At 39.5% G+C, this 68,733-nt stretch overlaps 4 protein-coding genes and 1 pseudogene across 5 annotated transcripts; 4 read left to right on the top strand and 1 right to left on the bottom strand.

Moving 5' to 3' along the window:
• Positions 1 to 6,678: 6,678 nt before the first annotated feature.
• On the bottom strand, positions 6,679 to 10,151 carry diabloa (diablo, IAP-binding mitochondrial protein a). Of its 2 annotated transcripts, XM_010893644.3 has the most exons (7): positions 9,953 to 10,151; positions 9,729 to 9,803; positions 9,441 to 9,573; positions 8,815 to 8,940; positions 8,552 to 8,662; positions 7,883 to 7,979; positions 6,683 to 7,436 (listed from the first exon to the last, which is right to left on the bottom strand). In XM_010893644.3, the coding sequence occupies exons 2-7, from the start codon at positions 9,770 to 9,772 to the stop codon at positions 7,234 to 7,236; spliced, it is 714 nt and encodes a 237-aa protein (XP_010891946.1). In that variant the 5' UTR covers positions 9,773 to 9,803; positions 9,953 to 10,151; the 3' UTR covers positions 6,683 to 7,233.
• Positions 10,152 to 21,429: 11,278 nt separating this feature from the next.
• LOC105008307 (odorant receptor 131-2-like) lies at positions 21,430 to 22,425 on the top strand. The gene has a single exon (XM_010867580.2). It carries the CDS (start codon positions 21,430 to 21,432, stop codon positions 22,423 to 22,425), a length of 996 nt encoding a protein of 331 aa, XP_010865882.2.
• A 15,544-nt stretch (positions 22,426 to 37,969) lies between these two features.
• On the top strand, positions 37,970 to 38,932 carry LOC105008306 (odorant receptor 131-2-like). The gene has a single exon (XM_010867579.2). It carries the CDS (start codon positions 37,970 to 37,972, stop codon positions 38,930 to 38,932), a length of 963 nt encoding a protein of 320 aa, XP_010865881.2.
• A 15,098-nt stretch (positions 38,933 to 54,030) lies between these two features.
• LOC117594760 (odorant receptor 131-2-like) lies at positions 54,031 to 54,960 on the top strand. The gene has a single exon (XM_034293496.1). The coding sequence runs from the start codon at positions 54,031 to 54,033 to the stop codon at positions 54,958 to 54,960; it is 930 nt and encodes a 309-aa protein (XP_034149387.1).
• A 4,631-nt stretch (positions 54,961 to 59,591) lies between these two features.
• On the top strand, positions 59,592 to 65,766 carry LOC109615674 (annotated as a pseudogene).
• Positions 65,767 to 68,733: the final 2,967 nt, after the last annotated feature.

Genomic DNA, 68,733 nt, shown 5'->3' with positions numbered 1-68,733 from the left:
GATCTCATCTGATAAGATCTCTACTAGACTTCACGTACAGGATCTTCAAAGGAATTAAGAATCCTGCAGGATCATGATCCAAATTATGATATAGAATCCTAAATTATGTTTTGACTAGGGTCTGCTTACCATGTCCCTGGCCAACCTGGCTTAGCATCTTTCACATGTACAAGTAATACTGATGAGCCTGAAGCCATGTCATAGGTTTTTACCAATTACTGTGGAAAATTAAATACATTACCATGTAGTTCACAACAGCAGGACTAGTAACCAGAGATTTTCATAGTAACTAACTAGTTGTTCTTAGCTGAGAGCAGATTCTCTATTGGCTGTCTGAAATGCATATTCCAAAGAGAAACCTATCATTTATCACAAAAGTAATAATTTAGTAGCTTCAACATAGATCAAAGCTCTATGTGTTCTAACATATTAATCAATTGGACATAGTCATTCAATCATCCAAATTACCTACAATAGGGTTTAGAAGTTGGACCTGAGGAATTATTCTTAACTATTGACAGAAATTAAATCTTAGTTTGGATGCCTAATTTAGTTTTTCAAAGTATTAACCAGAAGTTGTGCTTCTTCAAAATAGCACTTCAAAATAGGCAATTTTTCTATAATAATATAGTATATAGCTTACAATATACTGTGTGTTTGTGCATTTACAAATATTAAAAGGCCAATGACAGGCTGCTGAGAATTAAGTGACTTTTGTCAAACTCCAAGCAGGCTGTCATGAGCCTTTTACTGAGGAGTGGCTTCCGACTGGCCAAAAAGAGATCTGATTGGTGGAGTGCTGTAGAGATTGTCCTCCAAACAGGAGCTGTGGAGCTCTGTCAGAGTGGCCATCGGGTTCTTGGTCCAAGGCACTTCTCCCCTGTTTGCTCAGGTTGGTAACACAACCACGCCGAGGACCTTGAGGGCTGCGGATATCTTTTGGTACCGATCTCCTGGTCTGAGCCTCAACACAATCCTGTCTCGGAGCTCTACAGACCTCATAGTCTTGCTCTGACTTGCACTGTCAATTGTGGGACCAGACAGGTGTGTGCCTTTCCGAATCATATCCAATCACGTAAATGTACCACATGTGGACCAAATTGTTGAACTTTCTCAAGGACGATCAATGGAAACTGGATGCACCAGAACTCAATTACGAGTGTCATAGTAAAGGGTCGGAATACTTATACTTGTTTTTAATAATTCAATTCATGTTCAATAAAATAAAATGACAATACAAAGGTATTACAGTGAAATTCTGATTGATGAAGTTCCCCACCCCTAGTAAACTGCCAATTGGTGGGTATTTAAAATGTCCCTTCCCAAAGCCTAAGACTTGGTTCATTCAGTACTCCTGAGGTCAGAGTAAAGGTTTGAGAACCAGAACTCTATGTCATGTGGTTGAGAAATTATTTAGATTTTTCATGAACATGCAATAGTAGGGATTGCATTTTTAGAACTGCCCCTTAAACTTTGGAGCAAAGGAAAGCAACATTGCCTCTCAGGCATTCCACAGACTGATGACAATGACACCACCAAGGCGCTTACTCTGACACTCACAAAGCATGCAATAGAAAGCCAACAGTCACTGGTTTCTTTGTAGCATCAAAGACATAAACTAATGATGGAGATCTATAAACAATCAAACAAAACAAAATGCATGAAGCTGAGCTATAACAGTTTTGCAGTCTGCATAAAGTTATCCATTGTAAGATTGTGTAAAGGTTAATTTGGCAGATTAACAAAGAGAACATTACAATATGTCATAAAAATATGTGATGTCATTTACCTTTCTATTTCTATTTCTATCCTCATTAATTAACCATATTGGTTTAGAATCCCCTCAGGGGTTCCCTCATTTCTTTGCAATATTTAACAGGGTCCCACAGCATATCTTTTCAGCATAGCACCCCAAGTCGCCTTGCTGTGATTATAATGTGATTTACAGTGTCACCATCCAAAATGGCTCCCTTTTACATTGAAATATTTTGCATGAACTAATTTTTTTACGAGATACTGTAGGGTGTCATTTCAGACCCAACCTGTGTCTCTCACCTTTGAGTCTTCCCTATATCATCCCCCCCTCCATCCGCATTCCAACTTCTTTATTTATATCTCGAAAGACCAATAAATTCCCCCGCGAATATGGTGCCATTAACCCTAATCAATCACCCTACCCAGACCACTTCATAACTTAATTGAATTCAAATAAAATACAATTAATCCAATTATTTAATTTTCATTTTCTACCAAGGCTATTGGATCTCTTATTTGGATAGATCTGATGGGGGACAATAGGCAACATCCCACAGACGGACATCAACCTCAGCTGCAAAGTCCAAAGTCCCATCATAATTCCTCTGCTAAAATTAAATGGTTTATTGAGCTTTTATGGTGTGTGACCTTGGTAACTGTGTTGTGACTGAGTCTACCCTATGAACATTTACACTGGTTCTTATAAATCCTCCCTGGGACTCAGGAGCTGTGTTGGCACCAACTCTCCTGTGACCAGTAGGTGCGCATTCACAACCTGCTGTCTGGGGCATTTGCTTTTACAGTCTGTGAAAACTGCCTTTGTTACACTCAACATTCTTCCTCAATCAGTCACACTGAACAAAGAGAGGGCCAGTCCCAGGACACCTCGATGCCCTACATCCCATTTCCATTCCTGCCCTGTTTCTTTAGCCTTTAAAAACAGCCTAGGAAACATAGAGGTCATGCCAATGCTGACACTACATACTCCTGTGTACATCTTGACCTTAGGGAAGACAATTAAACTAATATTCTTAATGAAACTAATAACTAAAAACTCAGTTTCTATATGGATATGCATGTTCCCAAACTGACACTAAACTCTATGTAGAAACCACAAACTATAATCTCTATAGAAACTGTTTAAGTCAATATCGTCTCTGACCATTGCATTTTCATACAGAGAGCATGCCCTTTCAAAATGTACTATGCAAGTGTAACGTTGAAGGAATACCAGGAGAGCAGAATACTTTTTTCATGCGCAAAGCACAGTTGTACTTTATTCAGCGACTCAGCCAGAAGGGAGCAGGCAGGTAGGCACGTCATTTTCATGAGCAGAAAGTCCAAACACAGAAATCCAAACAGACAACTGGCAGAAGTATATACGTGTCAGACGGAAGGGTAATCCAGAAATAGGCAGTCGTCCAAAAAACTGAATCAAAGCTATAGTACAAGGGCAGGCAGGCTAAAGTCAAGTTAAAGGCTAAATTGGTTGGTACACGGGATATCACTCAGAATAATTATGGCATAGTCAAAATGCTTAGTAATGTCAAGAAAACAATACCTCACAACAAAACACAAACTGAACTCAACTACATAGAGGGTGCTAAAGGGCAAATGGGTGAAAACAATCAAGACTAACAAAATAAAATCAAGCATAGAAATATAACATATTTGAATGGAAACACAAAACCACTACAAAACAAAAAACAGAACCTTACAGCAAGCTTGGCTACATACATAAGACATACATATATAAGTGACATGAATGTCTCTGTGTGACATTTTGGGCCGCTTTCTACTAAGCTTATAGAAAAGGGATTTCAAACTACTATGTTATTTATTACTTTTTCAGTACTTTTAACAGATTTTCATATTTTTTTTCAAAACTATACATATACTTCTCAAAATGCATTACATACTGATTAGAACACACGTTCACAAAATTGAACATTATACTCAAAATCCTATTAACTCTAATTAAATCTTAGTATTGATGCCATTTTGCCCTCAAATGGTTTTGAGGAATTTAAAACACTATTATAAAAAAGTATTAATGAATCATTAACCAGTTGTTGTGGAAGTTCCTCTATTAATTTTGCAGTTTTGATTATGTTATAAACTGTACTGTCTAGAAATTATGCTGAAGTGTACAAAAAAATACACAAATACCCACATTACATAAAGTCTATTTTGGGGTAAGGGGTTTTGCATGGTAAATTACCAACTCCTAAATGTAGGACCAAAAAGACCAGAGGGGAAGTGTTTTACACAGGTATTAGTTTAGAGCCATAAAAATAAATGTTTATTCTTCCTGAGCCTCAGCATTCTGTATCTCAACTGGGCCAGATATTTTTACCCTTGAAATGCCATCGTCTTATTCTACATGGTTGTTTTCTACAACCACGTTCACAATGACTTGTTCTTGGTCCTCAGAAATCATGCATGGTCTGCGACCATCAACAGGTGACTCTCAGTTCCACAAAAAGAAGAAAAAAAGTATTTGTCTAGAATATATACTTTGGGATACATTTGAGAGAACCAGAACATTCTCAAGTTCTTGTCATTTTCATGTACTCTCCTGCTTGTGCTAATGCACGCAGATTCAGAGGACCGAAAACAGCATATTAGGTCACTTATTTTCCTTCCTTTACTTTGAAAAGGCCCAGGTTTTGCTGTGCTCTTTTCAGTATCCCTCACTGTCTTATAATTTATTAGAAAACGTTTGAGTAAAATGTCACAAATCCACTTGTTTTCATTCCTCCTCTTCCGCTACCTCTCTCTCTGATGTCTCCCATTGTTCCAAAAGACAGGTGAGCTCATCTATGCAATGATTTGAGTATGGCATATTGAATAGAAGCATTTTCTACATGTCAATGTGGAGAAAATTGTGCTTCACAAAGTTGTTTAGATTTTTGCAACAAAAAAAATATTTGAAAATAAATTTGAATGAAAAAATGAAAACAGGTGAATATTACTGAAGGTTTGGGATACATTGTTCATTGAATTGAGAATAACATAGCATTTAATAATGGTTTTAGACCGCCATCTACAGGTCCACTGTCACAACATTGCATATACAGTAGAGGTCAAACAATACAAAACATACAAAGCATGCTGTAAAGTTATCTACTTACCGCATGTCAAGTATGGAACACTGCCACGTAATTGGATACATTAAAAAATGTAATACAAAACAAATAAATATAAAAATTCAGTAAACAATTTGTAAAGCTGCTTAAGTGCTTCACCAAGTCTAAAGCTCTCGCTCACAAAGCCCAGTAACTTTCCCTTTGAACTCACATAAGTTCCACATCATGAACTAAGACAGCTGACATAAGTTGTCTTCAGCTCATTCACCTGTTCACATGCACCCCCCCTCCCCTTTGTTCTTGCACTTAAAAACAGAATACTATACAATAGGCCTATACACATGGTCACTGGCTTACCTTCCTTTAAAAGGTAATGTCAAATAAACATGAACTGACCTAAAAGAGAAGCCATTTCAAGTATCAGCCTGTTTTCAAAGACCATCGACCATTTGTTTTGTGTGTTGTCAGAGCTCCTGGTCAGATTGACATGGTGGATTTGGTGATGAAAAGAGGGGTTTGCAAGATAGACTAAAAGCTGTGAGGAGGAAAGGAGGAAATGTGTGTGGATTATTAGCAAAGAAGAAAATAGTTGAGTGAAAGGGCATGTAGAAATAACAGACAGTTACAGAATGCAGGGGAAAAACTGCACTTTGCCATCAACTGCTAGATAGAAAACTTACTTCTAACAACACAAAAATGACATTGCTTCTTGATGTGAAAGTACTTGGAATTCTGAAAACAGTTGGCAACTAATAGACTGGTCAATGAATGGCTAGGAAGACGTAACAGAGTGACGTCACAAATTTTATGGTAAGTTTACAGAAGGACAAACAGCCTATTAGCCACTTTTGTCAACAGTAAATGTGTATTTTTTCTCTCCACGTTGGCACATATAAATCTTACAACTATGCAGTCTGGTCTTGTCCACAAAAAATCCTTACTGTCAAATTATGTTAACAGAATAACACCCAGATCAGGGATTGTTGGGAATTCTTTATTTTTGTAGTAAATTTCAATTTTCCCTTAATTTACATTATTTTATCATAAAACATATTTTTGTGATTTAAAACCATGTGTATAATATAAATTTTTATGCTGGTTGTAAGCCTGGTGATGCACATGTCCTCATTACTGAATAAAAAAGATAAAAATATAATTCTTAACTTAACTGAAAGTATATTATGTTGAAATACCACTCTGAGAGTTTTAACAATACTAACAAATTCTCTGAAAATGTTTATTCCTGAAAAACTACCATTAATCTAATGGTAAAAATAGGAGGTTCTCAACATTAAGCCAGAAAGGACAAGAAATTATCACAAAAATGTTGATGTTGTCCATAAATGGAAAAACAGAAAAATAGTTGATCCACTCATAAAAGGTTTCAGATAGGTACAATAATTTATTCTACAGTGGGGAGAACAAGTATTTGATACACTGCTGATTTTGCAGGTTTTCCTACTTACAAAGCATGTAGAGGTCTGTAATTTTTATCATAGGTACAATTCAACATTGTACGATTTTTAAATAATGAATTTGCATTTTATTGCATGACATAAGTATTTGATACATCAGAAAAGCAGAACTTAATATTTGGTACTTTGTAAGTGGGAAAACCTGCATTGTATCAAATACTTGTTCTCCCCACTGTATATACACTCTACTAGTTTGTGCGTGTCTTTCAATGCCTGCATGTGACTTAAAATGCTGCATTGTTTATTACTTGCTAACTATAAACACTAAATATTTAATAACATTTTATCTAGTATATTCACTGATGTGAAAATGAGCCAGTAAACCCAAAAGAAACAGCATTCAATCCAAACAGTTTTATGAAAAATGTTTATTACAAATGCTACATGTTAAACTTACATATCTTACATCATTAAATAATAAACACGAACAAATGCAACTGCATTGTATAGCTATGTTAATCATAGTCCAAATCTGTCACTTACAGTTAAAGTACATAAGTCAACTATTTTATTATATAGACAAAGTTAATAGCTTTTTTCAAATTATTTAACATTAGTTTTAATTACATGCAAGGAATTTATACAAAATGTAATACACCATTTGTTGTTTTTCAATTCATGGCAGTAGTTTTGGTTTGTCATATATAATATAACTCCCAATTAAACAGAACTGAAATTTGAAATGTATACTGTCTATTTCTACAGGATTTAAAACATACTGAAACATTGTTTGAGCACTGAAGTATGGGTGTAACCACAAGCACAGATAGAACTAACCTAAGATTCTCAAATTTGTGTTCGATATGACAATGAATTGCTCGCCATCGTCAAGTCAATCCACCTCACAGATATAATAGTAATCCAAAACTCTGGAAAGTGATCAATGATAATCAACGGTTTAATTTAGTGTTGTCTCAGTCCTCTCTGAGGTAAGCCTCATGCACGTCGTCAACACCGCTTTCTATGAAAGATGCATACTCTGCCATCCTCTGGATCTCTTCAGCCTTTGTCTCAGCCAGCTTCCGCTTTGCCTCTAAAGATATCTGCCGGACCTCCTCAACTTGGGACTTGGCCGCCTGTAGAATGGTCTTGGCGGTAATGGAGGCTTGCTCAGCTCCTGAGAAACATTGTTTCTTTTAGTCAAATTTCACCACAACAGTGAAAGGGGTCAAAGATTACAAACTTCAATCCATGGTGATAACAGAAGGATACTGAGCAGCTGCCCTGTCCATCATCTCTCTATTTCTCAACATAATAGAAACAAGAGCGCATGGTGACCTATAGGTTTTAGTCTTCTGTTTACCACAAAGGCCCTATATGCTAACAGCTACTGTTCCTATTTAGAGTGAGACTGACAGTGTTAACAGGTTTATTACTAGACTGACAGGTTAACATCCGTGCTGACTGAAAACGGTTGACAGTCAGGGAGCTTCAGGTACTACTCCACACAAGCACTAGTTTGTGTACTGTTGCATTGCAATTCAAGGTTTGGTTCAGTTCCTATTTTTTGTGATAAATAGGTCCTCACAACCTTTTCAGTAATGTCACTGGTTATACTCATACCTGTGTTGTATGCTGCTTCAGATGCCATTTCACACAGGTTGACGGCATTAATCCAGTTTGACTCGAAGCGATTGCATTCATTTAGTCTGTCACCAACCTGCCAGAATAAAGAAAAGCATTAGAACGTTGTGTTGTTTTCATGAGGTTTATAGAACTCCAACCAATTTCCCTTTTAACACAATATCGATGAAAAAGATTTAAGAGAAGCAAACTAATGCCGAGTGTACAGTACATGATCTAGCTGTCACAGACACGTTTCTGAGCTTGTAGACAAAAACATTTTGAGAAAGGTGATCAGCAACAGCCAATGATGTTGCTATAGAGAATCCAGTAAGAGTTGACAGTTTGGCTTCAGAGTTGTTTACAGAGTGATTGTGTGGCAGGAAAGTTTGCTAATGTGTGTTTTTATTTACAAAAGTATGCATAACAGCTCTGAAGTTAATGTTATTTGATTGAAAATGCATAGGCTAGACGTCTGAGACGTCTTTGAGACAACTTATTAAAGCAAAACTAAGTCTAATCACATTGTTTTCATGAGACAGCATGCTGCATGTTATCAAGAATCTTCACCACCAAAAAAGTGAAAATTATTGTAGTCTGTTACTGTATGTTTCCAGCCAGCCATCTGGATTATTTACTTCAATATGAGCACACATTTCATACACCTACCTCCACACGCTGGCCAATGATAACTTGCCAAATGGCATCCTCCTCAGCAGTAGAGAGTTTTCCCAGGGAAGCCATATATCTCCTCTGGAGGGCGATAAGGGTGTGGATAGCCTAAACATGATCAAAAACAAGAAAGATCCATATATAGGCCTACAAAATACCATTGGGTTACTGGTCTCATTTCATTACACAGGAGACAAGTATAGCAGAACAAACCATAAGGCTACATCTTAGCATCCCTTCTGATCACTTCAGGTACTTACTTTGGCATATTGTGTGATGGCATCTACGAGAGCCAGAGTGGTCTGGGAGAGGTAAGTGTTAGCACTGTCGATAACCGTAGAGGATGCTCTTCGGACAAGGGATTCATGAGAGAGGTTCTCCACTTGCTGGATGGAGACAGAGAAGTAAAGTAGTGAATAAAGTGGATTTTTATGTCATACTGTCTATATAGTGTTTTTTTTTCTTCTTATATTATACCAAGTATGCCCCTTATTCACAGTGTTTAGCAATAATCAAACATAATTTGATGGCCAAGAGCAAACTGACAGACAATGCTGATTACACATACCTTTGTTAGTCTATCCTTGTGGGGACCTAAAATGTTTCCCATCGCTAAACCGAATGCTAAACTCAAAAACCTAACCTTAATTATTAAACAACTGAACGCTAACGCCTATCCCTAATCGATCAACACACACATCGCTCCACGGACCAAGGATGCCACATTCCATAAAATGTGTATATTCACTGAAACGTTTGGTTTTGAAAATGTGTTATTACGTGTAAAAAAAATAATATATATATCTAATATACATGCTTAAATTGGTGTTCCTTATTTATCTGTGCTGGAGATAGCAAACCATTCCGACATTCAATGAACCTGTACCTGCATGAAGGGGACAGCGCTCAGTCCACCGCACACACTCAGAGAGGCCAGGCTCGTTCTGGTAAGACCTGTGATACGTTCCAGTCTCTGGCGCGAGGGCTTCCTACTGCTTAGAACACTCGTTGCTGTACTCCTATTGTAGGTAATGACGGTAAACAACACTGATATTAGCAAACTATTAGTGTACTCCAACTCGTTATTTGTCGTAATAGGCGAACCTATGTCTGCAAAAGTATGAACGAAATAAGGCTGCAATGTATGCGTTGTATTTTTGTAAAAGTTATTTACCTGAAGAAATTGAGACATGCGACGCTTCTTCTGAGCGCGGCCATATTGGTCCCAAGCAAAATGAAGTCCGTCCGACTTTGTAGAAAAACCCCATTAGCACAAGCAGAGCATTGCCTAATAACCTGCATTTTGGTTGTTATGTCGTTTATGAAATTAATTATTTTGGCAGTAACTTTTGTGATATATTAATTACTTTAAAGTATTGATAAACGTAAGTCCTTTACCATAAATATTGACCTCAAAAAGTAAGTATATGTCGCTCCCTAGTGGTAAAATATAGTCCAAATTGAATGCCGTATTCCTGCTGTGGTCTTGTGTTCCTTTGCCCAACTTTGCTTTCTGACTTCTGGAATCCCAGAGGAATTTATACAGCCAAAGAACAAGCAGCCTCCCACCACACTTGTATTGATCCGTTTGCTGTGCCCAAAAATGCTGCCTGAAGGTCCAAAAGTGGAACGTATTAAACACGCACTACCTACGCACATGGTTATGTAACTTGTTATGTAACTCATCAGTCCACAGAAAGATTTTTGAATATCAACTTTTAGACTTTCTTTACTGGTAAATGTACAGATTAATCAGTGTCACTTAAATTAAAGTTAGTGGCAAGGAGCTAACACAAATTCTGTCAAACTTTAACATCAAATTGTACAGTGCATGTGCATTGGGCCAGTAAACAACACTGAGCAAAACAGTTAACCCTGACATATGATCCTGCTTAACTGATGAAAAAAACAATAGCTGACTAAAGAAATTGCAATTTAGGCACCGAAACAATCACTACAAGTATCTATTTATATAATTAAGCAGGAAGAACCAAGGGGGTGTGGTGTATGGCCAATCTACCATAGTAATGAGTTTAACACCATACAAAGCTGCAACAACAACTACTTCAAGGTCTCAGAGCGAGTGACGTGACAAAAAGATATGCTACCACAGACAACCATATTGACTTGCCATTTCACATCCATTATGCCTGTATACCCCAATATCTCTTATAAACCGGGTACTAAAACAATTACAACTGTAAAATATTAAGGCATACATATGGTATAAACATATTTTAGCCTATCAGCATTCTGGATTCGAAACACCTGGTTCATAACAAATAATTATGCAGATTTATGCACCCTTCCTTTACTAATTAATAAAGTCAATAGATTACTTCCCTCTACTCAAAATTGCATTTGAGGCTCTGAAGGATAATAGTAACATGTTCTCTTTCTTAAACTCATAAGAGCTTTCCTCATTCTCAGTGAATCATGTTATCGAATAAGATACTCCTTTTATTTTGGAAGAATTGAAAGATGCATCAGACCCAATGCCAAAATCGAAATATCCTGGCCAGGATATTATTTCCCCTGAATTATTAAGTGCCCTATGGGATATTGTTTGTTTCATGCTCCTGGACTCAATTTATCATTTGCTTGAAATTCAGGGATCCGAAAACTGCACGTATCTCCCTGGCACAATTTTGAACTTTATACAAATACGTTATCTAGAAGATTAAACGTGTTTCATCACTCACAAATCCAGACCAGGCAGGCTTCAAAAACCCCACCTTTGACTGCACTGAGTGGAACTACACTTTGGCAGCGCTGAATAGGTTCAGCTTCAGACCCTTTTATGGTTCATAACCTCTACTTTTGTACCACTGCACAGACTAACAGGCCACCACGGCCCACATTGAATTAAATAAAATCACCACAGCCCACATGGAATTACAGGGTTGCCCTAGAACCTATACCACAGACTGTCACTGTCTGTATGCAGTCATGTATAAAAGTAAGTACACCCCCTAAAATGTTGTCTTTTTTAAGATATTTGGACATATGGTTATGTAATCTTTACTTAAACACTACTGACATATAAAGATTTAAAAAGGGCACTGAAAGACTGTACAACTGTGGCCAAAAGTTTGAGAATGACACAAATATTAATTCTCACAAGTCTGCTGCCTCAGTTTTTATTATGGCAATTTGCATATATTCCAGAATGTTATCAGTGAGTGATCAGATGAATTGCAATTAATTGCGAAGTACTTATTTGCCATGAAAATTAACTTAATCCCAAAAAAAGAAGGCTTCAGAATGCCCAAGAAAGTCCAGCAAGCGCCAGGACCGTCTCCTAAAGTTGATTCAGCTGCGGGATCGGGGCACCACCAGGACCGTCTCCTAAAGTTGATTCAGCTGCAGGATCGGGGCACCACCAGGACCGTCTCCTAAAGTTGATTCATCTGTGGGATCGGGGCACCACCAGGACCGTCTCCTAAAGTTGATTCATCTGTGGGATCGGTGCACCACCAGGACCGTCTCCTAAAGTTGATTAATCTGTGGGATCAGGGCACCACCAGGACCGTCTCCTAAAGTTGATTCAGCTGCGGGATCGGGGCACCACCAGGACCGTCTCCTAAAGTTGATTCAGCTGGTGTCATGAAGGGCAGCAAAGAAGCCATTTCTCTCCAGGAAAAACATCAAGGACAGATTGATATTCTGAAAAAGGTATAGGGATTGGACTGCTGAGGACTGGGGTAAAGTCATTTTCTCTGATGAATCCCCTTTTCCGAAGACAAGGTGAGTGCTACCATCAGTCCTGTGTCATGCCAACAGGAAAGCATCCTGAGACCATTCATGTGTGGGGTTGCTTCTCAGCCAAGGGAGTGGGCTCACTCACAATTTTGCTTAAGAACACAGCCATGGATAAAGAATGGTACCAAAACATCCTCAGAGAGCAACTTCTCCCAACCATCCAATAACAGTTTGGTGACGAACAATGCTTTTTCCAGCATGATGGAGCACCTTGCCATAAGGCAAAACTGATAATTTAGTGGGTCGGGGAACAAAACATCAACATTTTGGGTCCATGGCCAGGAAACTTTCCAAACCTTAATCCCATTGAGAACTGTTGGTCAATCCTCAAGAGGCTGGTGGACAAACAAAAACCCACTAATTCTGACAAACTCACAGCATTGATTATGCAAGAATGAGCTGCCATCAGTCAGGAAGTGGTCCAGAAGTTAATTGACAGCATGCCAGGGCGGATTGCAGAGGCCTTTAAAAAGAAGGGTCAACACTGCAAATATTGACTCTTTGCATAAACTTTATGTAATTGTCAATAAAAGCTTTTGACACTCATGAAATGCTTGCAATTATACTTCAGTATACCATTGTAATATCTGACAAAAATAAATAAATAAAACACAAGCAGCAGACTTTGTGAAAATTTATATTTGTGTAATTCTCAAAACATCTGGCCACGACTGTACTATACAATCATTTATTAATAAAAAAAACAAACAAATATTCTATTTAATCGTGCAGAAAAAATAAATACAAAGTTCATCTTCAGGTTTTGTACAGATGGTCCCACATTCTCCTCCAATTTTTTTTTGTACAATGTGAAATTCATGGTTGACTCAATAAAGGTAGATTGCCTTGGCTTTTCTCCATTTCTACAGTGGGGAGAACAAGTATTTGATACACTGCCAATTTTGCAGGTTTTCCCACTTACAAAGCATGTAGAAGTCAGTAATTTTTTATCATAGGTACTCTTCAACTGTGAGAGACAGAATCTAAAATAAAAATCCAGAAAATCACATTGTATGATTTTTAAATGATTCATTTGAATTTCATTGCATGACATAAGTACTTGATCACCTACCAACCAGTAAGAATTCCGTCTCTCACAGACTTGTTAGTTTTTCTTTAAGAAGCCCTCCTGTTCTCCGCTCATTACCTGTATTAATTGCACCTATTTGAACTTGTTATCTGTATAAAAGACACCTGTCCACACACTCAATCAAACAGACTCCAACCTCTCCACAATGGCCAAGACCAGAGACCTGTGTAAGGATATCAGGGATAAAATTGTAGACATGCACAAGGCTGGGATGGGCTACAGGACAATAGGCAAGCAGCTTGGTGAGAAGGCAACAACTGTTGGCACAATTATTAGAAAATGGAAGAAGTTAAAGATGACGGTGACTCCCTCGTTCTGGGTCTCCATGCAAGATCTCACCAAATGTGGCATCAATGATCATGAGGAAGGTGAGGGATCAGCCCAGAACTACACGGCAGGACCTGGTCAATGACCTGAAGAGAGCTGGGACCACAGTCTCAAAGAAAACCATTAGTAACACACTACGCCGTCATGGATTAAAATCCTGCCAATGACCATCTGGATGATCCAGAGGAGGAATGGGAGAAGGTCATGTGGTCTGATGAGACAAAAATAGAGCTTTTTGGTCTAAACTCCACCCGCCGTGTTTGGAGGAAGAAGAAGGATGAGTACAACCCCAAGAACACCATCCCAACCGTGAAGCATGGAGGTGAAAACATCATTCTTTGGGGATGCTTTTCTGCAAAGGGGACAGGATGACTGCACCATATTGAGGGAAGGATGGATGGGGCCATGTATCGTGAGATCTTGGCCAACAACCTCCTTCCCTCAGTAAGAGCATTGAAGATGGGTCGTGGCTGGGTCTTCCAACATGACAATGACCCGAAACACACAGCCAGGGCAACTAAGGAGTGAGAAGCATTTGGCTATTTTTTTGTTTACATTATTAAGTGGACAAAGTCTTCATGCCATTAAATGCCAGGGCTAAAACAACACATGTATTATCCTAGTCTTCCTTCAAAGTTTTTTTTATCTGGGCATTAACATTTCCTCCCTCCTTCTCAACATTAGTAATAATTTCAGTGCTTCTCTAGCCAAAATTAAAAATATAATTAAATAACAAAATGTTCCTGCCTGTCAACTCATTGATGAGTGTCAGTCGTGTAGGCTAATCCTTTGTTATTTATTCATCAATTAAGCATGTCTGGAGTTGACAGACATGCAGTCAAAGGTGTTCTCAATGTGAAAACAGGCCATTCTTAATTTGCAGAAAATCCATCCGAGAGATAGCAGGAACATTAGGAGTGGCCAAATCAACAGTTTGGTACATTCTGAGAAATAACGCACTGGTGAGATCTGCAACACAAAAAGGCCCAGACATGTACGGATGACAACAGTGGTGGATGATCATAGGATCCCATCCACGGTAAAGGAAAACCCCTTCACAACATCCAGCCAAGTCAAGAACACTCTCCAGTGTTTCATTTCAAATCCGTTGTGGTGGTGTACAGAGAAAGAATGATGGAAATTGTGTCAGTGTCCAAATATTTCTGACTGTATATTTAATCAATTTAAATTAAGTCTAAAACACAACAAAATGTTAAAAAAGTGAAGTGGTCTGAATACTTTCCAAAGGCACTGTATATGTACGGATAGATGACAAATGACTGATGACCTGAATAAATGATTGGAGGAAAATAATCAATGCAGATGCTTCCATACAGGTGGACTGCATGATACAATTATGCAGTTGTCATCCTATCGTGCTTTGTGGCGTGTAGAAAAATGCTGAGTAGGCCAAGTTGACCTCGATTTTGGATCAAAATAGTAAAGTCTGGTGACTTTGTGAAAGAGGGTTCATTATTGGGTCTCTCCTAGGATGACAGTGCCCCAATTCACAGGGCACGGGGGTCACTGAACCATTTGATGAGTATGAAAACGATGTGAATCATATACTATGGCCTTCTCAGTCACCAGATCTCAACCTAATTGAATACCTATTGGAGATTTTAGACTGACGTGTTAAAGAGCACTCTCCACCACCATCACCACAACATCAAATGAGGGAAGAATAGGGTTCCATCCCTCCAGTAGAGTTTCAGAGACTTGTACAATCTGTCAAGTTGGATTGAAACTGTTCTGGTGGCTCATGGTGGCCCATCACCTTCTTGAAACACTGTTGGTTGTTCCTTTAATTTTTCACCTGTCTGTATAATGAATTATATCTTAAAACAACAGGGCTTTTGATCTTTCCATCATTTAAAGGACTACTGTCCCAGTTTTTTATATTTTAAAGTTTTTCATCGGCTGATTCACTTCACATCTTTGCACCCGATGGGAGGAACTTTAACTAAATGTATTTCTAAGAAAAGCTAGTTTTAGCAGCTTGAAGAAATGGTAAGAAAAAAGTCAGTTTTTGAACCAAATAACACATTGTGAAACGTTTGGTTGTTAAAGTTCAATAACATCTGTAGGATATGTTATTGTTGAAATATGTTTGGATGTTAGGCTTTATTTTGTATATTGTTGCTTTCCCTGGTTCCAAGGAATAAACAGTACTGATCACAAAAATATATTTAAAATTTTAAATGTTTAGGCACATGTTTTCTAAATTTTTATTTCATGGTAGTTCTGTTCTACACACATCCACAAGATGGTGCTCCAGATTACAGGACCATTGTTGTTTGTAGTCAAATGTTTTGGCTTACTGTGGTGATACTGTGGTGTATTGATCCTGCCCCAACATTTTCAGGGTTGCCACACTGAATTGGCATTCTATTTCTTTTCTTTTTGATTCTACTCTGGAGTCATTTTTCTGTGCAGTTACTTTTTGGGGTCCTTATTCAGTTTGAGCAGATTGTGTCTGTTGTAGAGAAAAAAGCCTGTACATTCCATCAAATAATTACATTTGGTTCCAATGCTTGTTAATAAACACATCAGAAACATCTAGTATAATGTTTCATGATTATAGTCTTTAATATTCCATGATGATGATATGGTGTAGATATTGTTGATATGTTGTTTTCTACATGGATGTACAGTAAGTGTCATCATTGATACTAGTGAGTGTTATCACCAGCTTCTGGAGACTGAGGGGCTCATTAGGACAACTCAGATCTCTATCTAACTATAGCCTAATTAAGCCTGATATTAGAGAGTACATACTGAGCCTCAGCTCTCCCTACAGAACAACAACTGTTATTTCTTTTTATAAAACAAACAATGCTCATTAGTTGCTGCAGACTGATGGATTAATAATTAATGACTTTAAACTTTAATGACTTTCAAAGGTATTTTAACAAGCCACAGAGGATTTCTATTAATTGTCCCTTCAACATTATCAGAAGGGACCAGCACAGAGAAAAACAGATAAACAGTAAAAAAAAAAACAAGTTGCCCGGTAGTGCAACCACTTCATAATGTATGATGTCCTCAGTAAAACATATTACTGTAAATGTCACTTGCCCATGCAGGCTGCCTGGTGCCCTTTGGAGACTTCCTGAACGAGATTGAAATGTTCCTATGATGATGACGTCAGGGAGGTCCACAAGGTGGGTCCAGAAGCCCCGGTGTCCCAAACCCCCATCAGCACAAACCATGGAAAAAAAAGATGTATTGGTTTAACAATGAGATTTTGTCAATATGGCATGAGTTCCAAAAAGTAGTTGTTAAAAAAATATATATATATATATATTATAATAATTCTGCGCACAATACCCATAATGACAGTACAAAAACATACTTTGGGTGGGTCTTTCAAGGACATTCACAGATTTGTCACAAAGCCATACAATCAAAAAGTTCTCTCTCATCCACTTCCTTATGTCTGAAACACATGCTTCCAAAGTAGCTAATTTAGGAGCTTCCTGTTTCATCAAAATATACAAATGTGTGTCATCAGCATTACCGTGAACATTGACATTGTGGTACGGATGACATCACCCAGAGGCAGCATATACAGTGACCACAATAATGGTCCCAAAACTGAGCTTTGAGGAACACCAAAACATACCTTTGACTTGTCAGTGGACAGGCAATCCACACACATGAACAGATATATTTTTGATGAATAAAATTGAAACCAGGTAAAAACGTGTACGCTTAGCCCAACATAGGTTTCCAATCGCTCCAATAGAAGGGAGTGACTAATGGTGTAGAAGGCAGCACAAAGATAAAGAAGCAACAGGACGGAGGCAGAACTTTTGTCTGAAGCCATTGAAACAACATTTACCACATTCACGGGTGCAGTCTCAGTGCTATGATTGGGTCTGAAACTGGACTGGAGCATTTCATTAATATTATTTCTCTTTAGGAAGACATTGAGTAGGGAAACAGATTTTGCAACGATTTTTGAGAGGAACGGCCTATAATTGTTGTTGGCCTATAATTGTTCATTATATCCAGATTAAGATTTTATTTTAATAAGAGCCTTTTTTCTGCTACATTTAGTGAGATTGGTATGCATTTGGATGAATGTATTATGTTCAACATCAGAGGACCAAGCACAGGATGTAGTTCCTTAAGTAGTTTAGTTGGAATCAGGTATAACATATCAACGCTCGCTTGACATTTGCCTTTACGGTAAACAATTTGCATATACCATCCCCTTTTGTAAAATGACCACACAAATAATAAATTAAACACACAAAAACAATATAGTAGGAACACTGCATTATCCTGTGGCCATGCCACTCAGGGCCATGGGTAAGAATGTTGATGTTTTGCCGACCCCCATGGACTAGCCCAGTTTCCTGATTGTGTCATTACTAGAGGTTGGTTGCTTGTTCTAGTTGGTTGCTCTTTGGTTGCTCCTTCAATGTGCTGACTTGGTTGTTTCCTGAGGAAGTTTCGCTAACAAGACCTGAGTTAGCTCTTTGTCAACTATAGGTGATCAATGTCATTTTGGTGGTATGGCCTGTTTTAGCGCAGATGTGCACTTAAAAAAGTATCAAGGATTCCATAACATTGCTGGTTTTTAGAGGAGTGTACAACAATTATAGCCTTGCCACAGACAGGGAAAACTTTGAAGAGTTCAAATATTTTATTTTCATAAAGGGACATCGAGTTTGATCTGCTCTAGCCTATTCATTTGAGAATACAGGTGCTGGTCATAAAATTAGAATATCATCAAAAAGTTGATTTATTTCAGTAATTCCATTCAAAAAGTGAAACTTGTATATTGTATACATTCATTCCACACAGAGTGATATATTCCAAGTGTTTATTTAATTTAATTTTGATGATTATAACTGACAACTAATGAAAACCCCAAATTCAGTATCTCAGAAAATTAGAATATTGTGAAAAGGTTCAATATTGAAGACACCTGGTGCCACACTAATCAACTAATTAATCCAAAACACCTGCAAAGGCCTTTAAATAGTCTCTCAGTCTAGTTCTGTAGGCAAGACAATCATGGGGAGGACTGCTGACTTGACAGCTGTCCATAAGACGACCATTGACACCTTGCACAAGGAGGGCAAGACACAAAAGGTCATAGCTAAAGAGGCTGGCTGTTCACAGAGCTCTGTATCCAAGCAAATTTATAGAGAGGCGAAGGGAAGGAAAAGATGTGGTAGAATAAAGTGTACAAGCAATAGGGATAACCGCACCCTGGAGAGGATTGTGAAAGAAAACCCATTCAAAAATGTGGGGGAGATTCACAAAGAGTGGACTGCAGCTGGAGTCAGTGCTTCAAGAACCACCACGCACAGACATATGCAAGACATGGGTTTCAGCTGTCACATTCCTTGAGTCAAGCCACTCTTGAACAAGACACAGCGTCAGAAGCGTCTCGCCTGGGCTAAAGACAAATAGGACTGGACTGCATTAATTTCCTTTGGAAGTGCCAAAGTCTGGAGAAAGAGAGGAGAGGCACATAATCCACATTGCTTGAAGTCCAGTGTAAAGTTTCCACAGTCAGTGATGGTTTGGGGTGCCATGTCATCTGCTGGTGTTGGTCCACTGTGTTTTCTGAGGTCCAAGGTCAACGCAGCCGTCTACCAGGAAGTTTTAGAGCACTGCATGCTTCCTGCTGCTGACCAACTTTATGGAGATGCAGATTTCATTTTCCAACAGGACTTGGCACCTGCACACAGTGCCAAAGCTACCAGTACCTGGTTTAAGGACCATTGTATCCCTGTTCTTAATTGGCCAGCAAACTTGCCTGACCTTAACCCTATAGAAAATCTATGGGGTATTGTGAAGAGGAAGATGTTATACGCCGACCCAACAATGCAGAAGAGCTGAAGGCCACTATCAGAGCAACCTGGGCTCTCATAACACCTGAGCAGTGCCACAGACTGATCGACTCCATGCCACGCCGCATTGCTTCAGTAATTCAGGCGAAAGGAGCCCCAACTAAGTATTGAGTGCTGTACATGCTCATACTTTTCATGTTCATACTTTTCAGTTGGCCAATATTTCTAAAAATATTTTTTTTGTATTGGTCTTAAGTAATATTCAAATTTTCTGAGATACTGAATTTGGGATTTTCATTAGTTGTCAGTTATAATCATCACAATTAAAATAAATAAACATTTGACATGTTTCAGTCTGTGTGTAATGAATTAATATAATATACAAGTTTAACTTTTTGAATGGAATTACTTAAATAAATACACTTTTTGATGATATTCTAATTATATGACCACCACCTGTAGATTACAAACATATGGCATGCTGTATGACCTGCTAATGTTTTGGCTCTTGATCTCTTTTTCCCTCTATCTTACAGTAAATATTTGTTTTGAATTCTCAGCAAATTCTTTTAGATTTCCTTTGTTAAGCCTATGAGAAAGAGAATGGCCAATAAGTCATTAGTGATAGAAAGACCTATGTTGTCCAAGAGAATCCTGTCTTGTTGTAGAACAACTACTTGTAGTGAATCTGGCAACTCAACCATCAAGATTTGGAGTGCAACAGAGATGGTTTCCTTCTGGAAGGAGCTCCAATCTTCACACAGGAACTCCAAAGCTCTGTCAGAGTGACAGAAAAAATATGTAGGCAATAAGAAACAAATAACAGTAAAAATAAATAAATATATCTGCAAAGCTGCACATGGACGCTATTGAACTTTCCAGCACATCGAAGACATTAAGCACAAGGCCAAGTTGACCCTCCAGTGGTTACAGCAGAAAAAGGTGAAGGTTCTAGAGTGGCCATCAGAGTCTCCTGACCTTAATATCATTGAGCTACTCTGAGGAGATTTCAAACGCGTGGTTCATGCAAGCCAACCAAAGACTTTGCATTACCTGGAAGCATTTTGCCAAGACCAATATACCACCTGCAAGAATTCTGGGCCTCATAGACAACTATTACAAAAGACTACATGCTATCATTGATGCTAAAGAGGGCAATACACAATATAAATACCTACGGGTATGCAGACTTTTGAACAGGGGTCAGTTCATTTTTTTCTTTGTTGCCATGATTTGTTTTATGATTGTGCCATTCTGTTATGACCTACATTTGAATGTGAATTCCATGAGAAATAAAAGATGTGTTTTGCCTGCTCACTCATGTTTTCTTTACAAATGGTGTATATATTACCAATTCTCCAAGGGTATGTAAACTTTTGAGCAGAACTGTATATTCCAGACCTTATCCCCTGACAAATGCTATCTTCATCTCTCATGATACTTAACACATAACAGTTTACCGCTAGCAGACAAATGTTTACCCAGCTCTTGATTGTGAACCTAATATTTGCTAGATCTCTGGAGAGTTATGGCCAGTGTTGTTTTTTACTATAAAGGTTGGGAAATCAGTGATGTTGTCTTAGCTAGAGACAGGAGGAGAATAGGCAAGGGTTGTGTTCAACATCAATTAAGCTTTCAGAGACACAAAATCAGCATAGTTATTGTACAATAGTTATTGTTGGGTACTTGTTATTCAAGGACTACAGTAAGACCATGTTTATTTCAGAAACATTCTGCTGACATTGTATATAGCCTAGTAAAATGGTCTAGACTGATGATGGTTGTTGGTTCTATTTATGGTTTAATTTCATGATTGACTACTATCCTCATACTGACATTGTGATTGATACTACATTATTATTTTTTTTTCTAAAGGAATTTCAATGCAGAATACAAGCAAGGACAGTGAAGGAGGTCTTGATCTTTCTACAGAAATAGCTGCATCTGCCAGAATGGTGATCATCCAAGTGTTAATTGCCATTTTTCTCTTTGTCAACTCCCTCATGATTTTGACCTTCTTTAAAAAAGCAGCCTTTTTCACCAACACGCGATACATCTTCTTTGCTCACGCACTAGTCTGTGACAGTATATTTTTAGCTTTGTCGGATGCATTGCTTGTGATGAGTTACTCAAGGGCACCAATGACAGGTGGGCTGTGTATATTGTTGGTGTCAATCTTAGGAATCCTGTCAGTTGCCACACCACTGACACTAACAGCCATGAGCCTGGAGCGTTATGTGGCGATTTGCATGCCTCTGCGGCACAGTGAACTCTCCACCCCGATGAGGGCCATCTACAGCATCCTACTTATCCAGGCTCTCAGCTCTGTGAATCGGATGATAATAATGTCCATCCTCTTCTCAGCTGTGTCTCTGAGGTTCTACACCAATCCTCTAATCTGCAGTACGGAACAGATGATTGTCTTCCCATGGCAGGGGCACATCAGCTCAGCTCTGTCTCAGTTGTACTTCCTAGTCATGTCCCTGGTCATAGCATTTACCTATGTAAAGATCCTGGCGGCTTCCAGGGCTGCCTCATCAGAGAGAAAGACATCCACCAATAAGGGCCTGAGGACAGTTATTCTCCATGGCTTCCAGCTTCTCCTTTGTTTAATCCAGTTCGTGTGTCCTCTGATAGAATCGATAGTAATGAAGATCAATTTCAATCTGTTTATGGAGCTAAGGTACTTTGACTATATTTTTTTTATTCTTGCTCCTCGATGTCTGAGTCCACTAGTATATGGATTAAGAGATAAGGATTTTATGGTGGTTCTGAAATATTATGGCCTGTTTAGATTTTCTAAGAAGGTTGTTCTTTTTAATATGGACAAGCCTAATCCAAAATGGAGAAAGAAAATCACATGTACACCTGTAGGGTAAATGCAATCTATGTGTAATAATGAATGATTTAGGAGAGAAAATCCTGTAATATAGTGAGAGGATCAAGAGGGGTTATATTTTGCTCAATGTTCGTTAAGGATTATTACAAATGTGTGAGTTTTTGTTAATTTACTTAAATCAGTTTTTTCATACATTGTTGTTCAACAATCCAAATCTCTGAAGTAACAAAAAAAAATGTCACCCCTATTGACTATTAAAAGATTACATTAAAGCTAAATTTATTCTGTCCTATTTTTGCAAGGGTTTGTGGTTTTATTATTATTTGTGAGTTCATTTTAGTGGGGAAGATGAAGGTCATTTAAAATTGTTTGTATTGTTTTATATTACAGGAAACATTTTCAAAACCTGTATTTTTACACTGATCGGTTTGTTTGAAATATGCTTCATGAACAGAAGCATATATAACATTGCACTGACTTTTTCTAAATTAATCCAGTCTGTTAGTTTGGCTTTGTGCATCCAGTGGGTATTCCAGGATATATTTTATATTGGTTCTGAATTATACTGCCCATTTAGATATTCTAAATCTTTTCTGTTTTAATATGGACTAAAAAGGAAAATGTCCTTGCACTCCAATTAGGTAAATACTGGCCACCCATAATACAAAACATCCTGTAATATCGTAAGAGGACCAAGCAGTGTTTTATATGTTGCCTCATGACACAGTTATCGTTATTTTTAGGGTTATTTCAAATGTTTAAAATAAAAGGTTTCAGTTAATTTAGTTTATTTGCTTTTTTACATTAATATTAGACATTCCAAAACTCAGTAGCTAATGTCCCCCTGTTATCAGCCATCCCCTATTACCAAGTTTCTAGCGGTTGGAGAACTAAACCTCTCTCAAGTTCAACATTTAAATGCACTGGAAAACAAAGATAGAGATCTTTTGGGGTTAAATACTGTTGTTTTTTTATTTTTTTATGTTGTAGGCTAAAATGATATTGTTTTAGACAGGTTTGAAATCGTGAAATTCGACTTGCGCGACAGACTACACATCATGCAATATGAAAGTGGTCAGACGTAATTACTTTTTTTCTCCTGTCCTATTTTTGTCATGGTTCCTTGATTCTACAAAAATAAAGTCAAATTACTGTAAAAGTTAAATTAATTGAAATGTCTCAAACCTCATTTATGTTATTTCACAAGTTGACGTTAGTACGTAGTTGTGAATTTAAGAGAGTTTGACAGGAACTACTGATGTCTCATTTATTTTGGGGGAATCCTGAGGTGGCATAAACAGTAGACCACTGACAATCAGGTTAGTCATTGGATCAGTAAATTCAGCGAAATACTACTCCAAATATTGTTCAAGTGAAGCTCACTCTCAATGGACTTTGTTTATTTAATGTAGAGTTTTCAACCAGATGCAACAGAATTTTTATTTATTTAAAACATTGAGTGTTGTACTTCAAAGGAAAACAACATTTTTTACATTTTGCTCAAAAGCCTATTCAAATAAATAAATCTTGTGTTGAGTGAATAACCGTTCAATTATAAGGGACAAGTGACAAGTAGAAATGATAATTAAAACCATAAAACTGTAACAAAACTGTAACAACAAAACTGTAGGAACAACGTTGTTCGAAATGTGGATATCTACAAAATACCTGTATTAACACTACTTAGTGATGATGAATTGAACAAACTGACATATGATCAGATCACATCATTGTTAACAGTCAAATCCCTAGTATGCAGTGTTTTATCGGTGTAAAAAGCTCTGGAAAAGACAGAAGTCATACAAATATTTGTCATTCACAAACCGTTTAAGCTACAAATGTGTCATTTAATTTATGTGAAAGAGTTGCAAGAAACATCCTAACATTCTCGGTTCAAAACTGGAACTAAATACAAATTTATTCAGAAATGCCGGCAGCTGTTTTCCAATTATTTCACAACAATAAATGGTAGGACCTAGTGCAGTGTTTCTCAACGCTGCTTCTGGGCGCCCCCCCCCTGCCCCTTCATGTTTTATATCTCTCCCTGCTCACACCTGATTTAAACCATCAACTCATCATTAAGTCCTTTGAGCTACAGTGGTGCTCATAAGTTTGCATACCCTGCCAGAAATTATAAAATGTTGGCATTAATATTGAAAATATGACTGTTCATGCAAAAACTAAATGTCCTTTCTTTTAAGGAGAGTGATCATATGAAGCCATTTATTATCACATAGTTGTTTGGCTCCTTTTTAAATCATAATGATAACAGAAATCAACCAAATGGCCCTGATCAAAAGTTTACATACTGTACCCTTGAATGTTTGGGCTTGTTACAGACACACAAGGTGACACACACAGGTGAAAATGGTAATTAAAGGTGAAATTCCCACACCTGTGGCTTTTTAAATTGCAATTAGTGTCTGTGTATGAATAGTCAATGATTTTGTTAGCTCTCACGTGGATGCACTGTGTAGGCTAGATATACTCACCTAAAGGATTATTAGGAACACCATACTAATACTGTGTTTGACCCTCTTTCGCCTTCAGAACTGCCTTAATTCTACGTGGCATTGATTCAACAAGGTGCTGAAAGCATTCTTAAGAAATGTTGGCCCATATTGATAGGATAGCATCTTGCAGTTGATGGAGATTTGTGGGATGCACATCCAGGGCATTAAGCTCCTGTTCCACCACATTCCAAAGATGCTCTATTAGGTTAAGATCTGGTGACTGTGGGGGCCATTTCAGTACAGTGAAGTCATTGTCATGTTCAAGAAACCAATTTGAAATGATTCGAGTTTTGTGACATGGTGCATTATCCTGCTGGAAGTAGCCATCAGAGGATGGGTACATGGTGGTCATAAAGGGATGGACATGGTCAGAAACAATGCTCAGGTAGGCCGTGGCATTTAAACGATGCCCAATTGGCACAAAGGGGCCTAAAGTGTGCCAAGAAAACATCACCACCAGCAGCCTGCACAGTGGTAACAAGGCATGTTGGATCCATGTTCTCATTCTGTTTACACCAATTTCTGACTCTACCATCTGAATGTCTCAACAGAAATCGAGACTCATCAGACCAGGCAACATTCTTCCAGTCTTCATCTGTCCAATTTTGGTGAGCTTGTGCAAATTGTAGCCTCTTTTTCCTATTTGTAGTGGAGATGAGTGGTACCCGGTGGGGTCTTCTGCTGTTGTAGCCCATCCGCCTCAAGGTTGTGTGTGTTGTGGCTTCACAAATGCTTTGCTGCATACCTCGGTTGTAACGAGTGGTTATTTCAGTCAAAGTTCCTCTTCTATCAGCTTGAATCAGTCGGCCCATTCTCCTCTGACCTCAAGTATCAACAAGCCATTTTCGCCCACAGGACTGCCGCATACTGGATGTTTTTCCCTTTTCACACCATTCTTTGTAAACCCTAGAAATGGTTGTGTGTGAAAATCCCAGTAACTGAGCAGATTGTGAAATACTCAGACCGGCCCGTCTGGCACCAACAACCATGCCACGCTCAAAATTGCTTAAATCACCTTTCTTTCCCATTCTGACATTCAGTTTGGAGTTCAGGAGATTATCTTGACCAGGACCACATCCCTAAATGCATTGAAGCAACTGCCATGTGATTGGTTGATTAGATAATTGCATTAATGAGAAATTTAACAGGTGTTCCTAATACACTCCTAGGTGAGTGTATATAAGCGCTATGTTTGGAGAGGGGTCAACAAGGCCTATAATGAACAGAATACCATCCTCACTGTGAAGCACGGTGGTGGGTTACTGATGTTTTGGGGATGTGTGAGCTCTAAAGGCATGGGGAATATTGTGAAAATTGATGGCAAGATTTATGCAGCATGTTATCAGAAAATACTTGCAGACTATTTGTATTCTTCTGCACGAAAGCTGCACATGGAACACTCTTGGACTTTCCAGCACGACAATGACCCTCCAGTGGTTACAGCAGAAAAACATGAAGGTTCTGGTATGACCATCACAGTCTCCTGACCTTAATATCTTTGAGCCACTCTGGGGAGATCTCAAACATGCGGTTCATGGAAGACGACCAAAGACTGCATGACCTTGAGGCCTTTTGCCAAGATGAATGGGCAGCTATACCACTTCGAATTCGGGGCCTCATAGACAACTATTACAAAAGACTGCACGCTGTCATTGATGCTAAAGGGGGCAATACACCGTATTAAGAACTAAGGGTCAGTTAATTTCTTTCATTGTTGCCATGTTTTGTTTTGTGATTGTGCCATTCTGTTATGATGTAGAGTTGAATGTGAATCCCATAAGAAATAAAAGATGTGTTTTACCTGCTCACTCATGTCTTCTTTACAAATGGTACATATATTACCTATTCTCCAAGGAGATGCAAACTTTTGAGCACAACTGTATATCAGGTATGTTAGGGCAGGGAGAGATATGAAACATGCAGGGCAGGGGGGTGTTCAGGAGCAGGGTTGAGAAACACTGAGCAAATACAAATACATTTTTTAGACGCCGTAGTTTATGAAACTTGAGGATGATCATTGCTTTACTGCAGGATGCCCATAAGATTCACCACCAATCAAAAGGAAAAGGTGGGTACTTTTCCTGTAAACATTTGTAAAAAAGCATAAACATTCTTGTATCACTACCAGTCAGGCTTAGGGTTAGGCATTAGGGGTAATTTAAGTTTAGGCATAACAGTTATGTTTATTGAGGTTAGGGTTATGCTTAGGTTAGGAAAAGGATTAGGTGTAGGATTGGGAAATATGGATGGATGTCTGTGTAAGGTCTAAGACAAATTTTGTGTTTGCGCGTGTGTGCAGAGTTAGTATGCATATGTGCATATGTTATGTTGTAATGGGCATGTGTGTCAGTCTGAGTCTGAGTTTGATCCAGTTCTGGTGTCCTCTGATAGAATCAACACTAATGAAGATAAATTTGAATCTGTTTATTGAGTTTAGGTACTTTGACTATATATATTTTATTATTGCCCCTCTATAGGCGTATTCACAATAGCACCTTAGCCTAGGCCGAGGGCTAAGCATGTGTTCACACATATTTTGAAGTGGGCTAGCACCACCCTTAGCCTAGGGCTAGCTGGCCCTGCTCTGGAGAGTTAATACCGACTTTTCAGGGTTAGCCCCAGACACACGGTGACAAAATAACCAATGTGAAATGGGGTCAATAACAAGACTATAGAATGTTTATCATCCAAATACAAAACCTGCCCTTTCACTTAATTTACATACTCTGTTGATGCATGCCGTTACCTACAGCTATAATGTGTTTCTGTATCGGTCCATTCACTCTGCAAACTTTTTCGTTTCATTATATCAGCTAAATCTTAGTGAAGTAGTTATTGCAGCGTATTGCAGTCGGAAAAGGGTGGCTTGCCCACTTCAGGTTGGTGGAGAGAACCTGCCTCAAGTGGAGGAGTTTAAGTATCTAGGGGTCTTGTTCACGAGTGAGGGAAGGATAGAACAGGAGATTGACAGACGGATCGGTGCAGCTTCTGCAGTAATGCGGTCAATGTATCGGTCTGTCGTGGTGAAGAAAGAGCTGAGCCGCAAGGCGAAGCTCTCGATTTACCGGTCAATCTACGTTCCTACTCTCACCTATGGTCATGAGCTTTGGGTCATGACCGAAAGGACAAGATCCCGGATACAGGCGGCCGAAATGAGTGGCTCCGCAGGGTGGCTGGGCGATCCCTTAGAGATAGGGTGAGAAGCTCGGTCACCCGGGAGGAGCTCAGAGTAGAGCCGCTGCTCCTCCACATCGAGAGGGGTCAGCTGAGGTGGCTTGGGCATCTGTTTCGGATGCCTCCGGAACGACTTCCTGGGAAGGTGTTCCGGTCCTGTCCCACCGGGAGGAGACCCCCGGGAAGACCTAGGACATGCTGGAGGGAGAGCTGTCCCCCCGGAAGAGCTGGAGGAAGTGTCTGGGGTGAGGGAAGTCTGGGCATCCCTGCTCCAAAATGTGCTGCAGTGAAGTAGACGGCCAGGCAGGTGTGAGTGACAATCCAGGTGAGTAACTGTAGACAGAGGTACAGGCGGCAGATTAGCGACAGGCAACAAAACAAAAACAGCAAAAGACTTTCCAAAACTAGCAGCTGGATATGGGAGCTAAACACGATCCGGCAGGATGGAGACTCAGCCGGGATGTGTTCAGGAAAACTCCGGAAAAATGAACTTAAGACTAGAGCAAAAACAGAACACTGGCAAAACAGGCTCAAGATGCTGAATTCATTCATTGTGTTCACATTTTCACATCCCAATTTTTCTCATTCTTTGCGTAGTTTCAACAAAGTTGTCAAAGCCAATACTGACAGGGTGGGCATCTTCATCAACTGATGTCATGAAGTCTTCAATTGAATTGTGGTAGCTTAACATTGATTGTCTGTTAGTGATGAGCCTGTAACATAATTCATATACATAACATTAGAACAATGCAGTGTTAAAAGGCCTAATGTCTGAGTTGTATATGGATTAAGATGGGGATTTTATGGTGGTTCTGAAATATTATGCCGTTTGGATATTCTAAGGTTTTTAATTTTAGTATGGGCAAGCCTAATCCTAAATGGAGAATCACATGAACACCTGTCTGTTATATGCTGTCCATGTGTAATACTGAATGTTTTATGAGAAAGATATCCTGTAATTTAGTAAGAGGATCCAATGGTATTTTACGTGTTGCATTATGACACCAATTTGTTAGGGTTGTCAAATAAATGGGGCCTACAGATTGATTACAAATTGGCAAAACAAAATGTCATTTTGTTCTGATAGAATTTCTTTTTACATTGATATTTGACATTCAAATGTTTAAATGACATTAACAGTACAGGGGTCCAACAATCAACAGGTTGTTTTGGGCCCAGCAGTTCAGGGAGAATTCATTGTTTTGGCTCAGGCCCAGTTGGTTTACTGACGCATGACCTACGTCAAGACTGAACAAGCCCTGGTGCACTGCTCTCAACAGTCTTGTTTGCCAAACAAAATAAAACATGATGTTGCACAATAAGGCTAAAGTCATTAGCTCAACATTAATAATCAACCAGTCTGTTAATTACTAATCAGGGGACCTGCTCTCCCTCTCTAACTGGTCTATGGAGATATTCAGCCACACAGAGAAAACATCCCTCTTCATCCAATACAGCCTAGGTCCCCTAACAAACAACTCTGTCCCTTTCAAAACATACCTAGTAGGCCTACACATTCAAATCGAGTATTTTGGCACTCTTGCGTTCTGTAAAATTCTGAAATAAGTTGTGATAAAATATTAATATTAAATATTAATAGAGGGCATTCATGCATTTATTTTAACTATAAACAAATCTCAATTAAAATGGAGATGTTTTGTGTTTTATATAATGTATCACATCTGTTGTCCGTTTAATGTCCCTACAGGGCAAAATATCCCAGTCAACTAAAAACAGAAAAAATAACATTCTTCCTATTGCTGTCCATTATAAAGTCCAAGGCTTTCAAAACAGCTGACTGTATCTGTATGGTACTATTTTCCAAATTCAAATGAAAAGGCATGCTTTAGTAGATTTTGGTATTTGGTTGTGGTTAAGTGGGAGATTTGTTCAGGGTAAAAGTGATCTTGAAGAAGGAAGGCTATCACTCCATTTTGCCATGCCATACCCTGTGGACGGTGTTTGATTGGAGCCAATTTCCATCTACGAAAGGACAGTGACGAAAAGCACAGCTCCCAACTATGCAAGAACGATTTAGGGAAGAAGCAGTCTATATTTTTGTGTCTTTATTGAAATGGCCAGCACAGGCATCGGATCTCAACCCTATTGGGCTGTTGTGGGAGTAGCTTTACCGTATGGTATTTAAGAAGTGCCCACCTAGCCAATCCATCTTGTGGGTGTGATGGTCAAATCTCCACATACTTTTGGCCATATAGTGTATGGAACTTTGTGCCAAATTGGCCACTTTGGACACATTATGAATTTTCCAACATACCTACACAGAACATACAGTTGCAAGAACAGTGCAAAGGTGATTAAAATAAGGATTACACACTCTCAGGAATGTTATACATGATGAAAAATTAGCTTCCATTCATAAAGGTACTAACAGGAGAAGAATCCAATGATCTAACATCACATGTGGTGTTTGCATCATATGTGGTGATCTAACATATGACATATGATGTTAGATCATATGTGGTATCTATGTTTCCTTACACACATAGATAGTAAGCAAACAGCTGTCAGGAGTAGAAAGGAAAAGAGTAGAAGGGAATAGGAGAAAGAAGAGGGAGACTTATCGACTTCTGGGAAAGCTCTGAAATGGCCAGCCAGATGATGGCATCACAGTGGGGGTCAAGAGCCTGAAGGACCTCCTGAATCACTGTTGGGGATTCAGGGAGAAATATGGGGATAAACAGGCCATAAGAAAAAGTCACAACATTTCATAACCAAATTACATAGACAATTTGTTACAAATAAGGACATTATAAACTGAGATGTACTATAAGACGCTCAGAAACTATATGACATAGCCTGATATAGCCTAACATAGCCTAATATGCTAATGCTAATATATTATATGTCTTGGGTAATCTATCTTATTGTACTCACCAAGTTGCTTGACTCACAGTCCAAATAGGTCTCCTATGTTGCTTTTCCACTTAGGAGTAGCCATTTAAACTTTAAATGCTGAGTATAGCTTTGTTAGCAGCGAAAGCTATGCGTCGTGTGCAATAGTCAAGTTTGGTTGAAGATTTTTTGGGGTGGTGCGCACTATTGGTGCGTCCTGTGTGTGCGTCTGATGGTGATCATTCAACAATTGCCGTAAAATGTGGCTTGTGTGCTCTCAACCTAGCTAGTTTCAAATCCATTGGTTGTCATTTGAGGTACACCCTACCAAAGACATAAGCTCATGTGTAATTGGTGCCAGACTGCATGTTTTTGCTGACGTGGTGTGAAGCATAGAGGCCACGTAGAAGGATAAAATATGTCTGGTTAAATACTAGAGACTCTTTTCTTTTCAGAAATACCAATTATGCTGTGTTAAAATCTAGGAAAGGTTTTGAATATCATGAATAGTTTTTGCTCTGAGTTGATCGAGTTGGATTTCGCTGTGAAGAACATGAATCGTTTTCGATTATAAAAACATATTTTATCAAACAAAGCGATGCTTTTCTATATCTCTGGGACCATTAATATAAGAAATCATAAGGAGACGGCTCATAGTAAGTACAAAATGTAACATCAGACCCGAAACTAGCAGCCCTGGTGCCTTAGAAAAAGTGTTTTGTGGATGTTGACTATACTCAAATACTTGCATAGGAGTTAGTCACCGTAATAGCTACTATAAATTGTATACTGCAGTTAGATTAACGAAATGTTAAGCTTTCGGCACATATATAATATGCCTATAACAGAAAAAATTTACAACACTTTGCACACTTTTTAGCAAAATAATCCCGGCAGCAGTACATCCTAACATGCCCATTCCCTAACAGGTTTTAAACACAAATAAAATTAAGCTGTTCTAGTAGGATTTTCCTGACATTTTCTTATTTGCATTTCAGAGCAAATGCCATGGTCCATAGAGAGCTTCCAAAGCATCAGAGGGATCTCATTGTTGAAAGATATCAGTAAGGAGAAGGGTACATTAGAATTTCCAAAGCATTAGATATACCATGAAACACAATGAAGTCAGTCATCATCCAGTGGAGAAAATATGGCACAACAGAGACATTACCAAGAAATGGACGTCCCTACCAAATTGATGAAAAGACAAAAAGAAAACTGGTAAAGGAGGCTTCCAAGAGGCCTACAGCAACATTAAAGGAACTGCAGGAATTTCTGGCAAGTACTGGCTGTGTGTCAGCAATCTCCCGTATTCTACATATGAATGGGCTATGGGGTAAGGTGACAAGATGGAAGCCTTTTCTTACAAAGAAAAACAACCCAAGCCCGGCTGAAGTTTGCAAAAACAAACATCAAGTCCCCCAAAAGCACATGGGAAAATGTGTTATGGTCTGATGAAACAAAGGTTGAGGTATGTTTGGCGCAACACTGCACATCACCCAAAGAACACCATACCCACAGTGAAGCATGGTGGTGGCAGCATCATGCTTTGGGGCTGTTTTTCTTCAGCTGGAACCGGGGCCTTAGTCAGGGTGGAGGGAATTATGAACAGTTCCAAATACCAGGCAATTTTGGCACAAAACCTTCTGGCGTCCATTAGAAAGCAGAAGATGAAAAGGAAGTTCACCTTTCAGCACGACAACGACTCACAGCACACACCCAAATCTACAAAAGCATGGCTTCACCAGAAGAAGATTAACGTTTTGGAATGGTCCAGTCAGAGTCCAGACCTGAAACCAATTGAACATCTGTGGGGTGATCTGAAGAGGGCTGTGCACAGGAGATGTTCTCGCAAACTGACAGATTTGGAACACTTTTGCAAGGAAGAGTGGGCAAATATTGCTATATCAAGATGTGCCATGCTAATACACTCCTACCCAAAAAGTGCTGTAATAAAATCAAAAGGTGCTTCAACAAAGTATTAGTTTAAAGGTGTGCACACTTATGCAACCAGGTTATTGTGAGTTTTTATTTGACCCCTCAAAGATTTCAGTTAGTTTTTATAGGTCACATTAAAGATAAAGTTCTGACATGACTTATATTTGTCTCATTCTTTTACATCACAAGAACCTGGCATTTTAACAGGGGTATGTAGACTTTTTATATACACTGTATATATTAGAGCTGCTGCTTGTGGCTTAAACTAATTCTAAACTGCTTAAACAGACAGCATGGACCCCTCAACATATTTACACCCTGAACAATGTCCAGAAGTGATGCAATCTCTTCCATTAAGGCATTAAAGTTAATTAAGGTCTGTTGTTAATTTGGCATCTGTGGAATGTCGTTGTATTTGGTCACACAAAATAATTTCCAAAAGATTGCTAAGGAGTAATAGCAGGCCGATTGGTAAGCTGTTTGAACCATTAGAAAGGGTGCTTTGCTAAGTTTCTCCTTGCACTGTGACATTTCTTGACTTACAGGTGCTGGTCATATAATAAGAATATCATCAAAAAGTTGATTTATGTCAGTAATTCCATTCAAAAAGTGAAACTTGTATATTATATTCATTCATTACACAAAGACTGATATATTTCAAATGTTTCTTTCTTTTAATTGTGATGATTAACTGACAACTAATGAAAATTCCAAATTCAGTATCTCAGAAAATTTTAATATTACTTAAGACGAATACAAAAATAATATTTTTAGAAATGTTGGCCAACTGAAAAGTATGAACGTGAAAAGAATGAGCATGTACAGCACTCAATACTTAGTTGGGGCTCCTTTTGCCTGAATTACTGCAGCAATGTGGCGTGGCATGGAGTTGATCAGTCTGTCGCACTGCTCAGGTGTTATGAGAGCCCAGGTTGCTCTGATAGTGGCCTTCAGCTCTTCTGCATTGTTGGGTCTGGCGTATCACATCTTCCTCTTCACAATACCCCATAGATTTTCTATAGGGTTAAGTTCAGGCGAGTTTGCTGGCCAATTAAGAACAGGGATACCATGGTCCTTAAACCAGGTACTGGTAGCTTTGGCACTGTGTGCAGGTGCCAAGTCCTGTTGGAAAATGAAATCTGCATCTCCACAAAGTTGGTCAGCAGCAGGAAGCATGAAGTGCTCTAAAACTTCCTGGTAGACGGCTGCGTTGACCTTGGACCTCAGAAAACACAGTGGACCAACACCAGCAGATGACATGGCACCCCAAACCATCACTGACTTTGGAAACTTTACACTGGACTTCAAGCAACGTGGATTATGTGCCTCTCCTCTCTTCCTCCAGACTCTGGGACCTTGATTTCCAAAGGAAATCACATCTTCCTCTTCACAGGAAAAGATGTCCAGTCCTTTTTGTCTTTAGCCCAGGCGAGACGCTTCTGACCTGTGTCTTGTTCAAGAGTGGCGGTTATCCCTATTGCTTGTACACTTTATTCTACCACATCTTTTCCTTCCTTTCCCCTCTCTATTAATGTGCTTGGACACAGAGCTCTGTGAACAGCCAGCCTCTTTAGCTATGACCTTTTGTGTCTTGCCCTCCTTGTGCAAGGTGTCAATGGTCGTCTTTTGGACAGCTGTCAAATCAGCAGTCTTCCCCATGATTGTGTAGCCTACAGAACTAGACTGAGAGACCATTTAAAGGCGTTTGCAGGTGTTTTGGGTTAATTAGCTGATTAGAGTGTGGCACCAGGTGTCTTCAATATTGAACCTTATCAAAATATTCCAATTTTTTGAGATACTGAATTTGGGGTTTTCATTAGTTGTCAGTTAGAATAATGTCATGTCATCATGTCATGTCATGTCATGTCATCTTCTTCCGCTTATCCGGGGCCGGGTCGCGGGGGCAGCAGTCTAAGCAGGGATGCCCAGACTTCCCTCTCCCCAGACACTTCTTCCAGCTCTTCCGGGGGGACACTGAGGCGTTCCCAGGCCAGCCGTGAGACATAGTCCCTCCAGCGTGTCCTAGGTCTTCCCCGGGGTCTCCTCCCGGTGGGACGGGACCGGAACACCTTCCCAGGAAGGCGTTCCGGAGGCATCCGAAAAAGATGCCCAAGCCACCTCAGCGATGTGGAGGAGCAGCGGCTCTACTCTGAGCTCCTCCCGGGTGACCGAGCTTCTCACCCTATCTCTAAGGGATCGCCCGGCCACCCTGCGGAGAAAGCTCATTTCGGCCGCCTGTATCCGGGATCTTGTCCTTTCGGTCATGACCCAAAGCTCATGACCATAGGTGAGAGTAGGAACGTAGATTGACTGGTAAATCGAGAGCTTCGCCTTGCGGCTCAGCTCTTTCTTCACCACGACAGACCGATACATCGACTGCATTACTGCAGAAGCTGCACCGATCCGTCTGTCAATCTCCCGTTCCATCCTTCCCTCACTCGTGAACAAGACCCCTAGATACTTAAACTCCTCCACTTGAGGCAGGCACTCTCCACCAACCTGAAGTGGGCAAGCCACCCTTTTCCGACTGAGGACCATGGCCTCGGATTTGGAGGTACTGATTTTCATCCCCACCGCTTCACACTCGGCTGCAAACCGTCCCAGCGCATGCTGAAGGTCCTGGTTAGAAGGGGCCAACACGACAACATCATCTGCAAAGAGCAGAGACGAAATTGTGTGGTCCCCAAACCTGACACCCTCCGGCCCCTGGCTGCGCCTAGAAATTCTGTCCATAAAAATTACGAACAGAACCGGGCAGCCCTGCCGGAGTCCAACATGCACTGGGAACAAGTCTGACTTACTGCCGGCAATGCGGACCAAGCTCCTGCTTCGGTTGTACAGGGACCTGACAGCCCTTAGCAAAGGACCCAGGACCCCATATTCCCCTAGCACCCTCCACAAGATGCCGCGAGGGACACAGTCGAATGCCTTCTCCAAATCCACAAAACACATGTGGATTGGTTGGGCAAACTCCCATGAACCCTCCAACACCCCGTAGAGGGTATAGAGCTGGTCCAGTGTTCCACGGCCCGGACGAAAACCACACTGTTCCTCCTGAATCCGAGGTTCTACTATCGGCCGTATTCTCCTCTCCAGAACCCTGGCATAGACTTTCCCGGGGAGGCTGAGAAGTGTGATCCCCCTATAGTTGGAACACACCCTCCGGTCCCCCTTCTTAAAAAGAGGGACCACCACCCCGGTCTGCCATCCCAGAGGCACTGTCCCCGACCGCCACGCGATGTTGCACAGGCGTGTCAACCAAGACAGCCCCACAACATCCAGAGACTTGAGGTACTCAGGGCGGATCTCATCCACCCCCGGTGCCTTGCCACCGAGGAGTTTCTTGACCCCCTCAGTGACTTCAGCCCGGGTGATGGACGAGTCCACCTCTGAGCCCTCATCCTCTGCTTCCTCAATGGAAGAAGTGACAGCGGGATTGAGGAGATCCTCGAAGTACTCCTTCCACCGCCCGACGAGGCTGCAGCCGGGTGGTTGTGGAGGCAAAAAAACTGTTAAAATAATTAAAATTAAAAGTAATAAACACTTGAAATACATCAGTCTGTGTGGAATGAATGTATACATAATACAAGTTTCACTTTTCGAATGGAATTACTGAAATTAATCAACTTTTTATTCTGCTTTTATGACCAGCACCTGTATCTAGGAAAACCTAGAACTAAGTAGGCATATGGTTACAAGCACATACTAATGTAATAATTGTAGATAAATTATATTCTTGCATTGATCAAACTATCATGTTTATCTGGCTACCTGAATGATATGCAGAAAATGTACCATTAAAATGAATGTTTTATGATTAGATATTTTTTAAATATCTAATTTTGGAAATAGGATATTGCTCAGTGAAAATATTTTACTACAAATTTGACCTTGGTCTAAAGAAATTGGCAGTCTGTGAGCAGAATGAGTTGTGTTTCTTTGGACTCAGTTTGTCTAGCAATCATACAAATTGTCACCTGTCAAAGCTGTGAGGATCTTTCCATTATATTCTGATCTCTGGCATAGGCTATTTCCAATTCTAAGAACAATTATTCATCATGAAAGATGCAGATGAAATAAATAGAAAAATATTTTCCTTTGTTTGATGTACAGTATAGACTACTTCCACATTATGAGTGTAAAATGATACAGCGGAATTATGAAAATACCATTTAAGAATAACCTCACTATATGATCAATCAATAAATGGACCTTTGAGACAGAGTTCTAAACCTTCCTGCCAATTACAGTAGTTTTCCCACCCCATTTAGACCATTTCTTGAAAACGTATCGCTTGAGAATGTATTCATTCAAGAAGATCTTCAAGAAGATTTTTTTTTTGTGTAATTAAGTATCAAAAATGTATAAATGGCTGCATTGATCTATAAGGTGTTTACATCTTATAGTAGATTGAAAGGCTGCTCAGAAAAAAAGTGATTTAAATATTTATAAAATGTTTACTTTAAGTAGATTCACACGGCCATCTAATGACATGTTGTTGTTCATGTAAACGTACATTCCTGCTTTAGGTTGATTAAACTGCTGTTCAAGTGTGTTTACATAGGCAGCCTTATTCTGATCTTTTGTGCCTAATATTATAAAGACCCGAATTGATTGGTCAAAAGATAAGCAAAATAACATAGCCTGTTTCTCAGATGTAATACTCATTTAGAGTGATTAAAATATGGCAAGATGGCCTTTAGTGTAATATAAAATATTATAATCATCACTTAAATGTTAAACACCTAAAACCCTACCCCTGTTGATGAACTTGAGCCATAATTATAAACATAATGCATCATGACAATGGCATGAAAATAATTTATCCCTTGAGAAATCAGCACACTATACCTCCTTTTTGGAATATGGAAATGCATAATCCCAGAGATCATTTGCATCAAGGTGGTGTTATGAAGAAACTATATAAATCAATAACCAATGCTTCCCCAACCGTTATGATCTCGATCAGAGGACATGTTGTGGTACGTTTATGAATGCTAAATCGTTCATTGTCATTATTGTTCTGTGCATATTTCATGTCTTTGTTTTTCTCCACTTTTTAAATTTGCAGATATCAACTATTCCTGAAGCGGGCCATACTGCAAAATGATGAATTTGACTGACCTTACCAGCAATGGCACCAATTCAGCACCCAGTCTATCTCTAATAATCAAGGGGTGTGTGGTGATCCCCATTTTCTGCATCTTCTTCTACTTCATCGTGGTTATGCTCCACACCTTTGCCTCTCACAGACAGTTCCTGGACAACTCCCGCTACATCCTGTTTGCCTACATGCTGATCAACGACACCCTGCAGCTCCTCACATCTATCCTCCTCTTATTTTTGTTTGTGGTGAAAATAAGGCTCGCCATGGTCTACTGTGCTCCTCTACTCTTCTTTTCTACTGCTACCTTCCTCAACACTCCTCTTATCCTGGCTGCTATGTCCCTGGAACGTTACGTGGCCATCATGTACCCACTGCAGTGCCCGGCCGCTTGGCGTGCTGATCGTATCTGGATAATCATCTTGAGTCTGTGGCTGGTCAGCTCAATCCTGCCTATCGTAGACTTTTCTCTGGGTGAGCCTCAGCCTGGCATGAATATCCTCTCCACCCCAGTACAGTGCAAAACCACGGTCCTTAATTCATCCCCCATTCAGACACTATTCAAAGTGTCTCTCAACGGACTATTCTTTGCTGTGGTGGCATCCATCATCGTGTTCACCTACATGAGGATCCTCCTGGAGACCAGGAAGATGCGCGCTGACCAGGCGTCAGTGGGCAAGGCCATGCATACGGTGGTGCTTCATGGCTTCCAGCTGCTGCTGTGCATGATTGCCTTCACTCAACCGATCACAGAGAGCCTTATTGTTGGTCTGCTGCTGGAGCACATGTCCTTCTTGAACTACTTCTGCTTCATCCTGCTGCCCCGTTTCCTCAGCCCACTTATTTACGGCCTGAGAGACAAAAGCCTGAGGGGCTACATAAGGGGAGCAATCCTGTGTTGTTCATGCAGACACGTGGTCAGGGTCAGCCCCAGAGCCGCTACACATAAACCCTGGGTAAAATGATGTGGAGCCACTGATCAAATAAATCTTTAATCTTTAAATCCTTTCTATATGTTTGTAAATTACAATATACCAAATGTGTACCTGTTTGGAGAAAATTATTGGTTTTCTAACACATTTTATTTTTAGTAAACTTTTCCTATTTAAAACCACACTATTTTTAACATCTAAGAATACTTTGGGATAAAGATAATTGAATGTTAAAGACTAATAAATAGTGGATTCGTACACTAAATGTCACAAAAATGTCAAACTTGACAAATGGTGCACACACAGAGCTTCATGATGCACAGACAACCTAAGTCACCAGGCTGGATAAATGATCGCGTACACGCACAATTTCTTTAGGGAAGTAAGAAAATTGATGTTAGAAGCATTCATTGTTCGATTTCTGACAATTCATATTTGTTTATTATGAGATCGAATATGCACATTAATGCACTAGCTGTTACAATAAACTTTGAACAAATGGCTATTTTCCTATACGCTACTTGTTTAATTAATTAATCATGCAATTTCCGAATAATTTTTATTATGATTTATTTATTAAACCAACGTCTTCAACCTCCCCTTAGTGGTAAATGACGTGGAGTGAAAGCTAATATCCCATCTGTGGAGGAGGGTATTTCTGCAGAACACAAGTCGGGGGCATAACTAAATATGGGGGTTCCTTAATATTAAGTTATGCCCAATGACAGTTTCAATTGATGTGGTGTTTTTGATTTAGTGCATGCGTTTATGAAGGACGAATTACAGGGTCAATGATGAAGATTTCAGTAAGTGCTTCCATATGAACACCTCTAGCTATAATTATGGATAGTTAATTGTTTGCTAAGATGGCATATCTACTAAATTATTTGAATCTGAGATTCAAATAGCTTGCCAGTGACAGAACACAGAAAACACAACAACCCTTATAGCTATATAATAATAATTTGTCATGGCCATCTTCTATGCAGTGGTGTAAAAAGTAGAAGTGGCTGTGTTCACCAGTTTTGGGAAGTTGCTAAGGATGAGTTGAATAACCTGAACAGAGTTCATAACTAAGCAATGACCTTAATTGATAATTTACACTCTTCCTTTTTATTTTATTGATCACTGGTTAGTTTTGAACTCCCTTTACCTGGTTACTTAGATCATAATTAGATACTTCCCTATAGTGGTGAACACAGCTGAACCCAGTTGAGTACTTTTACTTTGTACTTTGTACAATGTGATTGTTGTGATTTTTCATTTCAGTTGCCAAGATGCATTGTTGACCTGGGGGATGCTGTTGCCTGGGTAAATGCCAACATGGGCCTCTTCTGAGATGGGGGTACAAGTCCTCACCCCCAAATGATGATCCAGAAAACACAACATAGTTTGACGAGACAAAGAGACAAGAAACATCAGTTGTTTAGCAAGAGTAAACTGGACAGTGTTTTGATAACTGGCATATCTTTACATTTTGTATTTTAAGGTTACGCCATTAACTGCATGACTTTGGACTACATTAATTTACTTTCCATAATGTCTGTTGTGCTGTTTTGCCCCTGTTCTGCTTGTAATTTATGTTATTGAATCAACTTTTAGGATAAGTGTTAAATTAGACCTCAGATTATCAGTTCCAAGACATGTAACACTTACACTCACCTAAAGGATTATTAGGAACACCTAATAATCCTTTACACTTGCTCATTAATGCAATTATCTAATCAACCAATCACATGGCAGTTGCTTCAATGCATTTAGGGGTGTGGTCCTGGTCAAGACAATCTCCTGAACTCCAAAATGAATGTCAGAATGGGAAAGAAAGGTGATTTAAGCAATTTTGAGAGTGGCATGGTTGTTGGTGCCAGACGGGCCGGTCTGAGTATTTCACAATCTGCTCAGTTACTTGGATTTTCACACACAACCATTTCTAGGGTTTACAAAGAATGGTGTGAAAAGGGAAAAACATCCAGTATGCGGCAGTCCTGTGGGCGAAAATGCCTTTCAAGCTGATAGAAAAGCAACTTTGACTGAAATAACCACTCGTTACAACCGAGGTATGCAGCAAAGCATTTGTGCAGCCACAACACGCACAACCTTGAGGCAGATGTGCTACAACAGCAGAAGACCCCACCGGGTACCACTCATCTCCACTACAAATAGGAAAAAGAGGCTACAATTTGCACGAGCTCACCAAAATTGGACAGTTGAAAATTGGAAGAATATTGCCTGGTCTGATGAGTCTCGATTTCTGTTGAGACATTCAGATGGTAGAGAATTTGACATAAACATGGATCCATGAGAACATGGATCAATCATGCCTTGTTACCACTGTGCAGGCTGGTGGTGGTGGTGTAATGGTGTGGGGGATGTTTTCTTGGCACACTTTAGGCCCCTTTGTGCCAATTGGGCATCGTTTAAATGCCACGGCCTACCTGAGCATTGTTTCTGACCATGTCCATCCCTTTATGACCACCATGTACCCATCCTCTGATGGTTACTTCCAGCAGGATAATGCACCATGTCACAAAGCTTGAATCATTTCAAATTGGTTTCTTGAACATGACAATGAGTTCACTGTACTGAAATGGCCCCCACAGTCACCAGATCTCAACCCAATAGAGCATCTTTGGGATGTGGTGGAACGGGAGCTTCGTGCCCTGGATGTGCATCCCACAAATCTCCATCAACTGCAAGATGCGATCCTATCAATATGGGCCAACATTTCTAAAGAATGCTTTCAGCACCTTGTTGAATCAATGCCATGTAGAATTAAGGCAGTTCTGAAAGCGAAAGGGGGTCAAACACAGTATTAGTATGGTGTTCCTAATAATCCTTTAGGTGAGTGTATATTCCTAGAATCAAAAATGTGGTTGTTCCAGGCACCCCCGGAAAAATTCATATTTCTGTAAACAGATGTTGACCTGACTTCTACATGATGCAAATTGAAACGTTCCACCTTTCTGCAACAGGCTATAGAAAATTCTAATTCAACACTTTCTAGAACAATGCTGGTAAACTGATCTGCACAAGTCAAAGGAAGGAGAAAGCATTACAATATTCTTTATGAAAACTGGTCAGACCTCATCAGCTTTCTCTAAACCACCAGTGTCTCATTCTTGATGGTAAATAAAACATTAAACATTTTTTTAGAGGCAATTCTGTCTTTTTTCAGTTTTATGTTATCAAATAATTTTTATCCTGAAACAAAATACAATTAAAATGGTATTGGAAAATATAATTACATTTTACATAATTAGTACAAGCATAATTAGACTAGAGCTGTTTTTCAAAATGTAGTCAAAGCAAATACACTTTTGTTTTCTATATCAATGCTTGAACCGCTTTAACCTAGTGTTGGACTCTGAGATAAAGTTGATAAAGTTGTAACGTTAGTTAACTCTCCTTCCTCCATTAGCACACTCAACGTAATTACTATTTTTATATTTCAATGGAGATTTGCGATCAGATGGTTTTATGTTACGTGACTTGCTGGTTAGGACTGTTGTAAATAAATTTCAAAGATATTATTCGCAATCTTATGTGAAAAGTAAACGTTAACTGTCGGATCCCGTGGGTGATTTGGATAGGAAGTTCAGGGATAGGCCTACAGGTTGTCTTGGATATAGGCTACATTTCAGGTCCGATAAAGACCTCTAAGATGAGGCTAACATATTGGCTTCCACAATTATTTTTGAAATTATATTTATTCACTGGATTGTAACATCTAACAAGTGTTAAGCATTGGTGATCAATGCGTTTCCATTCCGACCTCACAGTGGCCTACAGCTCTGTGATTCTCTTGCGCAAAAGTGAATCAGTGACTGAACAAATCTTGTAGAGGAGTGATTCAGTACACCCAGTTCACTGAAAAGATTTGTTCAAAAATAATGAATCGTTCATGATTCGCACATCACTACTGTAGTAACCTTTTTCAATCAGTCCTTTATTCCCAATTGCTACTAATGTTGGTTGAGCTGGATATAGCTTGACGCGTGCAGTTGGTTGTAAAGATGGGTAGAAAGAAGTTGATTCAGTCGGTCCAATGACCATTTATTGTTAATGATGAAGAATGTTAAATAATCTTGAAGTAAATAACATAAACAATTAAATTAAAGTAGTCTCTTCTCTTCATATGGTAGCAAACGGCTTGTCATGTCATGGCACCATAGAGCACACCACCACACGGTCAAAAGATTGTTTGCCCTCTCAGCCACACCCCGATACTGGGCTTCCTGTCTTTAAGGCCATTCCCCTTGGGCTCCACATTCAGCCTCCCAACTGTCTTTTAGGTGGCAGTAGACAGACCTGTTGCCACTCACACATTCATCCAGAACACACACGCATACACTACTATTCACAAGAAAGAAACATGAAATTAATTCAAAGCTCAATTTGGCTACTACAACTACTATCTACAAGTTGCTGCAAGTGGACCTGTTTATGGGAGGAAAAATGGTGAAAAAAACGGTGTACTAAGAGCAGCAGGTTTTCAATTGGGAGAGCGGTGTGTCAGGCACGTATTTGAACAGCTGATGCCTATGTACACCCAAATGAGAAGGGAAGGTACCGCAAGACAAACAAATCCTATGCTGAATATGAATTCCGTAAAGTCAAACTATTACACTGCTTCCGAATTACACCCTCGTAATAATCAAGGACAGACGTCTTCAAGCTGAATGAGTCGTGCAATCAACCCCGAAACTGGGTCAGATGCAGATGTGGGGTAGCCATCCATATGAATGGCAGGACCCAAGGTTTTACAGCACAACATTCCCCAAAGCATCACACTGCCTCTGCCAGCTTGCCATTTTTCCCCATAGTGCTTCCTGGTGCCTTGTGTTCTCAAGGTAAACAATGCACATGCACCAAGCCACCCACGTGATGTAAAAGAAAACATGATTCATCTGACCAGGCCACTTTCTTCCATTGCTCCATGGTCCATTTCTGTTGCTCACGTGCCCAGTATAGGTGCTTTTTGGCAGTGGACAGGGGTCAGTATGGGCACCCTGACTGGTCTGCGGCTAAGCTGACCCATATGCAACATATTGCGATGCAATGTGTGTTCTGACACATTTCTATCAGTACAAGCATTAACTTTTTCACCCTGACGCCAGTTCACCGCTTTTCCTTCCTTGGACCACTTTTGATAGGTACTGATCACTGCAGACCAGGAACACCCCACAAGGGCTGCAGTTTTGGTGGGGCCAGACGCGCCTCTTCGTCGAATGCACTTCCACTCTTCCTCAACAGACATTTCTCATTACACTACATTGGTCAAAGTTTTACTTTGTTTAATGTGCATATTATGCTAACATAAAGCTGGACTGAGAATATAAGGCTTTGAAGTATGATAAAATATAACAGTCACAGGGCATAGAACTTTGTTTATGTATATATTTACTCGCAAACCAGCTCATGCAAGACTTCGATCTGTACTGCAGTCGCCTTATCAGCAAAAATAAAGTAGGCTACATTAAGTTATTGGTAGCTTCTTAAACCAGGCCTAGAATGTCACCTGGTGAATACCTATAGGAATGGCAAATGCAAATGGGTGGGAAAAACTTTTTGTCAGGAACATCTCAAATTCTTTGCTTTTAACTCGTTTGACCTGCTTATGATGCTGCGATTTTTGAAATCAGAGGAATAACCACTCGTATCAATGACCTGTCCATTTTCAGTCAGCCATGCTTGATAAATGTAACTTTCACCATAGCCTGAAGGAAGGCGCGCCAAAACGTATCTTTTTTTCAGAACAGCATTTGAGCAGAGAAGTTGTAATGGCTTTATTGACTCGATCTCATGAATAGAGCACAGTTCTTCCAAATGTCTGATTGTCTTACCCTGTCGAGTGCTGGGCAGCGTCTTGTGTGTTTGCGTAACCATGGCCTCCACACTTGCGTCTCTCCGTTGCATTCGGCTCCACCGGTTACAGACACTCCACCTCCAACAGAATTGTCCCCTCCTGCTACAAAGCTGCTGCCGTCACCCCCATCCTAAAGAAACCTGAACTAGACAAAAAAGAATTGTTGCTTCACAGCTCCCAACATACCTCCTCAAAAACAATCTGTATGAGCCTCTTCAGACAGGTTTCCTGCCAATCAATAGCACAGAAACTGTACTCCTCAAAGATGTCAACAACCGTCTCCTCTCTGCTGATGCCGGATCCCTAAACATTGTTACATTGATTCTAAACATGTTACCATTTCTGTGTATGAATGAATACATTTTGTTTCATCTTTTACTATTAACAGGGGCAAGCTCTGGAATGGGTGAACTGTGATGAGAACTGTGGTGCAGGGAAGAGACTACTCCATCAATGACAGAGGGCCAGGACAACTGCAGATTACGCTCTCACGACAAACCCTTTCACAGTAAACCTTGCCTTACCAGAAGTTTCCTCCACCCGATCCTTCCCGGCATTTGTGGACTTAAGTGCGGCAGGAACATTTAGCAAAAGTTGTATATTTTGACTCGGGGAGGATGGGCTACAATCTATGGCTTTTAGTTTTCCGAAAATTTTCAGATTTTTTGTTTGTTTAGCCTTAGAAATTCAAAAACGTCTACAAAATGTGTGCCATGACAACAAAAGTGGTATCTTCGGACTCGGGGAAGACACTGACACAAGTTTTGTAATTTTGTCTGTTTACCAAAATATATGAAGGTTACAGTTAAAATGTTTATTCTGGGCTTCAAGCGCAGTATCTCAGCTTTCATTTGAGTGTATTCACTTCCAAAGGGTTTAGGAATTACAGCTCTTTAACATGTAGCTCCCCCTTTTTGAAGGGACCAAAAGTAATTGGACAACTGACTCAAAAGCTGTTACATGGTCAGGTATAGGCTAATCCTTTGTTATTTCTTCAGCAATTAAGCATGTAAAAGGTCTGGAGTTGACAGACATGCAGTCAAAAATTTTCTCAATGCAAGTGAAACAGGCCATTCTTAGGTTGCTAAAAAAAATCCATCAGAGGGATAGCAGGAACATTAGGAGTGGCCAAATCAACAGTTTGGCACATTCTGAGAAAATATAACACTGATGAACTCTGCAACACAAAAAGGCCAGTATGTCCACAGAAGACAACAGTGGTGGATGATCGCAGAATCCTTTCCATGGTAAAGAAAATCCCCTTCACAACATCCAGCCAAATGAAGAACACTCTCCAGGAGGCTGGCATATCATTATCTAAATCTACCATAAAGAGAAGACTTCACGGTGGCAAATACAGAGGGTTCACCACAAGGTGCAAACCATTCATAAGCCTCAAAAATAGAAAGGCCAGATCAGACTTTGTTTTTCTCAAACAGCTTTGAAAACATAAGGTGTTTCGTGGGATGTAGTATGCTCAAGCCCCACCCTGAAACTGACAGGCCTTCAAGTCATTGTAGTAGAAAGAGATGGTTGAGAGGCTCAGTAACAAATGATTTGGAATAACATTTATCTACAAACCTTTTCCATTGGCTGATTCACTTCACATCTTTGCACCCGATGGGAGGAACTTTAACTAAATGTATTTCTAAGAAAAGCTAGTTTTAGCAGCTTTAAGAAATGGTAAGAAAATAATTATTGTAAGTCATTTTTTGAACCAAATAACGCATTGTGAAATGTTTGGTTGTTAAAGTTCAATAACATCTGTATATCAAAGAGCTCACCAGCCAAAATCATTGAAGCTAGCATTGATACATCTTACTGTTTTAAAGCTAACACGTACACATAATAACATAGGGTATGATATGTTATTGTTGAAATATGTTTGGATGTTAGGCTTTGTTTTGTATATTGTTGCTCTCCCTGGTTCCAAAGAATAAACAGTACTGATCACAAAAATATATATAATATATCTGCTGTGTGGATCTACACTGTGTCAGCCCCAAAATTCTAATTCTAATTTATGTATTCTAAATGTTTATTTCATGGTAGTTCTGTTCTATACACATCCACAGGATGGTGCTCCAGATTACAGGACCATTGTTGTTTGTAGTCAAATGTTTTGGCTTACTGTGGTGATACTGTGGTGTATTGATCCTGACCCAACATTTTCAGGGTTGCCACACTGAATTGGCATTCTATTTCTTTCTTTATGATTCTACCCTGGAGTCATCTTTTCTGTGCAGTTACTTTTTGGGGTCCTTATTCAGTTTGAACAGATTGTGTCTGTTGTAGAGACAAAAGCCTTTACATTCTGTCAAATAATTACATTTGGTTCCAGTGCTTGTTAATAAACACATCAGAAACATCTAGTATAATGTTTCATGATTATAGTCTTTAATATACCATGATGATGATATGGTGTAGATGTTGTTGATATGTTGTTTTCTTACATGGATGTACAGTATGTCATTATGAGATTGAAGGTTTAAGGACTAGTGTCTGCTTTGATACTAGTGAGTGTCATCACCAGATTCTGGAGACTGAGGGGCTCATTAGGACAACTCAGATCTCTATCTAAATATAGCCTAATTAAGCCTGATATTAGAGAGTACATACTAAGCCACAGCTCTCCCTACAGAACAACGACAGTTATTTCTTTTATAAAACAAACAATGCTTATTAGGTGCTGCTGACTGATTGTTTAATAATTAATGCCTTTAATCTTTAATGACTTTCAAGTCTTTTAACAAGCCACAGAGGATTTCTATTAATTGTCCCTTCAACATTATCAGAAGGGACCAGCACAGAGAAAAACTGATAAACAGTAAAAAGAACAAAGGTCAGGCCCAGTAGTGCAACCACTTCATGATGGGTCGTGAAGCCCCAGTGGCCCATGACCAGTCTCCCATTCCCTGCTGCTAAACGGTTTTCGAATAGCATGATGCTCCCATCTAACATGCTTCACCATAGGGGTGGATTAGCCAGGAGATGAGTGGTATCTTGTTTTCGCCCAGTTGTACAGTGGGGAGAAAAAGTTTTGATACAGGTGATGCAGGTTTTCCTACTTGCAAAGCATGTAGAGGTCTGTAATTTCTATCATAGGTACATTCAACTGTGAAAGACGGAATCTAAAACAAAAATCCAGAAAATAACATTGTATGATTTTTAAATAATTAATGTTAATTTTATTGCATGACATAAGTATTTGATCACCTACCAACCAGTAAGAATTCCGGCTCTCACAGACCTGTCAGTTTTTCTTTAAGAATCCCTCCTGTTCTCCACTCATTACCTGTATTAACTGCACCTGTTTGAACTCGATACCTGTATAAATACACCTGTCCACACACTCAATCAAACAGACTCCAACCTCTCCACAATGGCCAAGACCAGAGAACTGTGTAAGGACATCAGGGATAAAATTGTAGACCTGCACAAGGCTGGGATGGGCTATAGGGCAATAGGCAAGCAGCTTTGGTGAGAAGGCAACAACTGTTGGCGCAATTATTCGAAAATGGTGGAAGTTCAAGATGACGGTCAATCTCCCTCTGTCTGGGGCTCCAAGCAAGATCTCACCTCGTGGGGCATAAATGATCATGAGGAAGGTGAGGGATCAGCCCAGAACTACACAGTAGGACCTAGTCAAAGACCTGAAGAGAGCTGGGACCACAGTCTCAAAGAAAGCCATTAGTAACACATTACGCCGTCATGGATTCAAATCCTGCAGCGCACGCAAGGTCCCCCTGCTCAAGCCAGCGCATGTCCAGACCTGTCTGAAGTTTGCCAATGACCATCTGGATGATCCAGAGGAGGAATGGGAGAAGGTCATGTGGTCTGATGAGTCAAAAATAGAGCTTTTTGGGCTAAACTCCACTCGCCGTCTTTGGAGGAGGAAGAAGGATGAGTACAACCCCAAGAACACCATCCCAACCGTGAAGCATGGAGGTGGAAACATCATTCTTTGGGGTTGCTTTTCTGCAAAGGGGACAGGACGACTGCACCGTATTGAGGGGAGGATGGATGGGGCCATGTAACCAGAGATCTTGGCCCACAACCTCCTTCCCTCAGTAAGAGCATTGAAGATGGGTCATGGCTGGGTCTTCCAGCATGACAATGACCCGAAACACACAGCCAGGACAACTAAGGAGTGGCTCCGTAAGAAGCATCTCAAGGTCCTGGAGTGGCCTAGCCAGTCTCCAGACCTGAACCCAATAGAAAATCTTTGGAGGGAGCTAAAAGTCCGTATTGCCCAGCGACAGCCCCGAAACCTGAAGGATCTGGAGAAGGTCTGTATGGAGGAGTGGGCCAAAATCTCTGCTGCCGTGTGTGCAAACCTGGTCAAGAACTACAGGAAACGTATGATCTCTGTAATTGCCATCCAAGGTTTCTGTACCAAATATTAAGTTCTGCTTTTCTGATGTATCAAATGTAATGCAATAAAATGCTTATTAATTACTTAAAAATCATACAATGTGATTTTCTGGATTTTTTTTTAGATTCCGTCACTCACAGTTGAAGAGGACTTCTGCATTCTTGTGGAAGTGGGAAAACCTGCAAAATCGGCAGTGTATCAAATACTTGTTCTCCCCACTGCATCTCTTAGAATTCAGGCCAAATACTTTGATTTTGGACTCATCAGACCAGATCATCGTTTTCCTCATTCTCTCATAATCCTTCAGATGACATGTCATATGTATTTTTTTTACTAATGACCGGCTTCTGTCTAGCGACTCTAACATAATGGCCTGATTGATGGCTTCGGACATGGTTGTGCTCCTGAAAGTATCAACCATCTCTGCAGAGAAACTCAGTGGCCATTGGGTTCTTGGTCACCTCCTTAATGCCGGTTACTTGGTTAGGCCAAGCAGCCAGTTCTAGGGAGAGCCTTGGTGGTTGCCAACTTCTCTCATTTCACAATTATGGAGCCCACTGTTATCCTGGGAACTTTCAATTATTTTGCAATTTTTGTATAAGCCTCCCCAGATCAGTGGGACTTCATGACTAGGTTCCTTGGACTTCATGGCTTGGTTTTTGCTCTGACAGTCACTGTTGTGTAATCTGAGCATTAACAAGTACAATAGGTGGATGTGCCTAGATAATGAGAACAACAGAAACCTCTCTGTTTAGATTCTCTCTGTAGGTTGCGCTCTGATAACCACAGGAATGTTTACATTGACCATTTGGCATGGGGGTTACTGTCTTGGAAACCTAATCTTTGCTAGGTAAACACGCCTTCAATGTATATACCAGCTTGTTGTCACGCCATGATTGGTTTCACCTGTCTCGCTGTTGTTTCCTCCCCACCACCAGGTGTCTCCCATGTTCCTGTTACCGCTTGTCAATTTATGCCTGTGGTTTCCGTTCGCCCACTGCCAGATCAGATTGTCTTTTCATGCATTTCCAGTGTTTACTCCCGTGTTACCTGTCTCCTGTTACCCGTTCTCTGCTCTGCCTTCCCAGTTACCAAACCCCAGCTGTCCCTGACCCTGATCCTGCCTGCCCCCTGTGCTTCTGCCTTGTGGACCACCTCGTTACGACCTTTGCCTGCCCCCGACCTCGAACCAGCCAAATCCTCTGTTCCTATAGTGTTCCGATTAGTTTTCTGACCTCTGCCTCCCTGCCGACCACAAGACTGCCTATCCCTGCTATAAAGGTCTGTGCACGACACCTCTCTGCCTCTGTGTCCGCATTTGATTCCACACCGCCAGCCCTGTCACTTGTAACTGGCATTATTGTGTTGTTTTTCCCGGTTACTGGTTGCTGAGAACAACTGAACAGTGAGTCGTAAAACTACACCATATAACGAATTGTCAAGATTGCAAAAGCGTTTGGTAGTCGAAAACAAGACCTGGTTACTCCCTGACTGGGCCACAAATTACATTGTGTAAAATATCTCAAGGGGTGGATGAAATGGAGACAAGACCTGGTTACTTCCTGACTGGGCCACAAATTACATTGTGTAAAATATCTCAAGGGGTGGATGAATTGGAGACAAGACCTGGTTAGTCCCTGACTAGGCCACAAGTAAAAACTTGCAAAAAAATCTCCAGGGGTGGATAAATTGGAGAAACGCTGAACTGTATTTTGTTGACAATGCTTTTATGCGATTATACAGCGACTTGTACAAGTAAAATATAATGCAGTCCAGTTGTACAAATACAATGGGAAGAGGACTGCAGCCTCTGGCATGACGCGTTCATATTTAAATACAATGGCGTGAATAGGACACCATGAAGAACGAAAAGGATCATTAACAACAATACATGGAGTCGAAATCAACAAGAAAAATAACTTTTTCCGGCTAAACAAGATGGATTCCGAGGAAGTTGCATATGGACAGATGGAGAGTGTGGTACATACGAAGAGCGAAGACAAAGGAAAGGAAAGTTAAGATGGCCAAGAAAGGATAACAGTTGTAAGGAGGAAAAGGAGAAGATTCATTTTGTTTGACCACCTGGCCGACCGACGGTAGTCTCAAGATGGAGTCTCTCTTATGGGATCCTGGAATCATGGGCGATACTAAGAACTCACATGAGCTTTAATAATCATTGATTCAGAGTTCTTAAATGTTTATTTCCTAAAATGTATCGTACCTAACCATTAAATGAAGCTGGAACTTATCAAGGAAACCTGATCACCATCCTCAGTAACAGCCAAGCTTATTTAATTGAATATTACATGTAGTTTGAAAAGTACTTGGAAGGTATATAGCATGTTTTAATAGGCTTTCGAAATAGCCTGTTTTCTGTCATGCTTGAACATGTTTTAATAGGTATTCAAGAAATAACCTATTTTGTTGTGCTTTTTCATGTTCACTATGTAATTTTAAATCAAATGTATTTATTGCGTTGATGATCATTTTTAAAACCCTAAGGCCTCATTGGGGGTCTCACGACAATTTGGGTAGGCTTTAACAATCTGTTGTGTGCTGAGCTGTTCGTTAGCACACGTGCATCTGAAACCTAGTGATGAATTGGAAATTGGTACAATGATTTTCTAATCTGGTAAAATAGTCTCATGGTTGTCATACAAATGGTTAAAGTATTGTGTTTTCTCTCTCCTTATGTATTGTATAAGTGGTAGAATGAAGAATCCACATGGTGATTAGCAGCGCTTGACATTCACTTTTTTGCTCAGTGTTACTAGCCACTCAGCATTTTCACTTGCCACCATTTTATTGTTGGGGAATTACGTTTTATTTGATAAAATCTGACTATGGTGTGCTACATCTTAGCCTGTCTTGTTCACTGGTTCAATCACTATTGGGCAAAGGTGGTACCCCACTCTACCAGACACCTCTCTGTGAAATACTTTATATAATGTGGATACACACTTGAAAAAGACAACTGTTATAGTGTTACATCTGCCCTGTTGTCCATGTCCACTTGAGCAGCTAATGCACGCTACAATGTCCTCTCTAATATCAACCAAAATATGCAAGCAATATATTTATTCTTAACATAACGTAGAACTATTAACATGTTATTTAAAAAGAAATATGAAATCACCCATCAGCTTTATAATTAATCGCAGTCAATATTATTGTTGTCTATTTTTGTTATGCTATGTTCTTGTTAATATAGACATGCATAAAAAACGAATAATTTTTTCTCCATCCTTGACGCCACGTTGTTTATCTTCCTCGACTTCCATCAGCTGTACCCGGCTCTGCTGCAGTCGCTTATCCAGCGTCTTCACATTCATATTTTTATATTGTTAGTAACTTAAATATGTTAATTATATATTTTTTTTACTTTGTATTGCATATATAGCCTAATGTTTTAGGTGATTAGTATATACCCTAGTCTGATGGTCTTTCCACCAGTCATCTTCGTTTGTCTCGCGATATCTCTTTAAAAACAAATCTGTGATTTTAGGCTACTAGAAGTCACCTTAAAAGTTTGAGATTATTATGTTTTAATGGAATATTTTGACATGCTTGGGTGTAAAAGAAAACTGGGATCCATTTGTTTTCCTGACATTACTCATCTCCTCAATGTCTAGACGCGTGTGGTGCTGTATGCAAGGATGCCAGATTTCATTGACCGTAAACTGTATTCTGCCGAAGAGTCCGGAAAAAAATCGACCCACCCAAGGCCTTTCAAAATAGCCCAATTGAATTGGAAACACACCCCACCTGGCAACACTCAATATGGAAAAAGTTTCCTCCTACCATCTTTTTATGTGCAGTGTTTTGTTTTCTATATGAGCTCAAAATCATGTTTCACCATGCCAACACACACAGGCGGTGTGAGATTTTGGGAAGGCTGTTGCCTTTGATGATCTTTGAATGCAGGAAAAAGCCTGTGTATAGATTGCCATCCGCCAAAGTGGCTAGTAAGAGTGACTGCGTTACACGCCACAGCCAAATTCTACTCGCGGGTGCCAAGGTCAAGCCCTGGTGATTAGTTTTGAACGTTAAGGAGACATGCTGTGTGCCATGAGGACTGTGGAATCTGAGCATTAACAAGTACAATAAGTGAATATGCCTGGATAATGAGAACAACAGAAACCTCTCTGTTTAGATTCTCTCTGTAGGTTGCGCTCTGATAACCACAGGAATTTTTACATTGACCATTTGGCATGGGGGTTACTGTCTTGGAAACTTGATCTTTGCTAGGTAAACACACCTTCAATGTATATATCAGATTGTAACTGGGATTACAGTGAGAATAGACTGAGCCTGTAAAATCTGGAGCTAATAGACTATCAAATGCTGCAATAAATAATTTAATTACTCCCTCCCTTGACAACCAGGTATTCAATAATTATTTCAGCCACTATACGAAACAGCTGATTTCTAACACTGAAGTTTGAGACTTTTGTTATGCAACTCATAAGTTTGGGACAACTCGTAAAATAATTGACCTACCAGTTTGATAAAGGTATTTGGATCAAATAATATAATTTCCCAGTATCTAAAGAATTACATATATTGGTCCCCACTCTAATATTGTTAATTTAAATGAGGGGATGAGGTTAATCTAATGATTAATGACACCATTCCTTTGAGAAATACCCAATAGGTGAAACACTATAAAGACCTCATGCAGGGCAGTCTTGTCTGAGGGCTCAAGAGGAGGCACTTTGAAAATTACCACTTCGTACAGTGCTGCTATGGTATGTGTTATCTATTGTTACAGGGTTAATATAAATTCATGCTTAAATGTAATTGTTTTAACATGTTTCTGAAATACAGTTACTGGCCATAGATAGGCCTGCTGCACATAACCTTTTGTCACTGGCTGTTACAGCGTGTGACATGGCGGTAACCAATGCTACAGGTGGTGGCAGCGGCTCTTCTCTACAACTGGCTGTTGACAGAATCCTAATCGTCCAGGTGATGAATGCAATCTTTATTACCATCATCTGTCTGCTCATCTTCACCTTCTTTAAAAAAGACACATTTAAATACAAAACACGTTATATCTTCTTTGCTCACACACTGCTAACTGACTGTCTGTTCCTAATCATGACTAATAACTTGCTACTCCTGACTTACTTTAAGGTCACCATGCCGGCTGTGGCGTGTGTTGTCTTCTGTGTTTTAATGAGTGAGTTAACATTTGTGACCCCGCTGACACTGACAGCCATGAGTCTGGAGCGCTATGTGGCCATCTGCATGCCTTTGCGTCACGGAGAGCTTTCCACTCGGCGCAGAAGCATTCACTGTATCTTCTTAATTCACAGCATCAGTGCCATACAGCCCATGATCACTGTTTCCATCTTCTTCGCCTCGGTCCCTCTGAGCTTCTATGAACAGCATAAGCTTTGTTCAGCAGAGATTCTTATTGCACACAATTGGCAGAGACATCTTAGATCGGCTATTAATCAGTTATATTTTCTGATCATGGTAATCACTATTGTTTTCACCTATGTTAAAATAATGGCAGTGGCCAAAGAGGCATCATCAGACCGTAAGAAGTATTCATCTAAAGGTCGCACAACTGTGATTCTCCATGCTGTCCAGTTGTTCCTGTGTCTGATCCAGCTGTGGTGCCCTTTCACAGAAGCTGCCATCCTGCCTATTGATTTGCAATTGTACATTGATGTGAGATTCTTTGATTACATTGTTTTTATTCTGGCCCCCCGATGTTTGAGTCCACTTGTCTATGGCCTAAGGGATGAAACTTTTTTTCTTGCATTGAGACATTATGTATTTTGTGGATGGAATTACAGAATTACACTATAAATAGCTGATCATATGAAAAGACTGTAACATCCTGTAAAATGTTAACTGCAAAATAAGCTTTATTTGTAGTCACTAATAATGGCTTTAGAGTTTTAGATTTTACAAATAAATATACAAAACATACTTTTTAAATCATGTTATCACATGAATTTAATTATAAATAATCACAATCTTGGAATATTTAGTTAGCATCAATGCGCATTTCCATAGATTCTATGAGTCTCTGGAACTCTACTGGGGGGAAGGAACACAATCCATCCAAAAGATATTCCCTCATTTGGTGAGTTGATGACAGTGATGGAGAGCCCTGTCTAACACATCGGTCCACGATCTCCCAACTGGGTTGAGATCTGGTGACAGTGAAGGCAATAGCATGTTTCAAATCCTTTTCATGCTCATTGAATCATTCAGTGACTGTTCGTGCCCAGCGAATGGAAGCATTCACATCCGGGAAGAGACCCATAATGAACCCTCTTTCAAAGTCACTTAGGTCCTTTTCTCTTGCCAACTTGATCCAAAATCCAATCCAAAATGGGCCTGCTTTGCACTTTTATTTACCCTACAGAACATGATAGGATGTTCATTGCTTTATTGTACCATTCAGTTCACCTCTATGGAAGCATTTGTTTTTGTAAATTCATGTTTTTTCTTGAATTTGTCAACCATCCGAATATTTTCTTAAAACAATACCTAATGTGGATAGTTGAGTGCATTGATTAACACATCTTGGTCTCTAGATTATACTAGGTCTTTCCCGAAACAACATTTGAGGAATTCCCCATGCAGCAAACATTAAACATAAATGTTCTTTATTATTATAATCTAACTATTGTTTTGGGCTGAATATTGAAATTTGCTATTTTACCAGCTTGAATTTTGGGTAGGGATAGGAGTAAGTTGATTCTAGTCAAGGTGTAAATTGAGCCATCTAGAGGTAAATTTACCTATGTGAGGTTTTACAGAAGTTGAGCTTCATAATTTATTAATCTATTTTGTTTTTGGCACTATGGTGACTGTCTCTCAGATTGGATAATGACTCTGATTTATTGTACAGTTTCACCTCCTACAAACATTAAAACATTCTAGGTATCAAAACTGTATCTGGATGTTTATATATTTCTAAAAATTAACTTTAAGCTAGTTAGGACATTTGAATACAAAACTGGGCCGAGCTCCAGTAATTGCGGTCCATTAATTCTGCCTACAACACTATATAATGGAAATCAGCTAATTAAAATGTTATTTAGCATTCTTCAATATTTTATATTCTACTTACATAAGCACAAGACAGCACATGCAACAAAAATCTAATGATGAGTTGCAGGTTGCAGAACCAGGAGCTGGATGACTGTCACAATACACAGAAATACAATCGCATGACAAACTATGACAACAAAAGTCAATTAAATATGTTTCTATGCATAGAAACCTTATGGCACACACTCAACATCTAAGCATAATGTTTATAAAATATCTTCATCCTTGGTCAAGTCAATTCCACTGGAACTATTTTGTCTTTGGCCTTGGCTAATGGTTGTATTCAAGAACAGTCATTTTTATTAATGGATTTACAAAGGTAGCCCAATTCTGATCTAGTAATTTGAATTAAATCGCCCAAGATCCAGATGTTGTACAAGCTGCCAGGTTAACCAATCTTTCAGGTGAATTCAATCCCCAAAAAAATTTAGAGCCCATTTCGCAGCTGAAATCGTCAAGTATTATGAGCTAGTTGATCTGCAACAAAACCAGGATGATTCGGACAGCTATGAGTCCTCTGGGCCTGGTAGTCCCTAGGTGTGGTCCAATGGCTCATGTCCTCCTAAGTTAAACCAGAAGAGGACACAAGGAAAGTTAGACACCCTACTCCCTTACTACACCGGGTAAATAACATAGTAGCATAAATCCTTGGGGCTGAGACAGGGGGTTCCAGTGATACTGTGACCCTATCCGAGAGTAACCCCGAATAGGAAGTCACTCACTCCACCCACTTGGCCAAGCATCAACTACAGGGACACCAACCAACAAAAGCCACCCTGAAAGAGGGCTGATTATTGCCCACAGTTCACTCCCATTGCATGACGGCTGCAGCAGAGAATAACAGCAAGCCAGTGACTCCGCCCCCAAATGGCATTGGAGAGAGGAAATCCCAGTAGCCCTTGTTGCCTTTCCCAGAGAGCCCTTCTGGCAAAGGCAACAAGTGTGGAATGTAAATCCAAATAATTGATTCATTTTGCTGGAGAATTTTCTCATGACAAATCTCTGACTTTTGCAATGTTCCAAAGATGGATAGAAGACGCACTTGAAATGCACTTTATATGTTCATCATCGAAGAGATCAGGGTTGAGGGTAATGCCAAGGTCTCGCACAGTTTTTTGGAATCAAACCATACAATCATCAAGCTTCAAGGTGAAATCTGTAAATAAAACTCTGTTTCTAGGGTAAAACAAGCATTTTATTTTTTTCTGAGTGAAAAATGAAGAAGTTCTCTCTCATCCTCTTCCTTATGTCTGAAACACATACTTCCAGAGTAGCTAAGTTAGGAGCTTCATGTTTCATTAAAATATACAAATGTGTGTCTTCAGCATTACCGTGAACATTGACATTGTGGTACGGATGACATCACCCAGAGGCAGCATATACAGTGACCACAATAATGGTCCCAAAACTGAGCCTTGAGGAACACCAAAACATACCTTTGACTTGTCAGTGGACAGGCAATCCACACACATGAACAGATATCTTTCTGATAAATAAAATCGAAACCAGGTAAAAACGTGTACGCTTAGCCCAACATAGGTTTCCAATCGCTCCAATAGAAGGGAGTGACTAATGGTGTAGAAGGCAGCACTAAGATGAAGAAGCAATAGGACATCAAGGCATTGAGTTATTTTATTCTGTTTTTATTTTACTTTTTTCTGCTACATTTAGTGAGATTGGTATGCATTTGGATGAATGTATTATGTTCAACATCAGAGGACCAAGCACAGGATGTAGTTTCTTAAGTAGTTTAGTTGGAATCAGGTATAACAAATCAACGCTGGCTTGACGTTTGCCTTTACGGTAAAAAATGTGCATACCATCCCCTTTCGTAAAATGATCACAAAAATAATAAATTAAACCTACAAAAACGGAAACACTTCATAATCTTGTGGCTATGCCACTCAGAACCATGGGCAAGAACGTTGATGTTTTGCCAACCCCCATGGACAAGCCCAGTTTCCTTAAGTTTCATTTCTAGAGGTTGGTTGCTTGTTCTAGTTAGTTGCTCTTTGGTTGCTCCTCCAATGTGCTGACTTGGTTGAGGGATGGTCTGTCCACAAAAGCAGTAAATGCCAGTTTCTAATCATTTGAAATACATTTAAAATATATACTGTAGGTCCTAAAAATAATACATATGAAACTATAACATAAAAACATGAAAAATCTTGTAAATCATAATGATAGTGGAATGTATTATGGTCCCTATTCCAACAATGCAGTGTTAAAAGGTAAGATGGATAGATAGTAAAGATAATAAAAGATATACTGAAAAATCTAAAAAAGAATATGTAGGCAATAACAAACAAATAACAGTAAAAATAAATACATGTATCTGCAAAGCTGCACATGGGACGGTCTTGGACTTTCCAGCACGTGTTATTAATCACAAGGACAAGTTGACCCTCCAGTGGTTACAGCAGGAAAAGGTGAAGGTTCTGGAGTGGCCATCACAGTCTCCTGGCCTTAATATCATTGAGCTACTCTGGGGAGATCTCAAATGCGTAGTTCATGCAAGACGACTAAAGACTTTGAATGACCTTAAAGCATTTTGCCAAGACCAATGGGCAGCTATACCACCTGCAAGACTTCTGGGCCTCATATACAACTATTGCAAAAGACTACATGCTGTCATTGATGCTAAAGGGGGCAATACACAGTATTAAGAAGAATTAAGGTTATGCAGACATTTGAACAGGGGTCAGTTAATTTTATTCTTTCTTGCCATGATTTGTTTTATGATTGTGCCATTCTGTTATGCCCTACAGTTGAATGTGAATTCCATAAGAAATAAAAGATGTAATACTGTATTTTGCCTGCTCACTCATGTTTTCTTTACAAATGGTACATATATTACCAATTCTCCAAGGGTATGTAAACTTTTGAGCACAACTTTATATTCCTGACATGACAAAATTTTCCCCTGACAAATGCTATCTTCATCTCTCATGATACTTAATATATAACAGTTTACCGCTAGCAGACAAATGTTTAACCAGCTCTTGATTGTGAACTTAATATTTGCTAGATCTCTGGAGAGTTATGGCCAGTGTTGTTTTTTTACTATAAAGGTTGGGAAATCAGTGATGTTGTCTTAGTTAGAGACAGGAGGAGAATAAGCAAGACACAAAGACACAAAATCAGCATAGTTATTTTACAATAGTTATTGTTGGGTACTTGTTATTCAAGGACTACAGTAAGACCATGTTTATTTCAGAAAGCTTCTGCTGACATTGTATATAGCCTAGTAAAATGATCTAGACTGATGATAGATGTAGGTTCTATTTATGGTTTAATTTCATGTTTGACTACTATCCTCATACTGACATTGTGATTGATATGACATTATTATTATCTTTTCTAAAGGAATTTTAATGCAGAATACAAGCAAGGACAGTGAGGGAGGTCTTGTTCTTCCAACAGTAATACCTGTGTCTGTCAGAATGGTGATCGTCCAAGTGTTAATTGCCATCTTTCTTTATGTCAACTCCCTCATGATTTTGACCTTCTTTAAAAAAGCTGCCTTTTTTACCAACACGCGGTACATCTTCTTTGCTCACACACTAGTCGGTGACAGTATATATTTAGCTTTGTCGGATGCATTGCTTGTGATGAGCTTCTCCAGGGTATCAATAACAGGTGGGCTGCGTATATTTTTGGTGGTTATCTTAGGACACCTGACAGCTGCCACACCACTGACACTAACAGCCATGAGCCTGGAGCGTTATGTGGCGATTTGCATGCCTCTGCGGCACAGTGAGCTTTGAGGGCCATCTACAGCATCCTACTTATCCAGGCTCTCAGCTCTGTTATTTGGATCATCATGATTTCCATCCACTTCTCAGCTGTGTCCTTGAGGTTCTACACCAATCCTCTAAGCTGCAGTGTGGAGAAGATGATTGTTTTCCCCTGGCAGGGTCACCTCAACTCAGCTCTGTATCAGTTGTACTTCCTAGTCATGTCCCTGATCATGGGGGTGGCCAGGGCTGCCTCATCAGAGAGAAAGACATCCACCAATAAGGGCCTGAGGACAGTTATTCTCCATGGCTTCCAGCTTCTCCTTTGTTTGATCCAGTTCTGGTGTCCTCTGATAGAATCTACAGTAATGACGATCAATATGAATCTGTATATAGAACTTAGGTACTTTGATTATATATGTTTTTTTCTTGCCCCTCGATGTCTGAGTCCACTTGTATATGGATTAAGAGATAAGGATTTTATGGTGGTTCTGAAATATTATGCCCTGTTTGGACATTCAAAAGTTATTACATTTAATATGGACAAGCCAAATCTAAAATGGAGAAAGAAAATCACATGTACACCTGTAGGGTAAATGCTGTTTTTGTGTAATACTGAATGTTTTATTAGAAAAAAATATTGTAATATTGTAAGAGGATCCAGAGGTGTTTTATGTGTTGCTTTATGGCACAGTTTTGTCAGCATTGTCAAATATGCATGCAGGTTATATTTTACAAATTTTTAATCAATATTGTTTTGTTCGAAAACATTTATTTTTACATTGTTATTTGACATTCAAATGTTCGATAGGGTGGCATTAACAGTACAGGGGTCCAAAAATCAACAGTTGTTTGTGGGGCCCAGTAGTTAAGGGAGAATTACTTGTCCCCTAACATACAAAACAAAAAATGGGTCCCTTTCAAAACATACCTAGTAGGCCTACACATTCAAACTTGGTATTTTGGCACTCTCGCTCTCTTTGTACAATTCACTACTTCTTAAGAAATTTGTTCTAATAAAATATTTAAAAAGGTCATTTACGTATTTACTTTTTCAAATTAGAAAGAAATCTCAACTGAAATGGGGATTTTCTGTTTTTTATTTAATGTATCACATCTGTTGTAAGTTTCGTGTCCCTACACTGTAAAATGTAAGTAAAAACAGAACATTTCTCCTATTGCTGTCCATTATAAAGTCCAAGGCTTCCAGTTGACTACATCTGTACAGTACCATTTTCCAAATTCATATAAAACAGCAAGCTTTAGTAGTATTTTACAAGAAGAATGGACAGTCTCTAAAAATATTTACAGGGACACAGGTGGAGATACAGTATTACTCCAGCAGGGACCACATACATTTCAGTAGTTACACTACTGTTCAAAATGTTGGGGTCCCTTGGAAATCCATGTTCCATGTTTTTTAAAGAAAAGCAAAAAAATTTTTTGGGTCCATTAAAATAACATACAATTCATCAGAAAAGCCCATTATCAGCAATCATCCGTTCTGTGTTCCAATGGCATGCTGTTTGCTAATCCAAGTAAGTCATTTTAAAAGGCTGATTGATTGATCATTAAAGAATGAACCAGCAAGCCTAGTTCAGCCGCCCGCAATTGAAGGTGTGGCCCTCTCGAGATTCAATCCCAGGTCACCCACATGAAAAGCTGTGTCGTTAACCACTACACCACAGAGCTGTACATTTGCCAGGTGTCCGTATAGCCTCGCCTCTATCCTAAACAAATCCTCTTTTGCCACTGGACGTTTTAATAGTTAATTGGCCATTTGTGAATTACATTGATACAGTTAAACTGACTAATGTTTCTTACTAAGTTTACCTCCACCACAAATAGCGGCTATGTATTGCTTTAGCCACTGGCCGTTTTAACAGCATATTAGCCAGTAATAAGCTTTACAGTATTTACTAACTTACTGGAATAGTCATTCAAATGTAGGTCTTCCACATGAGAGGCACTGTCTTTAACCACTACACCACAGCATTACATGTTTCAGCAGTCGCTAGAATCCATTGAGGATTGTGTTAAACTGACTAATGTTTATTATTAAGTTTACCCCCAACATAGCGTCTCTGAACTGTGTTGCTTTTGCCACTGGCTGTTTTAACAGCATATTAGCCAGTAATAGGCTTACAAGTATCTACTAACTTCCTAGGAATAATCATAAGAATTGAGCAATCGCTAGCAAGACTGAAGATGAACCATTCCATGCCAGAAACAGTCGCAATATAATCATACACAGTATCAGTTAAATCTTACTGTAACGTAACTACGTTGTTAAGCCAGCAAATGTGTTTGTCTATCCTAACCCCAAAAGCATCCACCAGAAACAGTCGTAATATAACCGTAAACTGTCTGAGTAAGAGACATTCGCACTTCTTAGCCGGCTCTGCTTACACGATCCGGCAAAAATCTGTTTGCAATTATCATAGCACAGTTGAAAACTGTTTTACTGATTAAAGCAATAAAACTGGCCTTTACACAGTTATCTGGAGAATCAGAAATTGTGGGTTTGATTACAGGCTCAGAATGGCCAGAAACAAATAACTTTCGTAAACTCGTCAGTCTCGTAGGTCCTCATAGGTCCTCAACTGGCAGCTTCATTAAATAGTACCCGCAAAATACCAGTCTCAATGTCAACAGTGATGAGGCGACTCCAGGATGCAAAGTTGCATTGAAAAAGCCATATCCCAGACTGGCCAATTAAAATAAAATATTAAGATGGGCAAAAGACACAAACACTGGACAGAGGAAGATCGGAAAAAAGTGTTATGGACCGACAAATCAAAGTCTGAATCTGTCCTGCAAGATGGAGGGAGCTAGACACTTTTATGCTCTAAACCCAGCGGGATGCCTCACACCCAAATATTAGGTTTTATTTATAATAATCCTTTACAATAATTTTGGTCATATAACAAATGACAACAAACTGAATAAAATATAAACAATTCATTTAAAATAGTGCAGAATGCATACAAAAAAATTGTGCAAGAAAACATGTCCAGCATCAGATATAGTAAAATTCCAGTATTTGAATGTACAAAATAAACATAATAAAATACAAAATAAACAAAGGCAATTTTTGCAGTAATATACATAAGTGTGATTTAGCAGCAATCGATAGTTATTGAATATTATAGATACGTCAGTGCAATAAGCTTATGAACGGTGACAACAACTAGTCAGAATTAAGAACCTTCCCTCACAGCTTTAAATATATTAAGAGGATAATGCAAACACATACATTACACTGTACATTATTTATTAAATAATAAAAAAGAGTACTGTAGATTAGCAGCAATATTGGTTGTGCTGAAGATGTAATTCATATTCACAGCAGGTCCCTTGTACCGCTGCAACGTCTTCTCCCACCTGCACGGTCAGCTGCCCCTTTCTGGTACCTGGGGACCTGGTTCTGGACAGCCTCGTCAGTGGCATCCCGGTTGGAAGGATTCTTCCTTATGGCTCCTGTAATACAGTAATCAGATATTGTACTTAAATGGTCTGACATGATTTTGAGAATTGCATTCAAGACAAATGAAATGTTTCATGAAGACAACATTCTAGCGCAACTATAGTCTTGTTTTTACCTAATTGTAGAGCCAGCTGTGCCCTTGGCTTGACAGCTTGATCTTCTCCAAATGTTCAGAAAGTAAAGACAGACATTCAGTATTCAGTCCTAAATATCTGCTTATTTTTCAATCAGAACTCAAATCGCAGTGTCCGCAAAAATGTTCATTCATACCTTCACGTGAAGAGCTAAAACTTCCCCCAACCTCTGCCTTTTTGCCCTTAAAATTAAATTGACTAATAAAATTGGTAGCAACATGCTTTAATAACATGTTAAGCATCTGGGTTAAGTGACTGAACCCACACATACCTATGTAGCAGTCCTCCACATGGTGGTTTGGAGTACCTCATTGGGGCCTTGGAGTACTGTGCTTGCTCCATCCTAAACATAAACATAAGTTGGTGAACAGGTAAATATGGTGAAACCAAGTAAACATTGCAGCAATTATGAGATCAACATGTAATTCACATTCTTCCAGGGCTGCAATCCACAGGGTGTTGTGGTGTTGATGTGCGTCCTTAGGGTGGTAGGGGCCCACGCTGGAACGATTTTCGCTCCTCTGTCAATACACACGCCTGGTTCTTACTCAGTAACCTAACAACACTTATTTATAATATTGCAGAACAGAACTCACCATAGCTATGTAGGTGACTCTGCGTTCAATCATGTTCAGTCCAATGTCCAAAAAAATCTTGTTCATCAAATTGTAGTAAAACAATGTCATAATCCACATGTTGTATTGTCCAAATCAGAGCATATAGTTTATACCTCACACCCTTTGAAAAAGGGTTGTTCCTTTTCCTGAACGGGACTTAAAGAACCAAGTCATTAAAACGATCCAGTTTTCACATTAATAGAACGTGGTATTCCTAGCTTGCAATTGTCTTGCCTTACGTGCAATTCACATTTGCTACAGCGCCATCTACGGACATGGCAGTGTTTAAACACAATAAAGAACTGTCCCACATAAAGCGATTAAAGTCGAGGCTATATGTGAGTAGTTGAGCCGGTACCATGCATTGGAAAATGGCCATTAGTTCGGGGAAAAAGTGATGTTAAGCAATGGCGAGAGACGGCTGTTTCTATCTGTTTACTGTGCAAGTCTACACAAAGGTCCTTTACACAAGCAATAGTGCAAACGTCAAAGTCTATTTCATTTATAAACTACCAATGTTGACCAAAATTCTGTACACTAACATTTGACAATATTTTAAAAAGTTTATACAAATAATCAGTACGAGAATAAAAGGGGTACAATAGCATCTCTGCTGGAAGAAAATGGCAACACAAGCAGATACAGCAGATCACAGCGCACGTCCTCTCTTCGGCGGCTAGCCACCAGCGTAAAGCAGTCGGGACACTGGTGGAAAGCCGCCTGAGATGCAAATGAGCTCATGCAAATTGAGATTATGAGAAAAGCAGCAAAAGCTGGTGGCCCGGTGTCTGTAGGACATTATACTTTTGTCCACATACTTTTGACCATACAGTGTATGTTTTCCCAAAAAGTAATGAAGAAACAGTAACATGACATTTAGTTAGTTTATGAATGCTAAATCGTTTGTTGTCATTAATGTTCTATGTAAAGTCTATGTAAAGCCACCTTTCAAATTTGCAGATATAAACTATTTCTGAAGCAGACCATAATGCAAAACGTTTGACTGACCTTATCAGCAATGCCACCAACTCAAAACTGGGGCAATCTCTAATAATCAAGGGGTGTGTGGTGATTTCTATTTTCTGCATCTCCCTCTGTGTCATTGTGGTTACGCTTCACACATTTGCCTCCAACAGACAGTTCCTGAACAACTCCCTCTATATACTGTCTGCTTACATACTGATCAACGACACCCTGCAGCTCCTCACATCCACAGTATTCTCCTCTTACTTTTTGTCATGGTGAATGTTAGGTTTGCCATGGTCTATTGTGCTCCTCTACTCTTCTTTTCTACTGCTACCTTCCTCAACACTCCTCTTATCCTGGCTGCTATGTCCCTGGAGCTTTACGTGGCCATAATTGCCTTCACTCAACCGATCACAGAGAGCCTTATTGCTGGTCTGCTGCTGGAGCACATGTCCTTCTTAAACTACTTCTGCTTCATTCTGCTTCCCCCGCTTCCTCAGCCCACTTATTTACGGCCTGAGAGACAGAAGCCTGAGGGGCTACATAAGGGGAGCTATCCTGTGCTGTTCATACAGACACGTGGTCAGGGTCAGCCCCAGAGCCCCTAAACCCTGGGTAAAATTATGTGGAGCCACTGATCAAGTAAATCTTTATCCTTTAAATCGTCTCTATTTGTTTGTAAATTACAACACACCAAACGAGTACAACCTGTCTGGAGAAAATTATGAAGCTTGGTTTTCTAGTATATTTAATGTTTAGTAAACTTTTTCTATTCATAACCACATTATTTTTAACATCTAAGAATACTTTGGGATAAAGATTATTTAATTTTAAAGACTAATAAATAGTGGACTCATACACTAGATGTCACTAAAATGTAAAACTTGACAAATGGTGCACACAGAGCTTCATGACACACAGACAACCTATGTCACCATGCTGGATAAATGGTTGCGTACATGCACAATTTCTTTAGCTTAGTAAGAAAATGGATATTACAAGCATTAATTGTTTAATTACTGACAATTAATGTTTATAATGAGACCGAATATACAGAGTAAAATGTGTTTGTGAATAAATGGGCAAAACCATTGGGGCAATCTAGATATTAAAGTAGCTATTAAACCAATGAAGTATCAATCTATGGGTTCAATCAGTGCTTGACATGGACCGGAACGGTCCGAAACTGTGTTTTAGGCAAACACCTTTCGGGTTGCTGTTTTAGGCAAAAGAGCAAGCCTTATTGGAACAAGCATTATTAACACTTACATTTTGATGAACATAGTCCAATCAGGGGCGAAAATCTGATATCAACTTTGGAGGGGACAATTACATGAACATTTCTCAAGAACAATTATTGAGGGGGACAAAGTAGTGCTGTAATACTGTTTTAGTTGGCTCACAAATTTGCTCTGCAAATTCAGCTATTGTGTGTGTGAACCCCACCAACATAAAACACATTTCCTGGATTAACCGCAAGTTAGCTACATGCATTGAGTTTCAGACTGCCGTAGACACGAACATTGTCAACTGGCCAGCTAAGGAACATACATTGCATTGCAAGCTTCTTTCATTGACTCAAAATCAAACAGCTGCAAATGCTGGTTAATGTTACTATAGCTTGCTAGCAAACGTCAGCTAACCGCTAACTAACAAAGTGTGTTAGTTGAACCTGTAATTCAATGCAGTGAAAATGAAGGATGGTGACCATACCTGCCAACACTCCCGTTTTTCCCGGGTTACTCCCTTTATTTAGCCCTATCTCCCGGACCCCTCACGGTTTGTTATTTCTCCCGGGAAACTCCCGTAATTTGCATGGCCCAAACTCCTTTATAAATTATCGGACCAATATGTTTGTCTAATGTTGACTAGTTGCCAGATCTTGTATGAAAAACAATTTCGCACATTTTCGAGTGGCCTTTTATTGTGGCCGGCCTAAGGCACACCTGTGCAATAATCATGCTGTCTAATCAGCATCTTGATACGCAACACCTGTGAGTTGGATGGATTATCTCGGCGATGGAGAAGTGCTCACTAACACAGATTTAGACAGATTTGTGAACAATATTTGAGAGAAATAGGCCTTTTGTGTACATAGAGAAAGTCTTAGATCTTTGAGTTCAGTTCATAATAAATTGGGGCAAAAACTAAATGTTGCGTTTAAATTTTGTTCAGTGTACGTTTATAGTGATATATTGGGGGGGACAAACTGAGTCCAATGTGTGAATTGGCAGTTCCTGCACTTAATTTAGACGAATGGCCCGTGTCCAGTAGGCGTTTAACACTTTCGCTTGTTAGCTGGTTGTGGGCATATTTGTTTGTCTGTTTCCCAAAAAAGGTTCTGGTCTTCTTATCAACTAAATAAGTTACATTAACTAGCTTATATGGCTAGCAGTATTATGATGACAGGATAAGGGATAATTAGGTAAATGAAAATATACCAAATTAATAATGATTCAAATTGTGCTATAGGAGAAAAAAGTAGCTTCAGCCTGTATGTTGTTGGTTTGGATGTTAGCTAATGTAGGTTATTTTCAAGATCTGTGGGGTTTTGACTAAGGTAAAGGAACTTTATAAAGATGGAAAAGGTTATAAAAAGCTATCCAAAGCCTTGCAAATGCCAGTCAGTACTCTTCGATCACTTATTAAGAGGAAAATTCAGGGATCTCTTGATACCAAGCCACGGTCAGGTAAACCAAGAAAGATTTCAGCCAAAACTGTCAAAAGAATTGTTCGGGATACAAAGAAAAACCCACAGGTAACCTCAGGAGAAATACAGGCTGCTCTGGAAAAAGATGGTGTGGTTGTTTCAAGGAGCACAATATGACGATACCACCAAGTACTAAGCCATGTTTTGCAGAGGGGTCGAATTCTTATTTCACTCATTAAAATACAAATGAAGTTATAACAGTTTTTCTGGATTTCTTTTTTGTTATTCTGTTTATTCTGTTCAAATAAACCTACCATTAAAATTATAGACTGATAATTTCTTTGTCAGTGGGCAAATGTACAAAATCAGCAGGTGATCAAATATTTTTTTCCCTCACTGTACATGACCTGAAGGCATGTTGCCAAGACAAATGGGCAGCTATACCACCTGCAAGAATTCGGGGCCATACAGACAAATATTACAAAAGGCTGCATGCTGTCATTGATGCTAAAGGGGGCAATACACAATATTAAGAACTAAGAGTATTCAGACTTTTGAACAAAGGTCAGTTCATTTTTGTCTTTGTTGCCATGTTTTGTTTCTTGATTGTGCCATTCTGTTATGACCTTCAGTTGAATTTGAATCCCATAAGAAATAAAAGACGTGATTTGCCTGCTCACTCATGTTTTCTATACAAATAGTACATTGCATTGCATCATCATTGCATTGCATTGCATTGCATTGCATCATCTTCCGCTTATCCGGGGCCGGGTCGCGGGGGCAGCAGTCTAAGCAGGGATGCCCAGACTTCCCTCTCCCCAGACACTTCCTCCAGCTCTTCCGGGGGGACACCGAGGCGTTCCCAGGCCAGCCGGGAGACATAGTCCCTCCAGCGTGTCCTAGGTCTTCCCCGGGGTCTCTTCCC

This window comes from Esox lucius, chromosome 1 (genome assembly GCF_011004845.1).
Source record: "Esox lucius isolate fEsoLuc1 chromosome 1, fEsoLuc1.pri, whole genome shotgun sequence".
Lineage (NCBI taxonomy): Eukaryota > Metazoa > Chordata > Actinopteri > Esociformes > Esocidae > Esox > Esox lucius.
This window is presented reverse-complemented; position numbering and strand designations above follow the sequence as displayed.

Coding starts and splice junctions, on each gene's coding strand:
- diabloa (XM_010893644.3), bottom strand. CDS start 9,772: ATGGCCGCGCTCAGAAGAAGCGTCGCATGTCTCAATTTCTTCAG. Junction 7,980..8,551: donor TCATTGGCCAGCGTGTGGAG/GTAGGTGTATGA, acceptor TTATTCTGGCAG/GTTGGTGACAGACTAAATGA. Junction 7,437..7,882: donor TGAAGCAGCATACAACACAG/GTATGAGTATAA, acceptor AATGTTTCTCAG/GAGCTGAGCAAGCCTCCATT.
- LOC105008307 (XM_010867580.2), top strand. CDS start 21,430: ATGCAGAATACAAGCAAGGACAGTGAAGGAGGTCTTGATCTTTCTACA.
- LOC105008306 (XM_010867579.2), top strand. CDS start 37,970: ATGATGAATTTGACTGACCTTACCAGCAATGGCACCAATTCAGCACCC.
- LOC117594760 (XM_034293496.1), top strand. CDS start 54,031: ATGGCGGTAACCAATGCTACAGGTGGTGGCAGCGGCTCTTCTCTACAA.